Raw genomic sequence first — 72,089 nt, 5'->3', positions numbered from 1 at the left:
GAAAACTGAGGCCAACAAGTTAAGTGATTTGCCCAGGGTCATATGGCCACTAAGTGTCTGAGGCTGGATTTGAACTCATGAAGATGAGTCTTCCTGAGTCCAAGCCCAGTGCCCTGTGCACTGTACCACCTTGTTGGCCAGTATACAGTCTCCCACTGATAAATGAAACCAAAAGATGATGAATAGGTACAGATTATAAAACATTTTTTTCCTTAGTTGTATATGTTTTACTTACGTCTTGCTAAGTGTTTTCATTTTGTTCTATTTTGTGTCTCCTAAAAGGCAAGACATTAAGATGTTTCACTGTAGAAGGGTAACTAGGACCACGTAGTTTTTGGGAAGGGTGGAGAGCAACGCTAACAATGAGAGTGTAGGAGGAGGTAGTTGGCACATATATGAGGGAGGGGAGAAATCCAGGGGAAATACCCACTTTGTTGTAACGCAGCAGGTCTTGAAGCTTGGTAAATAAGGGCTTGGAATGGAAAAAGGCCCCAGGAAATTGAGAAACAGGCTCATCCTTGCTCTTCTTCATGCTTTTTCTGAAGGGCACAACCACCATCTCCACCACAAGGCAGCTACATGGAGCTCCAAAGTAGTGCTACTACCTTCCCAGGGTTGATGATATCAGTCCAGGCCTGGGGTGGAAGGAAAGCACCCCTTAGACCGTCATGTGTTCAGAATGTGCTATTTTGAAATACAGCACCTTTAGGTTATAAGAGCAGATAGAATGAGGCAGAGAAACAGGATTCTTTGTACCCAGAATCTACCTTAACACCTGGGTCCTAGCAAGGTACCTGCGATTCAAGGCACTCTCTGGGTCAGCAACCACACAACACCCAATGTGGTTTTGGTTTTTTTTCTTAAAAAAAAGTTCCGTTTGGTTTTGTGTTGTTGTTTTTAACATTAGTCTTTTCTAGATGCCCAGGGTCAGGAAGACCTGAGTTCATATCCCACCTCAGACACTTACTAGCCATGTGACCTTGGGCAAATCATTTAACCTCCATTTGCCTCAGTTTCCTCACCTGCAAAATGGGGATAAGAATAGCACTTACTTTGCAGGGTTGTGACGATCTAATGAGATGGTATTTGTAAAAAGCACTTAGCACAGTGTCTGGCACATAGTAAACATTATATAAATGTTATATTTATAATTTTAAACAAAGAAATACAATTAAGTAAATCCAACCAACAGTCTGACAATGCATAGAACATTCTGTATACACAGTCCTCCAGGTCTCCAATAAAAGAAGGGAGGTGCATTTCCTCATCTTTTCTCCAAAGGCAAGGCTGGTCATTATAATTACACAACTTTTGGCTTCATTTTACTCATATTTTCATTTACCTTATCATAGTTGTTGAATCTGTTGTCTAAATAGCTGTTTTCTTCCCTGCATCAGTTCATTCCAACCTTACCATGTTTTACTGAATTTCTCATAATTTGTCACTTTTATATTCCATTACATACTTAAACTACAGTTTGTTTAGTCATTCCCTCAGTCAATGGGGACCCACTTTTTTCTAGGTCTTCTCTAACACAAAAAGTGCTACTATACATCAATGTTAAAATACATATTAGAACTACCTATTCTTCATCTCCCTGGGGTAAATATCCAGGCAGGGAATTTCTAGGTTAAAGGGTACAAACAGTGACTTCACTTACATAATTCCAGATGGTTTTCCAGAATAGTCAAACCAATCCACAGCTCTATCACCTATGCATGAGTGTTACTTTCATCTTGAAATCCTGACATTGAATATTTCCGCTTTTTATAATCACTTCTAATTGACTGGTTGTAAGATAAAACCTGAGTTTCTTTAATTTGTTTTGAAGACCTTCTTCATGTGGTCATCGACAATTTGCCATTCATATTTCAAAAATCGTTCATTCAAATCTTTTGATTATATGTACTTTTCTCAGACAACCAGAAGGCACATTAGTTCAAGGCAAACTGAGGGACAAGAAGATTTCCACTATGCACATATAAGGTACCTTTTTCACAGGTTACCACACTGACCCTGAGGGAGAGTACACACGTGACTTAAAAACACTCATGGAGGGAATATAGAGAGAGAATAAATATAGCCAGAGAACACTTATGAAGAGCCCACATGCCATGAACCCATGTGTCCAGAGTGCCTGTATATAGAGGACAGAGAGGGCTGGCCCCAACATACAAGTGATTCAAACAACTCATACCTCCACCAATACAGAACATATCCTCTGTGATATCTGCTGAACATTAGGTCAGGCATCATATCTCCACTCTCCATCATGTCATCTGCTGGACATCCCCAGTGGTCTCAGGGTCACTGAGATGCTCTCAACTACTATTTGTTGGAATTCATTTATTCAGTTTTTTGGAGCCTACTCTTTGCTAGTGCCTTCTGAAGTACAGTGTAAGCCTCTCCCTGGCAAGAGAGCTAAAGCTCTTTTGATGAATAACCTAGGGCTTTGAGCAGCATTACCCAATCAGGCAACCAACAAAAGGTAGCAGAAACATCCAGGCTAAAATAAAGTTTATTCTTTTGACCAGCCTTCTCTTAGTTCTGAGTCACAGTCCCTGTGACTGATTTAGTTACAAAATTCATTTTAACACCTGTTAATCCCTAGCAGTAATAGCCTGTGTTCCCAAAACCTATTTTAGAGGCCCCACCCAACCAAACCCATAGAAGCTATACAAGGACTAGGCTTGAATGCCGTGCAAATAAACCCAGGAGCAAGAACAAAAAGGAGCAATCCAACATAGCCTACAGGCTCTGCCCCCATTTCACATTCCTGATTTCATTATGCATACCTACCAGCAACGATATTGATGATTTTTGTGTCAACCATCCTCTTAGTACTTAGAAATTGACACTTGAGTTAAACCAGACATCGGCAAGGATGATGCTAACCGAGCGGTAACCACAAAGATGATCACAAAAATTTAGCATCAACCACATTCAAGGGAAGAGAACTTCCCTACAATGCCAAGATGCCCTAAGAATAAATAAGCTGAGCAGAATGGATGATTAAGGAGCATGGATCTGGATGAGGCAGATCCTCCTTGGGATATACACTTAGTAGCCCATTGATGCTTAGGGATTCCACTAGCCCTCGTTTAGACATTTCCATAGAAAACAGAACTGTTGACCATTAATTGGGGAATAGCTAAACAAATTGTGGTGTGTGGAGGTAATGGAACATCATTGTGCTGTAAGAAGCAATGAATACAAAGAAACTGGGGATGCATGAGAAGATATATGAACTGATAAGGGGTAAAATAAACAGAACCAGGAAAACTATATCCACAATGACTATCACCATAGAGATAGAAATCGCAATGAGATGAATCCGAACATTGTATAATTGTAATGACCTAGCTTGGCCCCAAAAAAAAGATTAAAAAATGCATCTCATTGACTAACTTTGATAGACTTCTCTCTTCTTAGCAATGCAAGGATCTAAGACAACTCCAAAGGATTCATGATGGAAAATGCTGTCCACATTCAGAAAAAGAACCATGGAGTCTGAATACAGATTGAAACTCTCTCTCTCTCTCTCTCCCTCCCCCCTCTCCTTCTCTCTTTCTTTTGGTTTCCTCTTTCTTGTGGTCTCTCCCATTGGTTCTAATTCTTCATTACAACATGACAAATGTGAAAATATGTCTAATATGTATGTATAAGTAGAGCTTATATCAGATTGCATGCCACCTTGGGGAGGGGGAGAAAATTTAGAACTCCAAATCTTATGGAAGTGAATATTGAAAACTAAAAATTAATTAATTAATATTTTTTAAAATGGGAATAGAAAAAATTCATCTCATTCCCTTTTTTGTGGAGGTGATGGTTTGGGGTCATGAAACTATATATTCTGTCAGATTTGATAGATACATTTGTTTTACTGAACTGCTTTTTTTTCCTTTTTTTTTTAATCTTCTGTTTCAAATGATAGCTCACTGGGTAGGGGAAGGGAGAAAGAGATCGATATCAATATATTCAAGAATGAAGGTGATGTAAAAATAAAATATAGTAGTACAAGTTAATTTTGAAAAAAAGAAAAGAAAACATAATTGTTCTTAAGAAAGAAGGAAATGTCCTTTAAGACCTGAACAATCTAATCCCAATTTGTTTTTGGTTTATGAATAGATCACGTGTAAATGGCTACACCCTAAATCCTCCTGGAGAGATGAGTGGTTGAGCCAGCTCAGCAGGAAGTCATCATATTTGGAATGGGTTCTGTGGGATGTCACTCCATTAAGTTCCCTGAAATTTGAATAAGGCCAAATCAAAATAGCATCAAAGAAATTCAGGAAGAAATGTTCAGTAAGGACAATGTAGTTTGCATACCAAACAACTGAAAACCTGAGTTATACCCATTACTCTCCCATTTCCTTAACACGCAAACTGGTGGTAAACCACAATCTCTCTGTGTCTCATTTCCTTAGGCACTTATATGGGCTTAATGTGGTCAGTCATGTGATGCTATTTGTAAAGTGTTTAGAAATGCTAGACAAAAAGTTTATCTGGGAAGGCTAAAGTTCCTGAGGACATTTCATCCAGTTCAAAGTCATTTTGATGGGACCCCTTTGTGCCCCAAACCCCTGGACTGAATCACCATGTCCCAAGTTCTGTCCCTCTACTCACTCACACATCTTCCAAATAAGTTCCTTGCATTTATGGTAAAGGAGAAGCCGGCTGACCTAATGTTCAGTAGCCTGGTATTACTGCTCCCTCTCCAGGATGGCTAAACCTCCTATCTTCCTGCAGTTTGGGCTATGCTAAAGGCCAGGTCCTTCTGGCAATAATAATGTAAGATCTCGTTCAATGGAAAAGATCCAGAGGTTGCAAGATTGACTTTTGTAGAGCTTGGTAATCAAGCCAGTGGGCTGGAGATCTACGAGGTCATCATTTAATTCATCTGACAAGAGTAATATCACTCTACCAGCCAAGCTGATATATGACCAAACCAATTTTACCTATATTAGTCATGTCCAGCTAAATAATAGAAGCCAATTAAAGATTATGGAAAGCCTTTTGTCCCTTCACTAAAATGTGCCAAGAATTAGAAGAGTTTGACTGACTCTTCTGATTTTGGGGAGGTCTGATTAAGGGACTGGGTCTCCCTATCTCACTCTGATGCCAGTTCCACAAGTGACTCACAGGAGTTTTGACCTACTCCCTTTCTGACTTAGGCTGGTTCACCCCCCCTTAGGCAACCTGGTACACCCTACTCCTCTTCCCAGGGTTCACTATATTGGTGCAACACTTAGTGTGAACATTCATTCATGCCACCCACCTGCAGCTCAGAACTCGTGAGCTTAAGGCATCAGACAGCCTCAGACTCTTCAAAAACAGAGATTACAGGCATAAACCACCTTGTCCATCTAACATATTATGGTAATATGAAATGGTTAGAGGCAGCATTGTCAGGGCTAAGACCAGTTTTCAATCCTGCCTCTTCTCCTTTCTAGCTGGATGACCATGGGACAATTATTTAACTTCTATAAGCCTCAGGAAACTCTCTAAGACTCACCTACTAAGTCAGAGATAGGTTGGGATCTACTTTTATGGAAGGAGCTCCCACACAGATGCTTCTTGTCTTCACATATGTCATTGTTAGGAGATGCCAGAGGCATATTTTTCTATGTGGTTGGTTTCTACCTTGAGGTGTGCTGGTGAGAGTAATGGCTTTGTAGTCAAGAGATCTGGGTTCTAGTCCTGTTTCTCCACATACCCATAGTTCCAGAGGACTGACTGATGATGAAGACTAGGATCCACCTCCTGACAAGAAGGTTAAGTACTAAATATGCACAAGAAGACAGACTTTTTTTGATGTGGACAATATGGAAATTTGTTTTGCTTGACTGTGCATATTTATTATAATGGTTTATTACAATGGTAGGTAGAAAAAACAAATGCTTGCCATTTGAAAACTAAACTTAATTCTTGAAAAGATTTAAAAGATATATAAGATAACCTATATAAAATCTCTAGCAAACTCTGAAATATGATAAAAAGTATTGACAATTATTATATCTCAACAGACTCAAATGTATATTCAGGTCATTCAAATTAAGATGACCACGGGGGCAGCTCGGGGGGCACCATGGAAAGAGAAAGCACCAACCCTGGAGTCAGGAGGACCTGAGTTCAAATCCGGCCTCAGACACTTAACACTTACTAGCTGTGTGACCCTGGGCAAATCACTTAACCCCATTGCCTAGCCAAAAAAAAAAAATCAAGATGACCTCCTCTGAAGGTTTCTTAAATTATCTCTTCTCTGTTGATTATCACCCAGGATTAATCTTGATTCTTAACACCAGGACTAGGCAGCAGAGAAGGGAAAAGCACACAAAGTTCGGAAGATGAATGTGGGTAAAATCAACAATATCTTTTATAATTTGTTAAAAAAAAAACCAGTCTAATACATGAATTACACTTGTCATCTACAAAGGCTCCTGTGAGGCATGGTTAAAGTTCTTTTTAAAAGCATGCCTTTGGGTAAAAAATTGGGGATTTGGAATCAGATGACCAGAGTTTGAATTTGTATTCCCTTACACGCTCCCTGTGAAGCATTAGGTAATCTGATGCCATGTGACAAATATTATCTAAGGCACCCACTACACGTAAGACAATGTGCTAAACTCTGGAGGGAGATATGAAGACAAAAACCCAAAACAGCTTCCCGCCCTCAAGGAGCTTACATTATACTCAGGGATACAATGTATAGATTAGTAAATATGAGGTAATTTCAGGAGGAAAGTACATTATGAAGTAAGACACTTTATTTCACTTCACCTTGGTTTCTCTTCTATAAAATGAGGGGATTGATCAAGATAAAGTACAGGTTCTCAAAGTATGCTCCAGAGAACCCTGGGGGTCCCTGAGACCTTTTCAGGGGGTCTGTGAGGTCAAAACTATTTTTCAAAATAATACTAAGACATTTTCATTTCTAATATGGTAAATATAGGTAGACACAACCCACATAAATGAAATCTATTTGGGGAGTCCTCAATAATTTTTAAGAATGTTAAAGGGTATCCTGAGACCAAAAGGTTTAAGAAGTACTTGACAATTATGATTTTCACACCTCACACTTTTGCCCACATCAGGTTGGCTTGGACAGTCTAAGGAGTTATTAATAAGGAGAATCTCAACCGACATTTATAAGTACTTTCAGGTTCCCAAAGCCTTTTATATGGATTACCTCATGTGACCCTCACAATGACTTTGTGAGGTTGAAGTCAGGTTACAGTATTCTTGTTATCCCTATTTTACAAATGAGAAAACTGAGGCCTGGTTGGGGCCTCATGGCCTCAGAGGAGAACCTTGAAGACCTTTCTATCGTAACTGAGGTCAAAAAGCAAGTGGCTGGGACTCATGGTGGAAAATGCTATCCACATCCAGAAAAAGAACTATGGGGTCTGAGTGCAGATCAAAGCATGCTATTTTCTCTCTCTCTCTTTTTTTTTTGTTCCTTCTTTCTCATGGTTCCTCCCATTGGTTCTAATTCTTCTTTACAACATGACTAAGGTGAAAATAGGTTTAATATGAACATATATGTAGAGCCTATATCAAATTGCAAGCCATCTAGAGGTGGAGGAAGGGAAAGGATGGGGAGAAAATCTGAAACTTAAAATCTTATGGAAGTGAATGTTGAAAACTAAAAATAAATTAATTAATTAATTAGAAACTTTTAAAAAGAGAGTGGCTAATGCTGACTGGCCTTTTTGATGCCTTCACAGCCCATCAAAGAGCTTCCCCTTTCCCCTAAGGGACTAAAGTCCACCAGTCTCTCCATAGCACTTTTCTCATACATCATCATAAATCTCCCTAAAGCAAACTCCTAGGATCTTCCATGGGGAAAGGTTGCATCAGCCAAAGAAATTGAAAAGGTCTGCCCACACACCAGACCCCCATTATACTTTATTTTATGAGTTATCATAGCCTAAAATTCATCCCCAAGCGGCAAACCTACTGGGGAGGAGTACTTAGTCTGGTCCTCAGGAAGCAGTCTGTGCCTCCTAAGTCTCTCAAAACCTTTCTATCATGGTAGAACCTTCCAGAACTTTTACTGTGCTTATGGAACCTTCAAGAACCTAGGGTCACCTCCACCCACGATGACGTTTCACAGCATGACCCAATGTCTTACAACCACTTACTATTTAGTACTGTTGGAAATAAATCTTTAGCATCATTCTCAATCTTACTGAGAAAGATTATGGAGGAAGAGCCTAGATGGCTCCATTGAGCTGGAATTCCATCCCTTATTCTCACATCCTTTCTCCCTGTATCACAAAGTCACAGAATTTTGAGTTGGAGGGGGCCTCAGAAGCCACCATTTCTGTAATGGAATTCCTTGGCCTGGGACCAGGTTTTTGTCTTTCTTTACATGCCCAGTGCTTAGCACAGTATGTGGCACATACTAAGCATTAAATAAATATGGGTTTATTGATTAACTGACTGACAATATCCCTTACAAAAAGTGATCCACTCATTGCATGCAGATCTCTAGATTAGCCACATCTTCCCAAGGTAGCCCAGTTCATTTGGGAATTATCCTTGTCAGGAAGGGAAGCTAGAGTGATGGGCCTACAGTCAAGAAGACTCATCTTCCTGAGTTCAAATCTGTCCTCAGATACTTACTAGTTGTGTGACCCTAGGCAAGTCACTTAATCCTGTTTGCCTCAGTTTCCTCATCTGTAAAATGAGCTGAAGAAGGAAATGGTAAACCACTCTAGTATCCTTGCCAAGAAAATCCAAAATGGGATCACAGAAAGTTAAGACATGGCTGAACACTTGAACATCCTCGTTAGGAAGTTTTTCCTTTCATTAATGACACATTTTCTTCTTACCTATTGCCCTAGTTATAAAACAACAAATAAAACAACAGCATGTTTCTTGTTGATTTTTTTTATTTTGGAAAATACAGTTATTTTCATTATTTAAAACATGCTATTTATGTTAGCATGCAATATGTTTGTTATTGTTCATCTAAATAAATTAATAAATACATATTTCAAAAATTGACCTATTTTAATTTCTGAAATGGTGAATATTAGTAGATATAGCCCGCATAAACAAAAACTCTTTGGGGTCCTCAATAATTTTTAAGATTATAAGGGAGTCTGGAAACTTTTTAGTTTCCAGAGAATGACAATGACTGGTCTAGAGTCTCTAGAGAGTCTTCTGCGGCTCTGAGAGGTTAAGTATCTTTCCCAGGGTCACACAACCAGTATGTGTGACAGGAAGGTTTGAACCTAGGCTTTCTCATTACAGGAAAGATACCTTTCTTCACCTTTAAATAAGATTGGAAAATATAAACCACAGTGGGCTTTTTTTTATAGATCCTCAATACTGAATGATATGATAACAGGTATATCATTACTAGGCCTGGTAATTGTCCCTGGGGTTAATAAAAAATTTCCAAGCTATCTCAAACATTTTTTAGAATATCTATTTTTGGTCTCTACCTTGTTCTCTATTCATGTCAAGCCAAGCAACTACTAAGTGCTGAATCTAAAAGTGGATTTAAGGTTCTCCATTCCTTTTTAATTTAATTATTCAAGGGCAGAAATGGGATAGTAGGAATTACAGTTATCCAAGAGCCCCCAACTGTAAACAAATATGATTCACACTCAGTGAACCTTTATCTGCTCACTTACTCTTCGAGCGGCAAAGCCCTGTGTTAAGCTGTTCCCAAAATGCTTAATTCAAGGTTCACAGGATCTTAGATCCTGTACCTTCTGGTACATTTTGTACCAAAGAGCAGCAGATGCGTCCAATCCCCTAAACTAGTATTTTTACACTCCAGCAAAGGTCAGACTATCTCGGGTGCGAGTTAGTGAGAATATATTCTGTTAACCAGTGGAATTTCTTCTTCCAATATGGGTGGGATACCTAATGTGGAGATTTTTCTTATTATTGCTTAATGGGCACAGGGACTAGACCCGGAGGGGGCCCTCATTACAACTTATTTTTTAGAGGTCTCTAAAACACAGAGTGTTTAAGTGACTTATCTGGGGTCACACAGAAGTGGGACTTGAGCTTGGGTCTTCTTGGTTCTCAGAAGCGTTACCTTGTATTGCCTCTCTTTCTCTTGGAACCGCCATAATCAAACAAGACCACCATCACTTCTGGGAAAGGGTATGTCAGTTAACTTCTCTATGGCCCGCTCTATCCCTGCGAATTTCCCAAAACAAAACCCCCTGACCTGGGTACTGCTCCCCTGCATGTGCTTCCCCAACCGTGCCTCCCACTAGAACGTAAGCTTCTTGAGAGCAGACTGACTCATCTTTATATTTGTATTCCTTGCACTCAGAGCAATGCTAGACACATAGCATGTACTTAATAAATGCTTTTCATGCATTCATCCCCAAACTGTTCTGAGTATCTTTCAAAATGAGTTTCATTGTATATAAGGTTTTCATTATTATAAGAAGGATTTCATGACCGTTTTGTCCATGTTCATATTACCCCTGGTAACAGGGGGAGAACTGAGATAGGAGAATAGCCTTATGGACCATCCCTTATCCCCAACTCCACATGATTTCTCTTTTTCCTTTGACAATCTCCGATTCTTGATTTCTTTCTCCTTACATGAAGTGTGTGTGGAGGGAGAGACTCTTACAAATATGGAGAACTAAAGGACAGTGGGAAGGGGAGGAGGAAAGTCACAATTCCATTTATCACCTGCTGCCACATGGAGTAATTCTCCCCTCCCCTTTCACACAGCCAGAGAGAGGCAACACCTCCAGCAAACATCACATTCCAGGGTGCCCCATCATCACACCATGAGCAGGCCAACATCTCTAACCGCTTACTCAAGCATCAAAGCTTCTGTCTTCACACAGCCTCACCTCCAGGAAGATGTGCACAAAAACTCTGCTCACATCCCCATTTTTCAGGGCTAAGGAAGTATGTTTTAGTTTCTTAAAATAATTATAATAAAAACTCAAGGGTCAAGTTTCATTATTCTGAATTCTCCCCTTTCAAAGTCTCTCTCTTATGAGATCACAGCTAGGGAAGGGAAACCTGACACACCCAGAGTGTGAGAATTGATAATCTGATACGCTAAACCTTTGGCAGTTTCAACCTCTCCAAAAAACTTTCCTTTCATGGAAGGAAAATGGCTCCCAATCTGTTTCTTTGCAGTTGAACGGATGCCACTAGCTATCTCCAGAACCAAAGTTATTAACCTGGGGTCTGTGACATTATTTTTTAAAAACTATTTTGATAACTATTTTAATATACTTGCTTTCCTTTGTAATCCCATGTATTTTATTTTATACATTTAAAAATACAATCCTAAGAAGGGGTTTGTAGATTTCACCAAACTGCCAAAGGGGTCCATGATACAAAAATGGCTAAGAATTTTTGGACTAGAGATGTCACAAAACTCTCAAAATCAAAGTAACTGAAATTCATTTGTATTTTAAACTAAATCAAATAAACAGATCCATAAATAGAAATCCCAACACCTGGAGTAAATTCTTTGAGGACGAAGTAGGGAGTATTAAAGGAGCAACTGCATTGGGGCAATGACAACCTGGTGTCTGCCTAGGTTGGGCAGGCAGAGGGGTCCCATGAGAGGCCTGGTGCCATGCAGGCAGGAAAGAGGAGGAAGGTACTAGCCCCGGGGGTGGGGAGTCTGTGGCCTCAAGGTCACATGTGGCCTTCTAGGTTCTCAAGTGTGGCCTTCTGAGTACAAATTTTATAGACCAAATCCTTTTATTAAGCAGATTTGTTCTATGAAGTCTGGATTCAGTCAAAGTGCTGCACTTGAGGACCTAGAGGGTCACAAGTGGCCACGAGGCCATAGGTTCCTCACCCCAGGACTAGCCTATCAAGACTACAGACCTGTTTACTGCATTGTAGTCCAGGGCTTGCAACCACTCCAGTATCTCTGACAAGAAAACCTCAAATGAGGTCATGAAGAGTTGGACACGAAACAACTCAACAACAATAACCTCCAATTCCGGATATGGTGCCGTTGCCACCACACCTTTATGCCTCTCTGTAAACGACAACTTCTGGCATCATTCAATTGTTCATTCAACAATTATCTAGCTGAGTTCCTACTATATTCAAAGCATTGTTCTAGGAACTGTGAAGAATAAAAACAATGTAACATATGGTATTTGTCCTTGAATTTATAATCCAGTAGGGGGTTTGACTTTCTAAGACAGAGTAATACAATGGAATGAGAAATGGATCTAGAGTGGGGACTGGGTCTGCCATACGATATTGCGTTTAATTCTGTCAAATAAGAGGGTTTAACGAGAAGACTGCTGAGGTCCCTTCCAGTTCTAAATCTATGATCCTATGAACCCAGCCCATGTTGGCACCCCAGAGCTAAGCCCTGCTCACTCTTGCTAGTTACAGCTCCAGAATGGTTCCCTATTGATGCTTGGATCAGCTTTTCTAGTTAGCATTTAAAGCCCTTCCCAACCTGGCCTGAACTTCCCTTTTCAACCTTATTACTACTCCCCTCTCCCACACTCCAGGGTCCAGCCAAACTGGCCTCCTTGTTAAACCTCTCTCACAGTGCGCCACATGCAATCATCACGCCCTTGCGCCGGCTGTCCCCTCAACCCAGAATGCGCTCCTCCTCACCACCCCCTCTAAGAATCCGTCCTTTCTTTCAGAACTCTGCTCAAGCTCTATCTCCTATAGGAAGCTTTTCCTAAATCTGCTCCATCCTCATCCTCCGTGCCCTTTCACTAAAAAAATGTACCATCTTTTTATTTTGGACGCTTTTGGAGTATACTTAATTATACTCGTGCCTTTTTTCCTAAAGGAAGGAAGACTTTCCAAGCCTGTCTTAATTCTAGTGCGTTCCCTCTGTTGATTTTTTTCCAATTTATCCTGTATGTATATACATATATATGTATATATGTGTGTGTATATATGTATATATACATATATATAGCTCGTTTGTACATATTTGTTTGTTTGCAGTCCCTTCCATGATCAGATTTCGAGCTCTTTGAGGGGAGGGGCCATCTTTTGCCTTTTTTTTTTTAATCCCCAGCGCAAACACAGTGCCTGGGGCACGATAGGCTCTTAATACACGTTTACTGATTGATTGACGGGTAGTATAAAACCTTTTGAGGGCAGGGATCTCAGTCTAAAACTTAAAACTTAAGTGAATGTTGAATATGACTTTGTTTTAAAATTAAAACAACAACAGTCATATCCTCATGCCTCTACGTGTTGAGTAAGCGCTTAATAAATATTGATTGATTGACTGATTGATTCATTGTCTTGTCCAAGTCGGAAATTAGGGATTCTATGAAATTGTGCCTCTTACAAATTCCAAAATGCTTAGGAGCCATTAGCCAAGGGCTAACAAGAATTTCTTTCTCAAGGGACTGTTCACCCCGGAGGGAGAATAGAGGGGTGAGGTGGAGATGCCATTCCAAGTCAAGATTAGCAAGCTCCTACTGAATTCAAGGATAGGAAATTGAAAGAATTCAAACCAAGGCCGGCGGGGCCCCAGCTCCTCCCCTTGCTTAATATCCATGACCCTGGCCCCGCCCCTTGCCATCCTCTGATTAAACTGCTCCCCAGCAAAGGCGGCTCGGTGCTCGGTGGAAGCTGCTGCGCTGGTGCTCACAGGTGCTTTCCAGGATGAGGGTGTCCGGCCTGGGATCCTCCTCTTCGCTGGTTGCCTTCGCGTCCTTGCTTCTTATCTGGCCCAGCCAAGTCGCAGCAGCCAAGGAGCTAAAGTTCGCCTTATTAGTGAGTAGACTTGCCTCCCCATTGCTTTATCTCACACCTTTGTTCTCCATGGGAGGGAGGGCAGGTGGGACGCGGCGTTACGTTTCATCTCTCCCTTGCACTGCCCCTGGGACACCCCAACTGCCCACGTTGCACTGCCAATTTACCGCTAAAGTCAATGAGCAAGTTCCGCAAGTTTCTGCATGAAGGCCAAAACAAGTCTCGACACACCCGCAAACAGAAAGGTTTCTTCGATTCCCCTCCCCCAACTTTGCCCCCTCTTTGTTCCCCACCTCCCCTTTGCATCAAACCCAGGGGCCTCCTGGCATGTCACCTTTGACTACAGCGATTGGGTCTGAGAAGCAGCCTTGTGGGGAGGCGGGAAAGCAGCAACCTAACTTCAGGGCAGAGGCTGGGGCCAAGCTACTGCTCAGCTCAAAGCCCCGACTGGCTGAATTGAGGGGCCAGGCCCGCTCCGGTAGCAGGGGGCAGTCCACAAACAAAGACCCATTTGGAATTCACCATCGAACCTTGAAACTGTGGTTCAAGGATGCCACAGGGATGTCTTTGCCTTTGGAATAATTCACTTATTTTCCTTCGTGATGCATGTGAAAATATAAGGAAAATGAGTCATGGAATGAAAGGGTATAGAAAATATATTACTTAAGGTATAAAGGTTTATATAGAGAGGGGAAAGGAAGAGTGGCAGATACAGGGGAAATCTTTCTTTTCATGTGGATCCTAATATAATCTCTCCTCTCCTTTCTTCCTCCCTTCCTTTTCCCTACCTATCCTAATCACTTTTTTCTCCTTATGCTTCCTCTTCTCCTTTTCTCTCCCTCTCCCCTCCCCCTTCTCTCAGAAACACAGAACACTTACAGCTGGAAGGAGCTTCTGTTTGCTAGCTACTTATTTTCTCCTCTCTTTCTCCCTTTTTGATCTTCTTTCTTCTCCTCCTTCTCCCTCTTCACTCCACTCCTTTACTTTCTTCTCTCTTTATATCTCCTTTCTTGTTTTCATTTCCCCTCCTCTCTTCTGCCTCCACTCTTCTCTCTTTTCCTTCTTCTCTCCTCTTTTCCTCTCCTCTCTTCTCTTTCCTACCTCCTCTTCTCTCCTTTTCTCTCTTCTCGTACCTGTCCTCACCTTCTCCCTTCACCTGGCCTCTCTCTGTGTTCCCTGTTTTGATACATGACAATCTTTTAATGACATCTCTCTTTCTGTAAATGCTCCTTTTAAATGAGTTTTCTCATTTAAAGGAGCCAAAAGATTTCATTTTACTTACAGTGAAGCTCCTATTTTCTCACCTCAGTAGATCCATGGTTCACTTCCTTCTGTACTGTGACATAGCCAGCTAGAGGGCACATTTTGGTACAAAGATCATTTCTGTAAATCTTGCTGCCTGTTTCAGTAAGCCTCCACTAGGCCATGAGTTAACAATGTACACAGAGGCCAAAGTTCAAGTGTTCAGACACATGATTTATACTGAAAAGCAACTGCCAGGTTTCCATTCTGTAAAGCTCTCTGATGCTGACTACCTTTTCAGGGGTATGATATATGCAAATTGGACTTTTTATTTAAAGCCTTCAAGTTCTTTAATTATAGTACATCCTCAGGTCGGCATTTGTATGGCACATTTAAAAAATGTTTTGTTCAGAGAAGGGCCATATTTGTTAAGATTTCACAGTACTCACATCACCAAGTGCATGGAATCTGCTGCTTATCTGAGAAGTTACAGTCAACTCTTAGTTAACTGTGTGTGGATTCTCCAGTTTGTGAATTATTTGCAGTAAATTTCTTAGCCCAGACTGTTTCCCCCTTATTTTTAACTTAGGTTAAGGTACTTTTCCCCATTGATCTATGTGGATACATGTTCCAGAAATGGAATATGTAAATGTTACACAGATATTCAAATGGATGGCTGATCTCCTCAATATGCATATTCCTCCAATAATGATGATTGATGCCTATGTATGACTGCACATCCTGGATGGCTTTTAGCTGTTGCCTTACCTAAGTTTGCCATAGGACGCCCATCCAACGTGTTGGAGGGAGTTGGCCTGACCTGGCAAGGGTACTACTGTTGGAACACAAAGACTAGCCATGGGGTTTTTCTTACTCTTGCATATGACCAACCTCTCTTCTTTTTCCAGTCTTTTAAAATGATATCTTCCTTTTATTACTCCACTTCTCCTTAGAAATTCCTTTTCTTTAATGTTTTGCAACCTGCTTATGCCCATGCTATGCCACTCTGTTGCCCTTTGGGTAATTTCAATTTGGATAAATATCTACGCAAAATCATTGGGTGAGGGTAGTAGATTTCTCTTCTTAATTTTTGACTATGCTAACAAAAAGATGCCCCTGTTTGAATGTGACGTGGTGCTGATTATATATCCACCACACCCTGAAACACTGATGTGACTCTTGGATGAGATTCATAATGATTCAATGGAGCTTGATCTAACACAAGAAAAACCAAGTAAATGAAGAACGCTATTGTACAGACTGTGATGTGCAACTAGGAGGATGGACAGCCTATATTACTCATACATGTGGATAGATACATAGATACAGAGAGATGTATAAAAATATCTTAGATGCTGCAAATAGAGAATGAGCTGGGTCTGAAATTGAACAGGAGGAGAATGTCCTGGATTTTTTGCAAAGTTCTCTTAATGATGCCACATTGCTCCCTAAAACAAAGGTCCACCTTTTCAATACCAATTTCTCTCTGTGCTGTTGTTATGACTACAAGTCATGCAACACTGCAGTCTCCAAAGAACAGAAATGGAGGTGAGCCAAGAAAAATAAGTCTGGGCCACTTCTTTGGAGGTGCCTACTCTTGCTAGGAAGAACAGAGAAGCTTTCTCAGACCTGGTTTTAATGTTGTGGCCAGAGTCTTCACATTCTCTGTAAAATATTTCCATATTATCCCAATGTGGTTCTAAGACAGCAAATCAAGCTGATGAACTAAGATGTATGCTTTAGGTTTAAGTTAGACCAGATAACTTCCGAGGTCTGTTGCAACTCTTAAGATTTTATAATTTATTCAGTTCTTCAATCTTGTTAGTGCAGAATTTCCATTTAAGGCACTCTTTGACCACAATACCCTCAGGATCCAACAAATCCACAAAACCTCTTGACCAGGTTTAATATACTTATATAAAGTAGTTGGGCAAACCCTAATGATTCCAAGTCAAGAAGCAGTTTCCAGAGGTAGTGGATACCTGCCATTGTCTCCCTGTTCCGGGGGGAAAAAAAACCCAAAAAACAAAAGCGCCCCCATTGGTGATGGTCCCTAAAAACAGCCCAGTCTTGCTCTGATCCACTTCATTTCTCCATATTTTATTAGCTGACAAGAAAGAACCCAAAATTGCTTCCAAGATGACTTGCCTGGTTAACTGAACAACTATTGGACCATTAGGAATAAAAATGGAAGCTTTCTCTGCTTTCAGATAACATCTAGATTATTAGCAATTATTCTTGGTTGCTTTGATAATAAATTGAATTATAACACAATAGCAATTTAAAGGGAGTTATGGAGAAGAGAGCAAGGGATTATTAATGAGGAATCAACACTACTTTAGGCTAATCAAGCAATTTTTGCATACCACCATAAGACTGATCAGGGCTTTTGTCTCTAATCCAGAGATATATAAAGTGGCCACGTGAAGCACTCAGTATTTGAAATTTTAGGCAAGGTTCATTGCAAGGATCTACAGGACTCAGAGATATTGCATCTGGGTTATATGGGACCAGGAGTCCCTGACTCTTGGGGTATGGGGTGTCATTCTTACAGTAGAGGACAGTAACCCAGAGCTGAGTAACCTACATTCTTTGGGATTGAGATGCTTTGTTCAGGGAGGTATTAACAGAAAAACCCAATATGGACACTACTTAGTCTGGGAACTCACACTTAAAGCACTATATAAATGCTCATTATATGGCAACTAGAAGACACAGTGTATATAATACTGGACTTGAAATCAGAAAGACTGAGTTCAAATACTGCCTCAGTGTAATGAAAAGTGCTTTACAAACCTCTAAAGCACTATATAAATGCTAATTATCATTACACTTGTAAAATATCCAATCAAAATTCAGCTTCATCATTATCCATTTCAGCCACTCTCAGCCCTGTTTGGGGCAGAAGACAAGTCATCCTAACTGATTTCTGCCTTCACAGAATGATCATCAACTACCCAGATTATTTTTGGCAAGCCATGGAGCATCTGGCCTCATCTTTCACATGTGCAGGGTGGAGTAAGAGGTCTCTTCCAGCTACAGGTCTATAATACTCTAATCCTGTGTAATAATAGCTAATAATAACAATAACTAACATTTATATAACACTGACTGTGTGCCAGGCATTGTGCTAAGCGCTTTGGTTTTCATTTTATTGTCTTTGCTGAAATACATTCTGTCTCCTTCATTCTAGTTTATATATAAACTTCTTAAGGCCTCCAATTTTTCTCCAGTTTTGATAAAATTGCCTACCTTATTCTGAATCTGATTTCTTCTGCATCCAGTCTAATTTCTTTAGGCTCTGGGCCTCTGAGGTAGGGGACCACTTGTGTGGCTATTTCATTTCTAGCCAAGCTATAGGGCAAAAGAAGCTATTTTGCTATTCAAATTAATTCAGTAAGCCCCTACTATGTGCCAGTAGGGGCAGCAATATGGTGCAATGGATAAAGCAAAAGGCCTGGAGGCAGGAAGACCTGAGTTCAAATTTGACCTCAAACACTTAGGAGCTGTGTGGACCTGGGCAAGTTATTTAATGCCTCTTTGCTTCAGTTTCCTCATCTGTAAAATGGGATAAAATGTCACTTACCTTGCAGGGTTGCTGTGAGGATCAAATTAAATAATTGTAAAATGCTAAGCACAGTGCCTGGCACATAGTAAGCACTATATAAATGTTAGCTATTACTAGCACTAGGCCCCATACCAGGTGCTAGAGTGTAAAGATGAAAAAGAATCACTCTTTTCTCTGAAAGAACTTGTACTCTGCCCAGACAGACAACATGGAAACAGAATGTCCAATACAGGACAGAATGTCAAATAATTTGGAGGGTGGGGGAGGAAGAAGTAACCACTTAGATGTTAATGCTCTTCCCTCTAAACAAGACTTACTTGTTTGAAGTTCTGTTGGTGAATATTTGTATTAGCATGTTACTTTGGGGTGTAGTTTAATGTCAAGAAGAGTGTTCTTTCTAGGAAGTCCAGGATATCTCAAGTTTTATGGTTCCCTGTGAACGTCAGACTAGGAAGTCAATAATAATAAGGTAGCTTGACTGGAATGGGAGTCCAGAAGCTGACCTACTAGTTCAAAATCAAAAGTAGAGTTGAGGGAAGAGAAAGGTAAAAAATCAGCATATAAATAAGGATAAAAATAGCTGTGTCTATGAAATGAGACAATGAGATAAAAAGGAAAGCTATGGGCCCAGAGAAAGTTGGCCCAATTCAGAATGGTGTTGACTTAAAAGCTACTATCTGGGGATATGCCTAAGTGATGCCTGACATGCCGTTATATGACAGCTAGCTCTGAAACGGGGGGGGGAGGGGGGGGGGGGGGGGGGGGGAGGGCCTTGTGACTCCGGCTCTGCTACAAATGGAATCTTGCAGGCACTTTTTCATTCAGTTGTACGTCTCTGACGAAAAGATGCTGAATTTGAAGTCAGGAGAAAATCCTACCTCTTCTTTCAAATCCTACTTCTTCTACTTATTACCTATGTGATGTTGAGTAAGCCAGCTAACCTCTGGGCCTCAGTTTCCTTATCTGTAAAATGAGGGATTAGACTGTATAGCCTCTGAGTGCCCTTCCAACTCTACAGCTGTGACCCTATAACCTTTACAAAGCCATTGGCACCCAGTCCATGAGGATGGCTTGGTTTGTGTTCGTTAAGTACTTTCTAAAAATGGCACAGTATGTTCAAGAGTTGCCATTAAAAATCCTTCTGGCTCACCAAATTATAGGGTATATCATTATCTATGCCCACTCACTACATCTGTATAAAGCCTTACATTTGTATATTGCTTTATAATTTACATCTGGATAATGCTTCACTGTTCATAAAGAGCTTAGCACAGTGCCCGGCACATAATAGGCACTTATATATTTATTGGGGCAGCTAGGTAGGGAAGCAGATAGAGCATTGGGCCTGGAGTCAGGAAGACTCATCTTCCTGAGTTCAAATCCAGCCTCTGATACTTACTAGCTGTGTGACCCTGGACAAGTCACTTAACTCTGTTTGCCTCGGTTCCTCATCTGTAAAATGAGCCAGAGAAGGAAATGGCAAACCACTCCAATTATTTTTGCCAAGAAAACCCCAAAATGGGGCCTTGGAGAGTTGGACAAAACAGAAGCAACTGAACAAATGTTTACTGACTATGGACAAAGTACTCAGCATACATTATCTTGCTGGATTCTGTGCAACAACCTTGGAAGATAGATGGAGTAATTATTGCTCTTCCCACTTTACAGATAAGGAAGTAGAGACTCCTCAAGGTAAGTCAGCTTACTCAAATGATCCAGCTAAGGCTTTTGATTCCCAAGCTAATACTCTTCTTTTTTAAAAAAAAATGATATCTCATTGCCTTTCTAATGATAGGGAGAGGTGGATTCTCCAGAATTCCATGGCAGGAACTTAGCCCACCTTAGCCGCCCAGCTCTTTAAGCTGAAAATACTTGTATTCTCTCCCAGGGACTTCTGTATATTATAAAACCAGGATTTTTCCTAATGCACACATTTCCATCCATCTTGGGACCATGCTCCTCATCTAAGGTGTTGAGTTTTTTCTAGCACAGAAAAAAAGGCAGGAGTCTTCACTGAATCTTTCCCAACTAGAGCGACAGAACTCTAGATGTGATGGTTTAGCCTATAGGGGCCACAACTCTCTAAATGACTAAGAAACAATATGAGCTATTTTATTTTTATTTATATTTTAAAAATAAATTTTAATGATGCTTTTGGTTTTTAGGTCAGTCGTTTCTGGAAATATCCCTCCTCTTCCAGCCCTCCCCTTTAGAATAGTATCCTGCCTTTTCGACAAAAACAATTAAGCAAAAATAACTGATACAGTGAGAATGACTGATAATCTATACATTTTGCTGTAGTCCCCCACCCTTCTGCCATGAAGGTGGAGATACATTTCGTTATCCTTTTTCTGGAACTGTTACTAGCTTTTTTTTTTAAGTTACTCAGAGTTCATCTTCCTTACAGGGATCTTTTTGTTTACCCTGTTATAGCCATTATAATGTTCTTCTGGTTGTGCCTCCTTCACTCTGCATCTGTTCATACAAATTTTCCCATGTTTCTCTGGATTTCTCATAGTCACAATTTCTTATTGCACAGTAATATTACATTGTGCTCCTATACTACAGTTAATGTAGGCTATTTTATTAAAATTTCTCTCTTCTAACTTTTCTCATATGTGGCAGCCGCCTTTTTATCACTAGAACTGTGCAAAATATCAGTGAGTCAAATAGTTGGATCCAGGAAAATATTGTAGAAAATGCCCTGGGGTTAAAGGAGACGGTCAACCATTTACATCAATGCAAGTATTAGTTACTAACTAACTAGTAACATGGCAAAGTCTGTCCCACGCCTCAGTCATCCATAATAGTCAGTGTTTTGGGAAGGACATATGTTCACTCATCCAGGAGGGGATCATTTAGTGCCCTGTAGCCATCATTTACCAAGTCCCCTTGGTAACCTCAAAAGGTTCATTCCAGCCCAGCGATTTCTATCTAACTACATTATCTAATGAGATGTAAATTTTGCATAATGCTTGGAAAATAAACAGAGATGAGTTTTATTTTACAAAGGAGAAACTAGCACAGATATTTCAGGCCTCCTCCCCTGCCCTTGTCACTTTCTTGTGCAGCCATGGGAACATAGCTTTCAGATGACAAATGGTGAAAATCCTCCTCACTTTATTCAAATAATAGTGACATTTGTGACCCTGATCACGTCACTTCACTTTGCTCTGCCTTATTTTCCTTATCTATAATATAAGGAGGCTGGAGGAGATTTCCTTCCAGGTCCCTCCCCAGGCTAAAACTATGATTCTGTGAGGCCAACGAGAGGCTGCATGGTGCAGTGGTTAGAGGGCTAGCTGTGCAGTCCGTTAGATGTGGGTTCAAGTCCTGTCTCTGACACATACTGGCTGTGTGACCCTGGCTAAGCCACTTAACAACTTAGAGCCCCAGGCCATTCTCTTGCTGATCCATGTGAAGGAAGGGCATTTCCACACTGATGATCACTTAAACTAACACATCACAGACAAAAAAAATCCTATTCACTTTCCAGTAACTTTTTACTAGGAACTTTCCTCACAAGAAGCCTGTGAGATAAATAATGTGAATATCTCCATTTTACTGATGAGGAAACTGTGACCCAGAGAGAGGATGAATCAATATGAACCTGGAGGGTGATTCAGATGGAGCTCCACAGAGAATGTGTCCTTGGTCTTATGCCGTTCAGCATTGTAATCAAGGATGCTGATGCCTACAGAGATGTCATGTTTATCAGATTAGCAGATTGCACAAAGCTGAACACACTGGGTGACAAAATTAGGAAAAATCTGGAAGGATGGGCTAAATCTAATCAGATGAAATTTAACAGGGATAAATTTAAAGCTCTATACTTCAGTTTCAATAATTAACTGTAAAAGTACTGATCTGAAGAAGCTTGTCTAAAACAATGATGATAATAATAATAACTAGCATTAATGTAGCACTTTGAACTTTGCAAAATGGTTTACATATAATACCTTATTTGATCTTCATAACCATCCTGTAAGGTAGATGATATTATTTTTAAAAATAATTTTTATTGGTATCTTTTTTTTATATCATCAGAATTTCTTCTAGTATCCCTTTCCTCTTCCTTCCCAGGAAGCCAATATATTATTATAACAAATAATATTTTAAAAAGACAGAAAAATGGCAAAACATTGAAAAAGTCTGAAAGTATGTGCAATGGCAAGTGCTATTATACCCATTTTATAGATGAAGACACAGGCAGAGAGAGATTAAATGATTTGCCAGGATGACACAACTAGTAAGCATCTGGGGTAGAGCTGGACTCTGGTCTTCCTGGCTCCAACACTCTATCCACGATACTTTGGTGGTGTTGTGGATAGAGTGTTGGCTTCGAGACAGGAAGTGCTGAGTGCAGCTCAGACACCAAAGTGTGTGAGAAAGAAAATGGTTGATGGGAAAAGATCTGGCTGAGTTAGTGGACAGAATGCTCCATATAAGCTAATACAAAGCAGTAACAAAAAAAAAAAACCTAACATGCAATGAGCCTGTATTAATACTAATGTAGTTTACTTAGCACCAACATGATACCATGGAGAGCAGAAGTGTTGGATCGTACTGGGAGAGCAGAATAAGGGATTCCCAGTCTACTTGCCACTATGCAGACCACATTGGGAAGTCTGTGTTCCACCCTGGGTGCCACTTTTAGGCAAGACACTGACAAGATGACCCTTTTTAGAGGATGGCAACAAAACTATATAGATTGACTTGGAAATAATCCCAGATAACAGTCAGCTTCGGGATACTTAGCCCTAGAGAAAAAAAGCTGTAGAGGAGGAACATAAATATCTAAAGAACTGTAATGTCGAAGAAGGCTTAGATCTGTTTTGTTTGACCCCATAAAACGGAAGTAATATCAATGAGTGAAGCGGCAGCAAGATAGTTTTAAGCTCTATAAAAAGACAAACTTCCTTGCAATTTGTTGTTGTGGTAGTGGTTGTCTGGTTGTTTCAGTCATATCCAACTCTTCTTGACCCCATTTGGGGTTTTGTTGGCAAGGGTACTGGAATGATTTGCTATTTCCTTCTCCAGCTTTATAGATGAGGAAACTGAGGTTAAACGGGGTTAAGTGACTCACCCAGGATCACACAGCTATTAAGTGTGTGAGGCTGGATTTGAACTCAGGAAGATGAATCTTCCTGACTTCAGGCCAGGGCACCACACAGCTGCCTGACCCAGCAGTTAGAGATGCCCCAAAATCAAGTCAACAATTATTTATTAAGCACCTACTATGTGCCAGGCTCTGTGCTAAGTGCTGACACTGATCAATGAAAACTTGTCAAGGATGTTGTGCTGGGGATTCCTAGACAGGGATGAGTTGGGCTAGATGGCTCTTTCTGTCCTTTCCAGCTCTTTTGATTCTATGATTCTAGGAAGTGACTTCTAGGAAATGACCTTGTGCTGAACACAGTGGCACATAGCAAACATTCAATAAATGCTTGTTGACTGACTAATAGATGAACTTACCCATAGTAATACAGCTAATGATTGATGAAGCTGGCCTCAGACCCAAATCCCCAATCTTCTGACTCAGAGTCTGTGTTCTTTCTCTTACATCACACTCCCTCAGTCACCGTCCTGTCATTTTGCATGATTTTATAAGTACAGGTGTTTGGCACACTTGTTAAATGGGGCTTATTCACACATCCAGTTAAAACAGCAGCTGGAGAAAGCAGTCCATCTTGATAATGCATTGGGTATCTGGCATTCTGTTATAAGTAAAAAGCTTCCTTTCACCAGCATAGACTTCAGCTAATTGTCCCCTGCTGTCATCTACTGCTTAAGCATATATCCTTCCTCACCCCTGATCATATCAATTCTCTGTGCCTCATTTGTGAGCCTTTGTGGAATACACAATGGAATCATAAAATCAAGGGACTGTACGTAACAATCAAAATATTCCCCACAAACATCAGTCTCTCCCCTGACAATGTTAGCTGGAAGCAACTTTCCACCCTGACTTATAGGGGGTTGTTAAGGTCCTGCAATCACAGCTAAATTTATTTCAATGGTCTCAAAGTGGTGAATATAGTTTCCCAAAGTGCTTGAATTATTTGCAGAATGATAATAATTTTCAATAAGATGATCCTTTAAGGTTTCCAAATGTTTTCCTCAAAACACCCCTGTGGAATAGATATGACAAGGACTTATTCCCATTTTACAAATGAGAAAACTGAGGCTCAGAGATGTTCACTGACTTGCTCCTGGTCACAGTAATTGTCACAGTTGAATTTGAATCCAGTTTCCAAGACCAGCCCTGTTACCATTATATTGCGCTGCCTCTCGATGTAACTAGTACAGGGGAGAATCTGACAAAATATATTCCCATTGTTACAAATGTCTGTTTCTTATTGCACAGCATCAGAGATAGTTGGGGCAGGGTGAGGGAGAGGGGAACAAGGGAAATGAGCTAAATACGGTATTTTATGTTCCTTTTTCCCAGGGTCTACAAAAACCCTAAACAAATTTCCAAGTTAACAAATCTAAAATGCTTCCTCTGACACATACTGGTGATGGGACCCCAAGCAAGTTCCTTAATTTATCTGGGCCTCAGTTTCCCCAAATGCAAACTGAGGGAGTTAGACTAGATGACATCTAAAATCCTTTCCAACTCTCTGTTGCTGATGCTCTGATTGTAACCTGCACAGATCATCAGCGCCCATATCAGCGAGACCACAGACTCATCAAAGTCTTAGAAAATTGAAGGAGCTGAATTCCACCTCTCTAACCCTGACCCAAAACTCCCGGTTCACTTTATGGGGCCAAAAGGCACAAGCCCAATCCCTCTTCTACACAAGGGCCCTTTGAACACTTGGAGGTGTTACCATGTCATAATGACCTCAGTCTTCTCTCATCTAAATGTTCCCGGTTCCTTTGATGCTCCATGATTCTGAGGTCTCTCAGCACCCTTGTTATCCTACTGTGAACAAGGTCCAGCTTTTCAATGTCCTTATAAAAGGCAATACCCAGAATTGGACATAATATCCCAGCTATGATCTGGCCAGGGCTCAAGTACTGAATATTGGATCTTTACTAATGTAAAAGTAAATGTGAGAGTCAGGGGTAAAAGAGGGAATTGCATGCCAGGCTTGGAGTCAGGAAGACCTCAGATCTTGCCTCAGGTGCTTATGACATGTGTGACTCTAGACATGTCACTTAACATGACTGTTCCTCAGTTTCTTCATCTATAAACTGAAGAGATTGAGCTCAGTGTTCTCTACCATCTCTTCTAGACCTAGATCTATTCTCCCATGATAATGCAGCGGTAAACATGAGAGGCACTGTGGCATGGTACACAGACGGATGGCCTTGGAGCCAAGAAGATTTGATTTCAAATCCTGCCTCTGCTACATCCTAGCTGAGTGACCACAGGACAATCACTTATCTTCGAGGTGTTCTTGTCTGAACTCTGAGATTAGTAGAGTTGGTCTACATTGGTGAAGTGAATTTCTACTCTAGGAATTTGTCACACCAAACATCAGATGAAATCCCTCCTACCACCTAACACCCCCATCCCCCCAAAAGTCTACATCTGCCTTTTCAACTGCCATGTCACAATGGTTGACATACCAAGCTTGCAGTCCACGGGTTTTCAGGCCAACTGAGAACAGGTCCATTGTTTTGGATAGAGCACCAGGCCTGGACTCTGAAAGATCCAAGTTCAAATCTGGCCTCAGGCACTTGCTGGCTGTATGGCCGTGGGCAAATCAGTTAACCTCTATCTGCTTTAGTTCCTCGTGTGTAAAATGGGGACACACTGGAGAAGGAAATGGCAAACTTCTCCAGTGTCTCTGCCAAGAAAATCCCACGGACATTGTCTGTGGGGTCATGACCGAATGACTGAACACCAACTAAATCTTTTTCTTTTCTCCCAAGCTATTGTGCACTTAAACATAGGATGTGGCTTCTTCATTGTTTTCTAATTTTAAAGACTTTGGCAAGGAAACTCCATTGAAACCTGGAACATTCCAGTGAAGCCTAGTTTTGGCAGAGAAGAACCAACTTGTTATTGTAACTTCTACCAACCTAAGTACCTGTCTTGGTGGGGATGAAGTGGCCCTTTGCGATTTTATAAAGGTGGGGAAAAACCTTCATTGATTGGCAGCAACTCCTACATTATGCAATGAGAAACATTAAGGGGATTCAGGTTTGAAGCAGGATCCTCTGAGATGTGGATAAAAACTTATTAGCACATCATCCATTCTCACCAGTTTATGCAAAGCACTATACAAATGTAAACTACTCTTTGTATTACCATAAAGAATTTTCTCACATGATAAATATGCCTAAAGCTCCATCTCTGGAAGAAACCAGCCATTCAGCTACTAGACCCAACAGCACAAGGTACATGGCAATGCATCTTAAAAGGCAGTGAGCCTGGAAATATTATTAGTGATAGCAAAGTCCATTACCTATGAACAGATATTGCAAGTTAGCAAATGTGAAAATGTAACATTTCATTCTCAATGGTTCTCTGAGGTAAGTGTCTATGTAAAACAAACCCAGAATGCAAATGATATATAAAATTTAATGTTATTCAAATCAGTATAACATATATAAATATATTCTAGGTAAATCAACAATTTCCTATAATTTTAGGTTTTAACAAAGTGGTAAAAATCTCTTTAATTATTCAGCAATGGTGCGTCTTTCTAGGAAAGCCATAGCCATAGCCCCTGAGAAGTTCTACAAGTCTGAAGAAGACCTACCCCCAAAGGTTCTGTACCTTTAGAGGCCAGGATTATATGACAATTTAATTTCAGTCCTAGTTCATCTCAGGGACCATGGATATTTGTTGAATGACGGAATAAACACAAGAAGAAAGGAATGGATGGACCCCCAACTCTCTTCTCCTCTGAGATAGAAACCATCCACCATCTGTCCCTTTGTTTACACTCAAGGAGAAAAACACCCATTAAGGCAACGTATCTCTGGCCGAGCCTATGGGGTGTTCCACAGAGGCCCACTAAGAGCCATGTTGATTGCTTCACAAGTGGTAATGATCCATTTTCTACAATGGAGAGGCAAAGGGAGGTCCAAACATGTGATTTCAGATCAGAATAATGAACTCTGTATGGAAAAACTCTACCACCATTTCTGAACCAGAGCTGACCTGAAACTTTAAAATTGCCTGAAGAACTAAGAAATTAAGTGACTTGACAACAGTCTTGATCAGAGGCAAGTCTTGTTCCCTGGTCTTCCTGTCTCCCCTACCCCTTCCATCTATTATGCTGTGCTGTGTGTTTTTTGAATTTCTTGTAATAAAACTTTAGGCTACTCAAGGAAACCAAACAATTCATGCTACACATGTAGCAGGTGCAATAACAAGTTGTAGAAGATTTTGGAGAACCGAGGAAATTAAAATTATAGTTATTTGCTTTGAAATCAAGTCAAGTCCTACTGCATCCTGGGCCATCTGCAGTCATCCTGATCTATATCTGGCCACTGGACCCAGATGGCTCTGGAGGAGAAAGTGAACATGGTGACTTTGCGCAGCTTCGCTCACTTAAATCCAGTTCACTTGCAAGTCATGGCATCACCTCCATAATGTCATGGTCTTCTTTGAGAACGAAGGACAAACAACAACTATGCTTACAAGCACGTACTATGACTGCGTATGACTACACCGTCACTGTGCTAAGTCCAGTGAAAGAGAAAGGGGGGGAGCAGTGAGGTGGTGCCCTGGATAGAGCACTGGCCTTGGGTTCAGGAGGACCTGAGTTCAATTCTGGCCTCAGACACATAACACTTACTAGCTGTGTGACCCTGGGTAAGTCACTTAACCCCACTGCCTAGCCAACAAAGGAAAAAAAAATTTTTTAAAAAAAGAAAGATAAAGGGGGGCTGGGACACAAAAGAGTAAGGGCGAGGGGTAGGACCAATGAGCAGTGGTTGCAGAGAGGAAGATAGCTTCTTGATGTGAAGAAAAATTTGCTAAAAGTTAGAGCTGTCCAAAAGTTGAGCGGGCTGCCCCAGAAAGGAACAATTTCTTCCTTGCTAGAGACCTGCAAGCAGAGGGGACTCTTGGATGTTATTAGTTGAGATACTCACCAGATCTGAGAGCCTGTGATTATAAACTTCAGTTCCAGGGATCCATCCATAAATATTAATTGTGCTATCCTAGCCATGTTTCTATTTTACCTAAAGAACTGTCAAGAGGACAAGGGAGTAGCTGAGTTTACAATGAAACTATCAAGAGAAGTAACTGAGAAACACCAAGTGAAATGAACACTGTATCTTTCCCACTTGTTTTTCCAGCTATTTCGGCATGGAGACCGGAGTCCTATTGAAACCTTTCCCAATGATCCCCATCAAGAATCTGCTTGGCCTCAGGGATTTGGACAACTTAGCCGGGTCAGTTAGCTTTTCAGTTAAGTATAATCAATGAAGTGCAAGAAGAAATGTTCATTAATTGTTCTGATTTACTTTTTCCCCAATGGGTATATTAAAACTGGAAGATTGTATATCAGCAAAATAAGTCAGCTATTAGTGATTTTAAAAAAATATATACAAAATAGCACAGTAATGTCCATGACCAGTTATTAGATTCAAAAAAATAAAACACTAGTCTTCTAATTTATGAGATGAGTCAATTGGGCTGGAAATACATGATCTTATACTCAGTGTTAACATCCTATAGTGCAAAGAACACTAGCTGTGGAATCAAAGGATATGGCTTCAAATCCTTATTGTAATGCTTACTGTCTGTGTGATCTCGGGCAAGTCATTTACCTACCCTGAGCCTCAATTTCCTCAACTGTCAAATGAGGGAATTGGGCTCATTGACCTAAGGTCCTTGTCAGCCCCAGATCTATGATCTTGTGATGCTACTTACCTTCTCTAAGCCTCAGTTTCCCTATCTGTAAAATGAGGGGATTGAACTCAGTGCTTTCCAGCTCTCAATTTATGACTCTGTGATGTAGCTAAGATTATCTGAGTCTCAACTTCTTGATCTTTAATATGAGAATAATACCTGTAGTACCTTTCTCATGGGGTTTCTGGAATGAGATAATTTAAGGAAGGAACTTTAAAGTGCTATATAAATAAATTACTTGTTATCACTAGTATTATCTCTTATGTGTTTCATTCTTCTATCCTATAGCATATCTTCCTTTTAATTTGAATCAGGTTAGAAAACATCATCTTCACTTGTTAGTACACGTCTCTCCCCAGAGACTCCATGTTTCTGACCCCCCCCATTAGAATAACCCCCTGGGTAGAATAAGAAGGGAACATGTCCTGTGAGTTACTCTGAAGTGGTCTAAGGTCCTCAAGTTCATTTCCCAGCGCTGGACCGTGCACCCTTATTCCAAATCTTCAAAAGAGAAGGGGTTGCCCAACCAGTTCTACAGCATGAAATAAAAAGCCAGCATGATCAAAAGCAGCAGCCGTGGAGTGGCTTAACAACTAACATTTATCTCGATTACTTCAAGGGTTACTAACTGCATCTGTCAAAGCAAGTCCGTGAGTAGTTGGTAGGCCCAACAGTATGACCTCCATGTTATAGATGAGGAAATAGGCTTAGAGAGTTTAGGTAACTTGACTGTATCCTTGGGTCACACAGTAAGTACCACAGCCTGGATTTGAACCCAGCTCTCCCAATTCCAGATGCACTACTGATTAGAAAGTAGCTTAGAGTTCCTGCTTCCCCCAGCTTTACCAAGTCACCAGGTGATCCTACCATAAATATACATAAAGGAGCACACACTTCCCTTTTCTCTGACTCCCAGTGATGGAGTCATTTAATTTCCAATCTCTCATGTCAGGGAACTGGCAGGTGAGGGTAGGGGTGGAAATGTATAACAATATCCAGGACAATATCCCCTCTGGTTCTGCACCTATGTTGGATAACTACCAGGACCAGCCGGCCCTCAGTGCTGTCCTTCTCAGCTTTAAAATCAATTTGCGATGCTTTATTTACGTATCATTCAACTTCATCTTGCATCATTCTGTACCAAGGAAGGATGCAGATGAAATAAACCAGACCAGCCAGTTCTGAGTGATGGCCTGTCATGTGTAAGGGGCTCTTCTAGGTACCAGCAAAGTCCCCTGAGAGGCTTTACACGTCTGTGTGATCTTGACTCCTCACCTCTACAATCTGTTTCCAAGTCTGTCCTTTCTGTCTTCACAATATCTCCATTCACACCACCACCCCCGGGGCAGGTCCTCATTATCTCAAACCTAGGTTATTGCGTTGGTTGGTCTCCCTGCCTCCAGTGTTTCCTCATTCAACCCGTCCTTCCTTCAGCTGCCAAAGAGATGTTCCTAAGGCACAAGTCTGACTGTGTCACCCATCACCCTACTCTATAAATTGGAGTGGCTCCCTATCACTTTCAGAATCAAATGTAAAATTCTCTTTTGGCATTATAAAGCCCTTCAAATCCTAGTTTCCTCCTACCTTTCCAGGCTTCTTCTACCTTCCTCCCCTCCACTTTAGTCCCTTAGCAACTCTGGCCGATGTGCCATTTCTCTAGCAGAGTGCTCCATCTCATGGCTCCATGCTTTGAAATATCTGGAATGCTTTTCCCCATCACCCCTACCGCCTGGTTTCCCTTGCTGCCTTCAAGACACAGCTTCATTTTCACCTTCGACAGGAAGCTTTGCCAGTGCATCCTCCTGCTAGTACCTTTCCTCTGAGATTCCCTTCCATTTATGCTTCATACAGTATGAATATTCAATTTTTTCCACATTGTCTCCCCCATTAAAATGGGAGTTCCTTGAGGACTTTTCTTGTATCCCCCATGCTTAGCCCAGTATTTGGTCCATAGTTTGTACTTAATAAATGCTTGTTGAATGACTGACTCTGAGTCACAGCTCAAGTTTCCTCCTTGCTCATTGTCCTTGAAGTCTGTGGTACTGGACTGCACCAGAACTGCCGCCATTTATAAAGAGCTGGATGATGCATCCCAACCTTCAGCTTGATCTTTGTTCTTGTGTTCTCACAGCTTGGGATGGAGCAGCACTATGAGCTTGGAACATATCTAAAGAAAAGATATTCCAACTTCTTGAATTCTACTTACCACCGGAATAAGGCAAGTGAAACAACTAGAGGGAGGGGAGAGGGAAGAATTCCACTGTCCGAGGTAAAAATTGAGTTAAACATTACATATGGAAAAGTGCTTGTCTTCTTTTTGTTGCTGTTTTAGTCATTTCACTTGTGTCTAGCTCTCCATGACTCCATTTGGGGTTTTCTTGGCAGAGATCCTGGAGTGGTTTGCCATTTTCTTCTCCAGCTCATTTTACAGATGAGGAAACTGAGGCAAACAAGTTTAAGAGACTTGCCCAGGGTCACACAGTTAGTAAGTATCCATGGTGAGGTTTGAACTCAGGAAGATAAATCTTCCTGATTCCAAGCCCAGTGTTCTATATGCTGTGCCACCTGTCTTCCTTTCCAGGAGATCAAATGCAAATTACAGGACTTCTTATTTATACTGCTAAAAGTACTATTTTTAGAGTCATTTCCCTCTTTCGTCACTGAGCTACTCTATTCAATAGTGACAGTGTGTCAATAATGACTATAAAGTCACTCTTTACTCAATAAGATTATTCAAGAAAAAATGTATCTGTAAACTACATTTTTAAAAAAATGAATCATACTTTAAAGTCTTTAAAAGTAAGGATTGTTGAAGACGATTCTGGGAAGATGGTGGAATAGGTCAGAAAATTCCAAGCTCTCCAGATTTCCCCCTCAAACAAGACAAAATAGTGCCTCAGGGCCAATGTTAGAGCAGGTAAAAATAAACAAGAGTTGGGGGGAACAGTAACCAGAAAAATCCCAGGTTTGGTCCCTGTGAGTGTAAACACCTCCAAGCTAGTTCTGATAAAAAAGCAAGTAGAGATCCCTGGGGCTAGCTGAGTTGGGAAGTAGCCTTGGCCCCAGCCACAGGAATTTTCGCCTACTAGACAGTGTGGGGAGTCAGGTCTGAGCAGGAGAAGATTGAGGGAACCTCTGCTGATAAGGGATGCCAGGCCCAGCTGTGCTACCTGAGACGCAGCCCTGGGTGAGAAGGCACCAGCAGTGCAGAAGCAGTGGGGCAGGGACACACTGGCTGTGGACACTTACAAGACAGCAGAGTTCTTGGTTTCAGTTCCATGCCAGAGGGGAGAACTTAAGGAGGACCTGAGGCCAGAGGCACCATCCCCTATACCTCAGGACTATAGGTGATTACAACAAGTTGCTATAAATAAAAAAAAATAAGCAGGCAAAGGAGAAAAAAACCCAACCATAAAAAGTTACCAGGGGAATAGAGAAGACTGGAGTTCATCTTCAGAGCAGGATAGTGAAGCAAAAAAAGCCTCTCCTACTCCAAAGAGTAATGTCAAATGGCACCTGCCCAAAAAGAATTCCTAAGAAGAACTTTAAAAAGACTTTAAAAGTAAAATTGGAGAGATTGAGGAAAAATTTTTTAAAAAAGAACAATCAAAGGAAAACAGGGTTATAAAAAGAAAGTTAACCAACTAGGAAAGGAGATCCAGAATTCTAAGGAAGAAAACAACTCCTTGAAAATTAGAATTGGGCAAGGGGAAGCCAGTGAAGTTATAAGAGACCAAGAAATAATAAAACAAAATATAAAGAATGAAAAATAGAAGAGAATGTGAAATATCTACTAAGAAAACAACTGATCTGGAGAAATAGATCAAGAAGAAAAAACATAAGAATAACTGAACTACCTGAAAGCTACAATCAAAAAAAGAATCTTGATACAATAATACAAGAAATAATTAAAGAAAATTGTCCTGAGGTGTTAGAACAAGAGGAGAAAGTAGAAATAGAAAAAACACACCAATCACCACCTGAAAGAGATCCTACGAGGAAAACCTACAGGAATATCATCACTAAATTCCAAAAACCCCTGGTCAAGGAGAAAATATTATGAGAAACAAGGAAAAAACAATTCAAATATGGTGGAGCCATACAAGACCTAGCAGCAATGACACTAAAAGACCACAGGTCTTGGAACCCTGTATATTGAAGAGCAAAAGAACTGGGGTTCTGGCTGAACATATCATACCCAGCAAAGCTAAGCATAATCCTGAATGGAAAAAGAAATGGACATTCAATGAACTGCCACTTTCAGAATTTTATTACAAAAAGACCTAAAAATTTGACATGCAGGATTCAAGAAAAATAAAAGGTAAACATCAAAGACTAATTACAAGGGACTCAATAAGGACAGACTATTTATTTTTTTATATGAGGAAATGTAAACTGTATCTCTCAGATTGTAATTAGTAATTGGGTAGTTCAAAAGAAAGATTAGGGTAGAGCTGAGTATGATGTGATTCTAAAAAGTAAAACTGTTTAGGACAAGGTAAAAAGAGTAATTACACAAATGAGGTGCAAGAGGAAGAACTGGCACAGAGGAATTAGATGGGGGAGGAGGGCTGGTAGTTCTGGAACCCTACTCTCATCAGGAATGGCTTAAAGAGAGAAATATATATAGATATAGATATAGATATACACATATATATATTTATAAATTCTTCTAAATTTAGAAAGAAATAAAAGGCTAAGGGGATAAGGAAGGGGGAGGGATTTTTAGAGGGAAGCTTATCACATCAGATATGGGTTAAAGAGAGAACAATATATACATTTAGAAGGGAATAAAAGTCTTCTACATTTATAAAGAAATAAGAGGGTGAGGCAATAGGATAAGAGGGGGTATAGAAGAGTGTCTAGATTAATGGGAATGGGATAAAGAGGGAACAGCCTATATATTTGAAAGGTTATAAAGTTTTCTAAATTCAGTTAGAAACAAGAGGGCAAGGAAAAGGGTGGAGGGGAGAGGATAAGGGAGGGATCCTTTGTGGGGGTTTGGGAGAGTAGGTTAAGTAATAGGAGGGCAAGGTAAAAGGTGGAAGTTAAGTAGAGGGGCAGCTAAGTGGTGCAGTGGATAAAGCTCTGGCCTTGGAGTCAGGAGGACCTAAGTTCAAATATGGCCTCAGACACTTGTCACTTACTAGCTGTGTGACCCTGGGCAAGTCACTTAACCCTAACTGCCTCACCAAAAAAAAAAAAAAAAGCAAAAACAAGAAGGTAAGTAGAGGAGTCAGGAGGGATAGGAAATAAGAGATACACACAAACATAAAAAAAAGATCAGGAGTATAATTTATTAGAGAAAAAAAGCAGGAGTAGTAAACATGATCTCAGACAAAGTTAAAGCTAAAATAGATTTAATCAAAAGAAAAAATACGGAAACTACACTATATGTCAGTCGTATTAATCAATATTGTTTTGGACTATTTAAAATAACTAGACAGTATAAGGTTGGAATATTGCTATGGTGTAGGGAATGATGAGTTGGTAGATTTAGAAAAACATGGAAAGACTCGGATTTATGAAGGAAAATGTTATCCACCTTCACAGAAACAGAACACTAACAAGTATAGTATGGTCTTATATAGATGCATATGAATATATATATATATGTGTGTATATGTGTATGATTATAGATATCGATGTATAAGTATGTGTACATAAGTGTGTCTATATGTATGTCTAAATGTTTGTGTGTATATGTACACATATAAATGTGTGTATGTATATGTATGTGTGCATATATATATGCATATATATATATATATCCGTGCTTAATTAAAAAAAGAACAAAGTAAAAAGTACACAGCAGGGGACAAAATTAAACCTACAAGGAAGTAAAAAAGTCCAGCTCTGAACACAATGTGTACTATTTATTTGAAATGGAAATTTATTGCTTTATATTTTGAATCCTCTCATGTTCTGCTGTGCACATAGCAATTTTTTTCTTTTCTTATTTTGTATTTAAGTTTTAGTATTTCTTTTTTCTTTTCTTATTTCGTATTTAAGTTTAAAATAAAAATTTACCAAAAAAAAAAAAGTAAGGATTTTTACTTTACTGTCTTCGTATCCCCAGTGCCTGGCACATAGCAGGTGCTTCATGAACACTTGTTGACTGATTAGCTTCCTCAGTGGAAAGAGTTCCCTCCACTGCTGAAATCAGAGTCAGGATCAAAAATTCATTCAGTCATCGAACACTGATTATGGGTTTGCTGTGTATCTGTCAGGCCCTGTGCCAAGCTCTGTGAATACAAAGAATGGGGAGTATGCATTCTAATAAAGAGATGACATGTAAATAACACCAGGTACACACAAAACAGAGACAGAACAGATAGGAGGTCATGTCAATGGGACATGATGGGCCCCCGAAAGCCCTTGTGGAGCAGATGAGACTTGAGCTAAGTCTTGAAGGGAGTCAGGGAAGTCAACGAGTAAAGGGAGGGCCAGAACATGCCAATCACTTGTGTCAGCCAGGGCTATGCTCAGAAGACAGGACAAGGGAAGGTCACGTTCAGGAACTTAAAGGAGTCCTTTTGAGCTGCAATGTAGAGAGGATGGAAAAGAATAAAGTGTAAGGAGACTAGAAAGGAAGAGGAAAAAACTAATTAAAACTTGTGGGAAGGGTCTTTTGTAATGTAAGTAATCACCCCTTTATTCACAAATTCACATTTTTATAAATAAGACTCATAAAGTGGGGCACATTTGTACTACTGCCTCTTTTCACAGAAGAGCAAAATGAGTCCAATAACTGAGGATGTCCTACCCTTTCATAAGCTTCCTATGTGGGCATGTAGGGCCTTTCTACTAAGGCCCCGTTAGTTCCTTAGAAAACCACAGTTCCCATAAATTGGTCTTTCATGGGTACTACGTGTCCTAGGGGCACGTGGGAAAAGACCTGGTTCTAATGACAGGGATAGTTTTGGTTTGTTTCTTTTCTCTTTTAGGTTTATGTCCGAAGCACAGATATTGACCGGACTCTGATGAGTGCCATGACAAATCTTGCTGCCCTGTTTCCACCAGAAGGCTCTAGTATTTGGAACCCCAAAATCCTCTGGCAGCCAATTCCAGTTCATACAGTACCAGTTTCTCAAGATCAGGTCAGTATGATGGCAGTATCTCTCAGCTGGAGATTACAGAGAAATCTGAAGGAGCCAGAATATATGACTCGTTAATTTCAAGTCATTTTAAAAGTGCAGAAAAAAAGTGAACCAGTGCTTACTGTTCAAAGCTGTGCTAAGTGCTGAAGAAGAAACGAATTTTATATAAGCCACAATCCCTGCCTTCATGAAGTTTACAGTCTAGGATATACAGAATAATATCTGATAAGGGCTAGATCAGAGAGTATATACAAAATGATATGTGAGCTCAGAAGAGAGAAAGGTTTTGACTTGCAGGGAGAATCAGTGAAGGCTTCGTGAAGGAGGGTAAGAGGATATGCCAAGTAAAGGAATGAAGGTTGGAAAGGGTAGACTATATACAGGGCTCAGCAAGCAGTGTATCAGAGAGCATGAAGTACATGATAGGGAGGTTGTTGTTCGGTTATATTTGACTCTTCGTGACCCCATTTGGGGTTTTCTTGGCAAAGATGCTGAAATGGTTTGCCATTTTACAGATGAGGAAACTGAAGCAAACAGGGTTAAGTGATTTGCCCAGGATCAAACAACTAGTAAGTGTCTGAGGCTGGATTTGAACTCAGGAAGATGGAAATTGGGAAAATGGAAATAGCAGTAAAAAGAAAATGGCCTCATGTGACTTCTGATCTGTGGAAACTTCAAGGTTATTTTTTTTTATCTCAGCCTCTGGTCTCTCCCAGTTCAAACAAGCAGAGGATGTTTCAAGATATACATTTCCAGATAAGGCTAACCCTAGACAATACAAGAAAGCTGACAAATTTTGTTGGGGGCCAACTTATGTACCCTTTCCTTGGCCTTTTCTTCCTCCCTCCTGGACTTCTCTTCCATATTTTCCTTTTACTCAATATTTATTAACCTCCAGCTGCCCAAATCTTCTCTACTTTAGTCTGGCCTCTTCTGATTATCCATGCTTCAGAATTACTTCTCCCTTATTCCCTAATCTCCTATCAGAATTCCTGTAGTTTGAGTTTGAGATTTTCAGTAGATGTTTAAGAAGAAAGTAATTGGGTTCAACTAATTCATACTTTGTTGTGAATGGCTGATATTCTCTTAGCCTTTCTAAGTGTATTTGCAGAAATGTGCGAGGGAAGGGGACAGAAATTCCTAACCCAACGGAAGCTCTACATGTTAGAATTTCAGGAACTATGGGAAGAGATTGTGTGGGCAGAGTCCTCTTGTTTAAATGATATCAGAGCAGCCATTGTGGGGGAGAAGCCTGAAGAAGGACAGCTGAGCTCTCCATCAGAACTCCGTAGAGACTTAAAAATACCCGACCGAGTCCTGATTGGGAAATCTGAGGGAAAAAAATCCCCATAAATCATTTTTCCAGTCTAGGTCATCATAGGGAGACAGGCAGTGAGGTCTGGACACTGGGAACAGGGTCTAGCCAGGAGTACACCATGGAGAGACTTCCAGTGCTGGTTCTGAATGAGGATCTATCCACACTGTGTACCAGACTAAGAAGTCCCAAACCTACAAGGAGGTGCCTGACTTTGTTCAGTAAAGAGAACAGGGGCCAACTGGCAGCTGTTGCTAATTACCTCATTCCAGGTCACAGATTCAGACTGAGAAATTGAGGTGCCCCTAGGAGTGGGGTGGAAAGGAGCAACTGGGAGCCCTTAGCTGTGTACTAAACAATGACCAAGCCCAGAAGCAAGCAGCTCTGACCCCAGGAGTGAAGCAGGGTCTCAGTTCCAGCCTTCATCCCAGTCTGAACAGGCCCTTTCAGGAACAGGCTGACCTAGAGGTCTCTCCCATCTGTGAAATTCTATGATTCTCTGATCCCAGTGCTAATGTTTTAGAATGCCTGCACTTATGGTTATAGAAGTACAAATGGGACTGCGATGAAGACTTCCATATGGTGCAACCTCAATGCAGGAAATCTTCAAAACAGGCGATAACAGAATCAACCAGAGCGCACATGAGCTGTAAGCCTTTAAACACTTTTCTTTTGGTAGCCACCAAGCTGTTATGGCAAATCATGGTAGATGTAGTGAAGAGAAAGCACTTATGTTATTATGAGAATAGAGGTCTTCAAACTTCCTCTGTCCCTATTAAGAAATATCCAATTCCAAAACCCTATGAGAGAAGCATCCCCATGTTACTGCAGAGCTGCCACACTGGAGAAAGGAATGTTTCATTCCTCCAAACTCATTGCAGCGCTGGCTTCAGCACGTGTGCAAGAAGCAGACAGAAGATAACCCAGGCTGACAGACAGGACACAGATAACCACGAGCTGGGAAACATCTAACAAGTACTCTCCACAGAGTGCTTTTCATCTATCATCATGGCTTAGTCATTCCGCCATGATTAGCGGAAGAAGGATGAAGAGAAAAGGACCAACTAGTTGACCTCTTTTAAGGTTCCTGATCATAGGCTCCTAGGTCAAGGGCAGGAAGGAGACCCTCACAGGTCATCTGGACCACCCCCTGCACTTTACAGATGAGGAGAACGAGATCTAATGGATGCTGAGTGACTTACCCAAAGCCACATGGCGGTAAATATCAGAAGCGGGATTTGAACCCAAATGAGTGCTCTCTCCACTCGCTGTATCACTGTCGTTATTGTTCAGTCATTTTCAGTCACATCCAACTCCTGTAACCTCATTTGGGGTTCTCTTGGCACAAATACTGGAGTGGCATGCCATTCCCTTCTCCAGCTCATCTTATACATGAGGAATTGAGGCAAACAGGGTGAAGTGACTTGCCCAGGGTCATATAGCTACTAAATGTCTGAGGTCGGGTTTGAACTCCAGAAGGTGAGTGTTCCTGACTCCAGGTGTGGCACTCTATGTACTATGGTGTCACCCAGCTGCTCTATACCACTACCTGTACCAATACCAAGACTTAAAATGTTACCTATGTGAATCTCTGACCTATGTGAAATATGGGAGTGGGAGAGACTGGCTATACACATAATCTATGTCTGAAATGAGAGGAAAGGGATAGAATGATTTATGTCACGTTTCATTTGAAGAAATAGGAAGTGACAAAGTATAGCATCACAGGCCTTTCATTTCTTCCTGAGAAGAATGAGATATTGGTTGGTCTTATTCTCTCCTCATCTCCCTATTTAAGACTCTCAAATACACTGATCCCTTTTTTAAAAAAATCTAATTTCAAACGTTCAGTTCAATTAAATTTTAGGGTTTTTTCTTCATGTTGGTTTCCCAGCTGAAGTTTGAAATGTGACTATATCTTTTCTAGTATTTCTATGTAATTTTATAGATTAGAAATGGGATTTGTTCCAATATTTCTGCCTAATGGATTTTTTTTATTCCTGTTCTTTCAGTTGCTGTACCTTCCTAATATGAAATGCCCTCGACTTGAAAAGCTTCAGAAAGAAACTTTGATGTCAAAGGAATATCAAAACTTGGTGTCTCCATACAAGGTTAAGGAAAAAAAAAAGAACTTGGCTTTACTATTCTATATGTTATTATATAATGGGCTCAGGTTGGGGATAAGAAAGGACCCTCCCCACCCCCACCCCCCTTGGGTTTGACTATGAGTATTTGGAACTGAAAACAACTGACAAGGTCAGCCACAATTTTCATCACTGTATGACCAGCTAGCTTGATACCACGCCACAACCACAGTCTACATCCCCAAACCTAATCTGCTCCCTTAAAAATGGACCTACTTAGAGCAAACAAGTTGTTGTTCAGTTGTTTCGGTTGTGTCCAACCACAACTATTGGGGGTTTCTTGGCAAAGATACTGGATTGGTTTGCGAAGGAGACAATTCCCTTAAAGTGCTTTGAAAACTTTAAGGTGATCTCTAAATGTCCACATGATGTTACTATTAAGGTATGCACATGATTCCATGTAATATATCTCATCTAGAAAATACATCTAAGACATAAGCCTTACATGCTATAGTACATAAAGCAAAACTCATTATTATCTTATTATCGTATTAATCCCATATCCTGTGTTCAGGTTGTGGGGAGAGTTTGACAAGCTGACTACTTGGATGAAGATTCCATATTCCAGTCACAGGATTATGTGATCACACTTACCCCAGCTTCTCTCCAAGTTATATTTGGAAACCTTACAAGACACAAAATACACACTCATGTTCTCCTCCTGCTGCCATCATGCTACTTTTCCAGATTTAGCTCAACACTCTTTGTCATGAGCTGATGCACCACCCCCCTTCCTGAGCTCTCACTGTTAGTGCCCTTCTGCCTACGTTCACCATCCTCAGAATCCATAGTTGATTCTGCTCTGCTCTGACATGAGAATAGCCACAACTCTGTTCCCCTCCCTCAGTGTCAGAATTATAATTTTCTATAAGAAAAGTTGTACTCTTGGATAGTGAATCCAAACCACTTCCTTGTCCTTTGGGCAGTCCAGAGTCTAGAACGAATTTCTCATTCTGGACTAAGGATAACCTAGGGTAGATCCTCCCATGTTATACAAATCACCTACTACCTCTATCACTGCATCAAACCTGACAGTAATATAGGCCAAGGAGGGAAAGCCAGCTTTCCCCCAGATGCATGTTTGCATTTATACTTAAAGTATTCCAGAAACAGCTGAAGAAACTGTGATGTTATCCACGCAGGTAATTCCCAGTGTGTGAATTCCCTCCTCTATGACAGTAGAGAATTCCTAGTTGATTGCCTGCAGTGCCTCACAGTATAATGGAAAGATCATAGGATTTGGGATCAAGTGAAGCTGATTGAAATCCTGACTTAGCTACTTTGGAGGCAGTGTTACTTAGTAGAGAGACCACTTGAGAGTTAGAAAGATCTGATCTGAATCCAGTCTCTCATTCTTAATAACTGGATGACTCTGGGCAAGTCACTTACCCTCCTTAGGCCTCAGTTTCCTCATCTATAAAGTGGAGATAATAATAGCACCCTCCTTACAGGGTAGTTGTGAGGATCAAATGAGATTGTATACATCTATAAAGACTTTCATAAACCTCAAAGTACTATATAAATGATAGTCATTATTATTTTTGCTAACTAACTATGCAACCCAGGCAAATCACAGCCTCTCTGAATCTCAGTTTTATCTCCAAAATGAGGCAGTTGGACTAGAAGATATCTAAAATCCTTTATCCTTCTAAAGCTCACAGTCCCATGACATCAAGATTAAATGACTTGACCCAAGATCAGATAGCTAATAAATATCTGAGGCAGGATCTGAACCCAGGCCTTCCTAACTCCAAGATCACCATTCTGTCCACTACAGCAGGCTGCCCCTATACTTGCAATATTACAAAAATTAATCTTGTCTACAAAATTCTATAGGTTCATCTTATTAAAGTTATCATAGTCAATATCACCCAATGTACTTTCCTGGCAAATAACTAATTCACCATCATTTTTCTTTGTGTCAATTTGTATGTTTTTCAGGATTTTACAAATACTTTATCAAAGCTTTCAGGACTCCAAATCAAGGACCTTAATGGAATCTGGAATAAAATCTATGATCCTTTATTTTGTGAGGTACAAGAAAAAGAAAAAAGACTAACCTCCTACAATCTGATGCTTTGAAAAATGCCTATTTAGACTTCTATAACATAGCCTCCATTTTTTTCCTTTCTAGATATAGTACTCTTATTTCCTTTAACAGTAGAACATAAATTAAGACTCCTTTATTACTGAAAATCCTCCCGTCTTTCTTTTTCTCTCTTATTATTAATATTCTTACCCTTTAGAAAATTGCAGGCAAAATTGCTTTTTGTCCATCTTTTGCCATTTAGTGATTTTTCACTCACCCGGGAATTCTGGGCTCTTGGTATGTGTTTTAATTAAAAAAGAAATGCCTTTCTACAGGACAAAAAAAATTACTTGAATTTTACAGATATAAGGAAGCAAGAAAATGTAGGCTGCATGTATCAGCACTGACTTATCAGCAAAGAGCCTCACCAAACATTTTCCTATGAAGGTCAAATACTCACTGTAATTCAACAAATTGTTACTGGTTTTTCAAGATGATATTTTCTTCACTTGGTGAGGAATTTCTGTCAGCCCTCTTGTGTATCATTTCTGAGTCACTGTGTTCTACCTACTAGCTAGGAGAGGAGGATACAATGAGTGCCTGTTTTCCATCAGGCTCATTCGATGAATGAGAAAATCAGTGAGCATTAATTTATTAAACTCTTCCTATTTGTCCCGCTACTTGAGATATAAAGATAAAAATAAAAGTCCCTACTCTCAAGGAACTTCTAATATATTGGGGGAAATAACCTACACACATATAAGTGCACACAAAATATATTCAAGGTAATTTTGGTGAAAGGTCACTGGCCTCTAGAGTGATTGGAAAAGGCTTCTATATATGTGTAGAAGATTTGAAGCTATAAAGGAATTTGGAGATTATATAAAACTAAGGTAAGGCCCTAGGGCAGGGGTGGGGAACCTGCAGTCCAGACCACTAGTGGCCTTTTGGGTCCTCAAATTCAGGCCTTTCGGCTGAATCCAAACCACAGGTTCCTCATCCCTGCTCTAGGGAGTACAGTCAGAAAGAAGGTCTGACGGATAGGCCGTGGTTAGAGCACTGCCCACGTGAGAAGTCTTGTGGGTAAATGTTGCCCTCCACTATTCATCACTGCTTCTCACTTTGAAATTATCGCAGTATAGAATACCACTAGTTGGGATGGGGTAGAAGAATGGCCCTTGAGTTTGATGTCAGAGGGTCTGGGTTTAAATTCCAGCTCTTCTGCCTCTCTGGGCCTCAGTCTTCTCATCTGTAAAGTGAGGAGGCTGGACTAGATCATCTAATTCCAGTGCATTGCCTCTGTTAATTATTTCCTGTTTATCCTATAGAGAGCTTGCTTTGTATATATTTGTTTGCATGTTGTCTCCCCCATTGGATTGTAAGCTCCTTGAGGGCCAGTACTGTCTTTTGCCTCTTTTTGTATCCCCAATGCTTAGCATATAGTGCCTGGCACTTAATAAATGTTTCCTGACTGATCGATTGAAATCCCTCCCAGCAGATCCTGTGATCTGGGAGCATAGATTGGTTCCATAGTTATTACCCTAGTGACAAATGACACAGTTGTCTTCCTTGGGTAGAACTGCTTGACCCAGAAGTGTGTTATGTTTCTACTTCTTTTTATCATTATCATCTACTTCACCAAATATATCCAACCACTTCTGTCAAAGATTCTTCCATGGAAAAGTTTAAGACTATCCTTTTATGCTGTTTTCCTTATGCTCCCTTGGCCCGCATTGAGATATAGCTAATTTCCATTTTCCTGGGGCCATTCAGCCATGCCTGGCTCTTTTATGTCGAGGGGCAGGTCTTTGTTCTTCACTGGGCTTTGATCTCCACTAATACCAATTCAACTGTGCTTTTGCTTCTTGGGGAATTGGTGGTCTTTTCTGACTGGAGGGTAATCGTAGCATGGGATGTCTACCTGCTTTACTTTGGAGATTGAAGCTTTTCCCTTGGCAACCAGTTGGACTCATTTTAAGAAACCTTTTGAGGACATATTGCCAAAGGCTTCAGAGCATCATCCCTTTACCTTCTCACCTTTCAGGCCACAAAAGTGTTTTGTGTTGTATTTAAGCCCTTTAATTTATCTTCTTCAAGTGGAATTTTTCTGCCAATGCATTTGCCTTTCCTATTAAATGCAGAGGGAGGTTCCTAAACCTCCTCCATGTTGGGGAGATTTTTATCCTAATATTCCCTACTTCATTGTACATAAAATTCCCTTTAGCCACTGAGAAATTTTAAGTCAGAAGCCCTGGTCACACACAAAGGGGGAGAGAAATCAACCTCAGTGTGTGTCTCCTTGGGTGACTTTTACAGCTGCTTATCAAAATGTGAATTGTTTCTAGAAAGAGCCCATTTCTTATATTTTGTACCCCAATACCAGTGAGGTGTGAACGCAGTGGCATTTCTGAGATGATTAGGGAAGATAGATTGACATCAAACAAGCAGGCCAGCCAGAAGGAAAAAGAAAACTCTATTCATTTTCTGTTTTCTCCTTTTTGCAGAGAATTCACAATTTTACTCTACCCCCCTGGGCCACCACAGACACCATGGCAAAGCTGGAGGAGCTGTCTAAGTTATCTCTCTTGTCGATCTTTGCTGTATATAAGAGGAAAGAAAAAACTCGGCTTCTGGGAGGTATGTGGCTAAAACACAGACAGACACACATGTATACGTATGCATCGGCATATACAAAGGCAGCTAGGTAGTACAATGGAAAGAATGCTGGGCCTAGAGTAAGGAGGACCTGAGTTCAAATCCATCCTTAGACACTTATTAGCTGTGTGACCCTGGGCAAGTCACTTTACTGTTTGCCTCAGTTTCCTCATCTGTAAAATGAGCTGGAGAAGGAAATGGCAAACCACTCCGGTACCTTTGCCAAGAAAACCCCAAATGGGGTCACGAAAAGTCAGACACTGAAAAAAATGACTCAACACCACCAATCTACATCTACATGTGTACAGTATATATGTCAGATTAGATAGGGCTTTATGATTTATGTAGCCTAGTCATGCTCTTGTAAACTGCAGTCATCTCAGAATTCTGAACGATGAATTCTGTGCCTATCCAGGTAAGCAACATTGGACTAAGCCAGAAGGCACTTAAATATTAACTTGGTTGTTTATGGAATGACCTTTACTTTTTGCACATTTCCAGGGGAAAATGACTAAAATGGCCTGTCATCTAGAAGCTCTGGGAAGGAGCCTGGCATTAATGGAAATTTGCCTGGATCAATCCCAATGAGAAGCTCAATAGTTTTAGATTTGGGTAAATGAGAGCAGTTGAAAATCATCCTCATCTGTAAAAATGGGGCTAATAATACTTGTATGGTGCACCTCACAGGGTGATGAGAGTCAAGGGAAATCATGTACAGAGAGCACTTGGCAACCTTCAAGTGCCCCATAAAGGTCAGTTATCATTATTATATCAGATATTTTGCCACATAAATATTCAATAAATTATAACATAATGCAGCATAGCAGACACACTCATTAATCTATAGGAAATGGAAGAGAATATAGGAATCAAGGCTGCTGCCACACTGCGTTCACCGACTCCACCAAAACAGCATCCAGTTACTCCAATCCAGAGCTGTGGCAGTTGACCTTCAGGAGCAGGAAGGCAGCAGCTGCTACCAACAGAGTTAATGAGCTCATCCCCAGTCCCTCGCTCTCATTCTGAGGCTGCCTGTAAACAGCACATGCAAATATGCAGAAGCCAGCTCTCTGGGCTGGCATTCCTCACTGGCTCTCCCACTGTGGCTCTGGAGTTCATTGTCTCAGAGAGAGGGAGAACCAGGGAAGTCGGGTGAGAGCTCTTCGTAGCAAGGCATGTCAGTGTTTCTAGTGCATGAGATGGCTTGAGTAGCTTCCCTTTTGTGTCTGCGCATGTCCCTCCAAAAAGCTAGGTCCTGCAAACAATAGTTACAGTGACAACACACAAGAGTTCTTCACAGGTTCACAGGTGAGAAAAGGACCAAGAGGCATCTAACTTTTCACACAGGAGCCAGACCACCTTGTTCTCTTAATGGATGGCTATTAGGGAGGTGAAGGAGGCAATAAACATTTATTAAGCACCTACTATGTGCCAGGCCCTGGGCTACTAAGCCCTTTACAAATATTTTGTCATCTGATCATCACAACAACCCTGTGAGGTTAGGTGCTATTATTATCTTCATTTTACAACTTAGAAAACTGAGGCAAACAGAGGTTAAGTGACTTGCCCAGGATCACACAGCTAGGAAGTATCATAAACTGGATTTGAACTCGTCTTCCTGAGTCTGAGGCCAAGTTCTCTATCCATGGTACCATCTAGCTTCCCTGGTAGATGGCATATTTGCATGCTGGCAGATGTTTAACAACTGGCTCTCAAAAGAAATGTGCCATGACACACTTCTAAATTTAACCTGCATTATTAACATTTTCTCCTTTACTTAAGTCTAGTCAATCAACAAAATAATAAATCAAGTCCTAATTTATAGTATTTGCTCATTTCCATGGTGTAAATGGTCACAGTGAAAATTTAACAATCAGCTCTCATAAGGGGGGTAGAGGTGGCTCCAGCACACCCCTGGATATTAGAATCACTAAATTGCTGACCTAGAAAGGACCTTATAGGTCACTTAGTCCAAATTCTGCCTTCTTCTGAAGTGAAAACTGTACCATGAGGAGCCAAGATTTACCCAAGGATCTATGATGAGGTAGTCACAGCATCAGAACCCAAATCAAGATCTCTTCCTTCTTCTTTCTACCATGCCATTAAGGACCATGAGAATAAAAAGAGTTATGATAACAAGAGGTAATTAAATCCTGAAAAATCACCTGAAAAGTCTACATTACATCTGAATCCCAAAGCAGCTTATTAGAACATGAACATATGCAAGCATGGAAAGAAGGAATAGCGTACAGAGAGATACAGGCAGATAGGCACCCAGCATCACATTTTGTAAGCCTCTACTTCAGAAAAAATGACATTGAAAACAGTCCCAGGTGATCCTAAAAGCCTTACAATGTCTCTTAAATTCAGTGCTCTCCTAATTTGTGTTTTAAAACAACCCTCTCCCTCTCCCACTGGAGTTGTCGCACGGTAACTTAATTGTGAACTGAGTGTTTAGCTCTAATCAGATGTTTGATTCATCCCCACCATTTTGTAAATCTTCCTTAAGGTGTCCTGGTGAAAAACATTGTTGATCATTTCAAGAATGTGGCCAATGAATCTAATGAGAAAAAACTCATCATCTATTCTGCAGTAAGTATGTTGGTTTTCTCTGAGTTGGAGCAAAAATAAGATACAAAGGAAGACAACTTGATCTCCTAAATAGAAAGTTTTCCATAAGTAAAGTCCAAAGGCATGGACTATACAGATGTCCAACTATAGGGACATCCTTGATGGGACTGAAATAGTTTAATCTCTGTAAATACTTTATGAGCTTTAGTTTATGAGTGAAAGACAGCCTGGAATATTCATTCATTTCGCTCACCATTTCAACAAACATTTATTAATCACCTACCATATGTCGAGCATTTTACTGACTTCCTCCAAGTCCTCTACAAAACGCCTCTCCCAATTCCCCTTAATGCTAGTGCCTTCCCTCTTTTGACTGCCTCCAATTTATCCTATATATGTCTTGTTAATACATAGTTATTTGCATGTTGTCTCCCCTTCTAGACCATGAGCTACTTAAGAGCAGGAACTTTTGCCTTCCTTTGGAACCTGCAGTATCTGCCATATTAGGCACTTAAAAATACTTATCAACTTGACTTGACTAGGCCCTGTGGGCAGAAAGGCAAAAATGGAAAAGTTCCTGCCTTAAGGAGCTTCACATTCCTATTAGAGGGAAACAACATGTAAGCAGAAAAGTAACTACAAAATCATTTCCTAGAGCTGCAAAAAAGGGCAAGGTGGCTAGAAAACTGACCCATCTTGATGTCAGGAAGACCTATGTTTAAATCCCATCTCTTAGACTGTATGACCATGGGAAAGTCACTTCACTTCTCAAATGACCCAGGCAACTCTCTAAGATCATACGTTACAGATGAGTTACCAGATTTGTAACAGTGGAGGGAGACTCCATACCCAGAATTCCCTATACCAATGAAATCAATGGGCCAAAAGGAGGTAAGGGAAGGGGTGATATCAGTCTACCACAGGGCAGTAAACATGGGAATATAAAGCTAGGTCTTTTGGGTTTTAAAATGCTATCTACTTCCAGTTTTCTGTGTGATCTTTAGTACATCACCTACCCTTTTCTCCACTTGTTTATTCAAAAAGTGAATAGGATATTATTCTAAATCCCAGCAGTATATGAAGCCAAGCTAATAATTTCTAAGAACTCTAAAATATACTTCCCTGTATTTCAATCATTATGTAAGTAACACTTTCTAATTCTTATGAAATTTTATCCCCAAATTTCTCAAGAAATTTTATCTCCAAAGTCATGCCTCAGGTGCCACAAGACCATTCAAAAATGTTGTTATTACTCTGTAGTTGTGTCACGTCAATGGGTCCCCAAAAACTTTATGATTATTTGTTAAGCTAATGGAAAAGGATAAACTACAGGTAAGCCTGGAAAATGTCTTTTCTTTCTTTCAGCATGACACTACTATTGGCGCCCTGCAGATAGGACTCGATGTTTTTAATGGAAAATTACCTCCTTATGCTGCCTGCCACATAATGGAATTATACCTTGAGAATGGGTGAGTATTCTGAATCCTTTTCAAAATCAAAATCACTATCTATATCAAATTGCTTGCCTTCTCAATGAGGAGGGCGGGGAGGGAAGTAAGGAGAGAATTTGGAACTCAAAATTTTAAAAACTGAATGTTAAGAATTGTTTTTATACATAATTGGAAAAAATATATAAAAATTTTCCAAAATCAATGGTAACCTAAGAATGTAGAAGAAAAAAATAGTATGTTAACCCTACACAACTTTTTAAAAAATGTTTTTATTCTGAACCTAAATGCAAAACAAAAAACAACCCAACCCCAGAGTATTTCCATACACACAGCATAACACAAAAAGAAGGGTCAATATGAAACCATGACTCTCTACCAGCCATAGAAAGTTCTTAAAGCACTCCTACATAGTGACCTATAAAATCAAAAGTTGATTCCATTAGCCATTTGGGAAGAAGGAGTGTGGGAACAAAGAAGATAATCAGAGATGGATATAATGTTGGGGCTAGAAGAAACCTTAAAAAACTGATGGGCTCACTCTTTCACTCACAGCTTGCTGAAAAAACTAGAAAAAGATGAAAGAGCTCATGACTACAGAAGCAATAGAAAAGGGTCACAGAAGATAAAATTAACAGTTTTTATTAAAGAAAACTTAAAAGTGTTTGCACAAACAAATCTAATGCAGACAAAATTAGAAAGGAAACCTGTAATAGCTGGGGGAGGGGAGGTGTTTTGCAGAAAACTTTTCTGATAGAGATCTCATGTCAAAGATATATAAGGAACTGATTCAAATTCATAACACTAAGAGCCATTCCCAAATAAATAAATGGTCAAAGGAAATGAAGAGGAAGTTTTCAAAAGAAGAAATCCAAGCTGTCAACAACCATGTGAAAAAAATGTTCCAAATCACTAATAATTAGAGAAATGCAAATTACAGCAACTCTGAGGTTCTATCATGCATCCATCAGATTAGCAAAGTTGACAGAACAGGAAAACAATATGACATGGGAGGGCTGAAGAAAAACAGGCATACTGATACATTGTTGATGGAGTTGTGAATTGATCCAATCATTCTGGAAAGCAATTTGGAACTGTGTCCAAAACGTTTCTATACTGTTCATACAAGCTCTTTGACTCAGTTATAACACTACTGGGCTTATACCCCAAAGAGATCAAAGAAAGAAGAAAAGGACCTACATGTACCAAAATATTTTCAGCAACTCTTTTTGTAGGATCCAAAAACAGGAAACTAAGGGAGTGCCCTCCTATTAGGGAATGACTACACAAATTGTGGTATGGAATACTGGAATAGAATGGAATGGATTATTATTGTGCCATAAGAAATGACAAAATGGAGAGTTTCAGAGGAAACCAGGAAGACCTCTTTGAAGAAAGTGTGAAGTGCAAAGTGAAGTGCAGGAGAACTAGGAGATCAATTGATAAGAACTTAGACAACAATGTAGAGAAAGACAACTTTGAAAGACTTCAGAAGTCTGATCAATGAAATGAGAAATCACACGTCCAGAGGATGGAAGATAGAACATACTACCCACCTCATGCCAGAGAGATAATGCACTTACAATGCTGGATGCTACATACATTTGTGAAAATGGCCAATGTGGAAGTTTGTTTTACTGGACTATGCATATATGGGGGTTTTATTTGGGGATTTTTTGATTGTTCAAAAAAAATTAATGAGAACAAACCAATTCTCTTTCCCTCAAACTAGTCTGACCCTCCACTGTCACCCTATACCCTAATAAGACCCCCTTGTGACTAGGTGTCAGTATTGTGTTCAGTTCTAGGCATCTAGGAAGCATATTAACAACCAGATTAAGTACAGATTGTAGAAAAAAAAAATAGGATGCTAATGCATCCATGATGTGAGGATTGAGGATCGTAAAAGGGTCTGGAGACCAAACGCATCAAGTGTTTTAAGGATCACCATGTGGAAGGATTCAATTTGTTCTGGCTGGCTCTGGAGGGCAGAACTAGGAGCAAGGGGTGAAGAGAAGCAGATCTTTTCTTAATACAAGGAAACAGTTCCTATCAGAGCTGTCCAAGAGTGAAATGTACTACCATGGGAGATGGTTGGTTTGTCCTTACTGGAAGCCTTCGAATCATTGGCCAGGTGACCATTTGTCAAACATGTATCAGTCCAGTGGGTGTTAGATGGGGTGGTTTCTGAGATGTTATGATGCCATTCTTAGGCTTTGCCAACTGCACCTTAAACCCACTAGCTACACCAAGATCATTCCAAGAGCTGTCTCTCACTGGAGAAGGCTGCCAGGCTTCCAGCATGGAAGAAAAGGGGCAGTGCTAAATACACATTCAGGCATGTAGTCAGGGGTATTAGATCTCCTAAGATCCAAAGATCACAGATAGGATTGCAGGAAGTCAAGAAAGAGGAGAACTAACCCACTTCATAGAGAAGGAAGTTAGACCATTTGTGCCAGACAACTGCTTTGTCACCCTAAAAGTATCTGGGTGTAAGAAGCACCTTGCTCCAGAGCATTCTCATAATACAACCATAGCTACATGCTTCTGACCACACATTTTCCAGTGGGGTGAAGAAGAACTGGTGGCCAGTGAGGGAGCTCATCTCCTGCTTTGATGTATCCCTGCCCCTTTTCAAGCAGGAAGCCGAGACAGTCACAATCCAGGAAGGACGGTACCCACCAGTGTTCAAGAAATCAATTAACCAATATTAATTACTCATTTACCATGGTTAACTGTTCCAGCTAGGGGTGAGGGGAGATGAGAAATAAATTGGCATAATATCCCATCAACGAAATCAAAGAATGTTAGAACCTGAAGGGTCCTTCAATATCTTCTAGTCCAGTGCCTCATTTGACAGAGAAGTCATGTGATAAGGTCATAAAGTCAATGGCAACCCTAGGCAAATACAATCTGGTACAAAACTGTACATCACTCGGTACACAGAGTTGGCCCTGGAAATCTTTTTAAAAATAAATTTCTATTGAAATATTTTTTAAAAAAATATCACCTACATATCTTCCCAATACCCCTCCTCCTCCCCACCTAGATATATATCTCATATAACAGAATATTTTTAAAGAAAAATTAAAAGAAGAGAAAAAACAGCAAAACCAATCAACACATCAAAAAGTCTGAAAATATACACAGTGTAACACACCGGAGGACCTTCACCTCTGCAAATTTATGAGAGGAGGTATCTTCTCCTACCTCTTCTTTGGGGCCATGCTTTTTCTTTGTAATTCTACAACTTTCATTTTTGGTTCTTTTGTCATTGTTTTCCATTTACATTATTGTAGTCATTGTGTATATCACTTTCTTGACTCTGCCAACTTCACTCTGCATCAGTTCATGAAAGTCTTTCCATGCTTCTTTGTATTCATAATATTCGGGGGTTTTAAATTAGAGTAATATTCCATTATACTAATTTACCACAGTTTGTTCAGCCATTTCCCCATTGATGAGCATCTTCTTTGATCCCCCTAGACATCCTAAAAGAAAAATATATCTGCATGTGAGACAAGAGCCTGATAGAAAGGGAGGCAATGTGCTACAAGGAAAAAGAGAACTGTCTCTCGATTCAAAAGACCTGGATGGTCTTGAGCAAGTCATCTAACCTCTTTAGGCCACAGTTTTTCCATAGGTAAAATGAAAGGGTTGGACTGAAGATATAACATACCACCCACCTCCTGCCACAGAGATAATACACTTAAAGTGCAAGACGCAACATACATTTTTCAAAATGGCCAACATGGGAATTTGTTTTGCTGGATTATGCACATTTGTTATAAGGGTTTTATTTTGTTTTTTTTAATTACTCAAAAAAATTAATGGGCACAAGCCAATTCTCTTTTCCTCATACTAGTCTGATCCTTCAGCTAGGTAGTACAGTAAATAAAGCACTGGTCCTGGAGTCAGAAGACCTGAGTTCAAACCAATCTCAGACACTTGCTAGCTTTATGACCCTGGGCAAGTCTCTTAACCTCTATTTGCCTCAGTTTCCTCATCTGCAAACTAGGGAGAATAATAGCACTTACCTCTCAGGGATGCTGTGAGGATCAAAAGGGATAATATTTGTAAAGTTCTTAGTACAATGTCTGGTACATAGTAAGTGCTATGTAAATGTCAGCTATTATTTTTATCTGTAAAATGGGAATAGTGACAGCATCTACCTCCCAGGGCTGTTGTAAGGATCAAATGAGATCATAATTGTAAAGCACTTAGCACAAAACCTGACACATAGTAGGTACTCTATAAATGTTAGATGTTATTCGTTTTAATCACTGAGGCCCCTTCCATCTTTATGAGCCTATGAAATTCCCAGAGATTCCTGATAATAATAATACTAGAGCACATCTCACACAGCAGGTGATTAATAAATATTGAATCGAATTACGTCAACATGGGGGTTTATAGCTACACAGCACTCTACATACTGATGCAGTGGAAAGAATGTCGGATTTTTTCGTGAGAGGATTTGGTTTCAAACCCTGGCTTTTCCATTTACCACTCCTGGGACCTTGGACAGCTCTCTTCCCCACTCCAGGCCTCTGCTTCCTCCTTTCTAAAATCAGGGGGTTGGACTCCAGGTAGTATGGATAGTCAGAACTGGAGCCAGCCTGAGTGTCAGGTTTAGACCAGAAGTGAGACTGCAAAAAGGCCTTTTGTTCACTCTGGCCAGGTAGGACGCAGTCTCAGCTTCATACCCATTCTGCTCCTTACTATTGTTCTCCCAGAACGTGCTGCCCCTCTACCTCCTTCTAATACCAGGGGGATGGTATTAGAATAGAAATTAGAATTTATTAGAAGAAAACCAGGGATGGGGAACATTTTTCTACTAAGAAGCAATGACTCAAAGGAAAATATTAACCAAGGACCACAAACATGGGAAAAAACTTGTTTTTGGTTATGTTTGTTTCTGATTAAAGAAAAGTCAGCAAAAAAGCTAAATTCTTCTACTTCAGATGTAAGAACAAGGGACAGAAGCAATATACTATGATGGAAAAAGTTCTGAATTAGAGCCAGGGTCATAGGTTCAAATCCTAACTTTGCCACTGTCCCCTGAGTTTGGGCATGACTTAACTCTTTGGGGCCTCAGTTTTCTCATCTGTAAAATGACAAGGATGAACTAGAAGGCCTCTAAGGTCCCTTCCAACTCTCAGCTATGACCCGATGAGCATACAGGATTTATTTATATATTATCTATATGTATTATATATTTACATATATATGTATATTAATCACAGACATCTGTAACAAATACATAACAAATAACTAGGCTGGCAATCTTCCATTAAGCCCATGAGCTTACTGAGCAAGTTCATGCCGCTTGCTTCCCCCATGTTCCTGTAGGCAGAGCTTCCCTAGCAACTCAGTCCCCTTCAGGGGCATGGATTCCACTTTTCAAGCAACTCATTATTTCCCTTCTTTCACAAAATGTGTCTGGCTTTTCAGAGCCTAGAATGACAACTAGTCAGACCAGAAAAATGGAAAAGGAAAGGAATGGGAAAATATCCTCATTTGGCTCCCTAGCAGCTCCTGAGATAGAAGTATATGAATCCTGAATTCATATGTCAGGCTGATACTAGATCACTATTACTCTCCCGCCTGGTCTCACTGTTCTAAATTATCCCCCAAGCCAACCTGTTTTGGTCACTCTGGGATGAGGAATCCACTGTCTCTGTTCCTCTATTTATAAACATACATATACATATATGGGGGTTTGTGTGTGCCAGCAGCTCAACATTTCTCATCATCAAAAGCTTTTATTGGGGCTGCTAGGTGGTGCAGTGGATAGAGCACCAGCCCTGGAGTCAGGAGGACCTGAGTTCAAATCTGGCCTCAGACACATAACACTAGCTGTGTGACCCTGGGCAAGTCACTTAACCCCATTGCCTAGCCCCCCAAAAATAAAAATAAATAAATCAAAAACTTTATCACATTTGCTTAAGAAACAAACTTTTAAAATAAAGGTTAATACCTCCCAGGCCTAGACGGAAGCATCAAGTTCAAAGTAAGTGAATAACCTATCACAGGATACCTGGATCCAGATCCAGAGAGAAAGAAAGGGGAGAGGAAAGGAAGGTCACACTATCTCCAGCTAAAACTAATATAGCTATCCAGAACTCAGAAGCGAAGTTCTACATAACTAACAGATAAAGTAAAAAAAGACATCTAAGGGAGGGAGAAAAAACCAAGTAAAGAGGAAGAAGGAAAAGGGAGAAACACTTGGGGAAAAAAGGGACAGAAACATGATGATTGGGTCACAGGCTCATACATTTAGAGCTTGAAGGGACCATAGTGATCAAGTCCAACCCTCCTCATTTGACAGATGAAGAAACTGAAGCCCACAAAGATTGTCTTGCTCTAGTTCACATATGCTGATGACCACACTCCAATACAGATGCAAGTGGACATGCAAGAGACCGATGTCCACATTCAGTCTTGTGGATTGACAGGAACTTTGAAGAAGCGATGTTGTATAATGGAAAGAGAACTAGATCTGGAGTCAGAGAAACTGGGTAAATCCCAGCTCTGCTAGGTATTTGACCTTGGACAAGTCACGGAAGGAATGAGTAAAATATGACACAAGGGATAGGGAAAGGCCAGCTCCTTGCCCACTCTACCTTGACATTCAGCAATTCCTGGTCTGCTCTAGATTCCCACACCTATTCTGACAACACTACAAAACTCACTCCTTCTTCGTGACCTGCTACCCTGCAAACGAGAGACTCTTTATCCATTGAGATATCCCTAATTCCTCTCCACTCCATTAACGGCCAACATCTTCCACCCATTCCCTACAACACTTTTCTCCCCGGGTCTGCTCTTCCCATCAAGGCCACAACACAGATTTCTCCCATCCCCTGAACCCCAAGGTAGGCAAAGCATCCTTAGATACCCTAATCTTTCACTTCCTGTGTTGCAGTCCATCTGGGGAGGAATTTAGAGGAACTTGAATGATACAGGAACTAAAGTTGCTCTCTTTTATGTCCCACAAACCAGGCAATACAACGTTGAAATGTACTATCGGAATGACACAAAACAGGATCCTTATCCCCTCACCCTACCAGGCTGCACATCCAGCTGTCCATTGAAGCAATTTGTTGAGCTGGTCTCCCCTGTAATGACAGAAGACTGGTCAAAGGAGTGTTTCAGCCTTAGTGAAGATCAAGGTACTAAGAAAGTTAATAAAACATATCAAGGAAGTTAATTCCTACTCAAGAAGCAACAATAAGAAGGCCTAGGAATCATGCACAGCTTTGGGATCATGCCTTAGCCATCACTCTCAGTGGCTAGGGGAAAATGGATTTTGGTGATGTGTTTCAGGGAACTCCCATTCTTATGAAGGCTAGACTTCTCCATCTACTATTACCTTCACTCACAACAAACTTGCCTTAGCTTGTATACAAGGGTGATGTAATGTCTATCAGGCAGCTTCAAAATCTAATTGGGGATAAAACTGGAGAGAAGTTACAAGTTTTCCAAGTTTCATGGGGCTCATCTAAGCCATGCAGGTACTAGATTGGCCTCACCAGTCTTTATACTTCCTGCAGATACCCTGAATTCAGATTAACAGCACTAGGTGTGGACAGCCCTTTAAACACCAGGTAAAAGAATATGTCTTGGGTGCAAACTCACTATCTTCAATTCTCAAGAGTCCTAAGGAATGAGTGATCAGATGCCAGGGAGGGAACAAACTTCCAATAAACAACCTGACAGCAACAGGCAAGAGCACTAGCCCCGACTCCTAGGAGTTCCCACCTTCCTAACAGAAGATGCCAAGATGGTAGCTGTGGGGAGGAAGAGTTGATAAAAGAAATGAGTCAGATAGGGGGCAGGTCAGTGGATAAGAGCAGCATAAGGGCAAGGATGGGGCTGACTAAGATACTGACAAGTAGGACTGGGAGATGAGACTGAATCTTCATTTGGATTGTCCTATCCTAGGAAGCAGGTTGTGTCTTGTTTTGAATTTGATTACGGGTTTTTGTTTTAAATCCTGATTAGCAGAATTGAGAAAATAAAAACTCCCTTGATCCGTCTGGCTCCTAAAAACCAATGAAAAACCAACCTCTCTTTCTTGTTGCTCCTATGAAGTGAAAACAATCTATGAGAGTACATTGTGTGCATGTCATATGTGTAAATAGATGTGTTGGATAGATGAGTAGAGAGGTTAGATGGAAGGATAGAGATAAAATGGATAGGGATAGATAGATCACTATAGAGGAGATGTCAGGTGAGGAAAAGGGGAACCTGTGTGCGAAATATGCACAAAAGAGATGAGAAATATAAGTATTCTTTCTAGAAGCCACCAACTTGAGGGACATAAAAATTGAAAGTGGTGTGGGAGAGGAGGCATTGCCATGTTTGGCGAACTTGAGAAAGTCAGGAAAGATAAGACCTTTCCAAGGATATGCAAAATAAAAGCTTCTTGGAGTACAGACAGTGAATTCTCAAATTGCTGTGAAATTTAGACCATAGGAACCAAACTCCGTGCATGTATCTCTCAATTCAAAAACCAAGTAGGGGCATGATGAAGTTTAGGAGAGCAGCCAAGTGGGAAATGATGAGATGGCTATCCCAAGCTCCCTCCTTAAATGGAGGATCTGGGAGGAGTTTTCTGATGTCCACCCTCCCCCCTTTCCAATCAGAAGGAGGGAGAGCCCCAGGGACACAAGGTACTGTGGAGGTATAAGTTTCAGAGTAGATGGGATCTTACAGGAGGATGAATATCTGGAGACCTTGATGAAGTTTGGTAGATCAGCCAGGTGGGAAAGGATAAGATGGCTGCTGTGGGCAGATTTTTGCACCTAAGAAGTAACTACAGAAACTAATGTTCCAGTGAGTGAGTGTCTACCCACAGGAGTCAGAGAATAAAAGCTGATGTGGATTTGACATGTGAATGACACAAAAAAAATGCCTAGAGGCTATCATTCTACAGACAGAATTGCTGAAGTCAAAAGGGAGAGAATTTTAAGGGATGGTTCCACCTGGATGCTAAAGTCACAAGCAGAGCTTCTTCCAATTAAGATGTCCTAATGTGGGGAGAAGTGGACAGCACCTTCCAAATGACACCTCTTCAGCCCTCTCTTACCAGATGAACAATAAATATAATGATTAATTAGAATGATGTATCAGCCTCAAATCTACTTTTCAATGACATATATAACTTTTCCCAGTCTCTCAATGAGTCATATATGAAATAGGAGGAGGGGAGAAGGGAGAAGCCAGTATTAGGAAATTTTAAAAGTGACTTTGAAATGAGACTTTTCAAAGTAGTGTGTGTACAGGATTAAGTATTTCTTTAAATGGTTTTAAAGTCCTTCAGTACAGATTCTAGAGGGCCCAGATCTCATAATCTTACTGGAAGAAAAATAAATAATGTTGTAAGGGTTTTAAAAGATCCATTTTACTAGGAAAAAGCACTTAATTTGGATTTCACTAATAATTTGTGATCATTCTGACAGAGTCTGAGCTTAAGTTGACTTCACCGTCATCTACTCAAAAAAAAAAAGGAAAGAGATTTGCTAGGCAAATACATAGTATAAGTAATATTAGAAAGGAAATGTAAACTACTCAAGGACAAATTATTTTGGAGCATTTAAAAAACACAATGACATATACTTAATCTAACTGGTATCTAAGCAGAAGTTAATACTATTTTAGGTTAGTATGTTTATTATAAACTGTTCTTATGTTTTCAATAAAGCAGGCCCTCTACTAGTGAACATTTGGCAAGCTTATATATGTGTATATATATATATATATGTATGTATGTATGTATGTATATACAAATAATACTTGATATAATACTTGACAACAATAAAGCCTGATTTCTTTAAAAAATATTCTGTACTTCAAAATTTTCACCAATTCTGATAGGATTCCCCATTATCCTCCTTCTTGTCCCAAAATTATTCTAAATTTGAGGGTCTACTGGTTGTGAAAAGATTTTTTGCTTACCATTTTTTTAAACTATAGACCCACTGGACTTGTTATTCATGCATTCAATGGTGTCCAACTCTTTGTGACCCCACGGACCATAGTATGACAGGCCCTTCTATCTTCCACCATCTCCCAGAGTCTGTCCAAACTCATGTCCCATTGAACATACACATAAGACAATGCTCACATAGTCCTTTAGTGCCTAGCCCTGAAGTTCTCATGCATAAACCTGGCACCTAGCTGGACAATAGTGGGGCAACATAGACTAACGATAATCTACAAAATGGACTATCTATACATAGTATTCCAATTTGTCTGTTGCTATAACTTGAATCTTTAGTTGTAATGTTAATGGTGATAGAAACATCTGTCTCATCTTACTAATACCTATATTACTCCATTTGATAACCATAAAAACATATTTAATGAAACTAAATGCAAAAAAATTATAAATCAGCCACAAAAACAGATTTTAGAAGTTATTACCTTCCCCCCACCTTCAGCCCCAATTCCATACAGCCTTCAAAATTTCACCTTCATCTTCCATTGCCAACTATCCTCCAGTTTTCACCTCTCATAGTTCTGCTGTTTATGATCGCATCTAAGAGGCAGCACAGTAAAACAGACGGAACACCAGATTAGTTGAAAGGGAACCTGCTTCTAGGTCTAGTTCTATAACTAGACCACAGGAGAATCATTTCTTTATTCTTGGCCTTAGTTTCCTTGACTGCACTATGAAAGGACTGAGTTTTCTCTAGGGCTCTAGGATGTAGAACTGAAAAAAAAACCTTAGAGATCATCTTTTAGAATCCAACTTCCTTATTTCACAGTTGAGATAACCAAGGCCTAATAAGACAACAGGGTGGTAGGATGAAGGCTTGTGGATTAGATCTGTAAGAGACCTTAAAGACCATGTAGAGTGACCAGGGTGGGGAACCTTCGGCCTCGAGACCACATGTGGCCCTCTACGTCCTCAAGTGCAGCCCTCTGACTGAATCCAAACTTCATAGAACAAAAGTGGCTGCACTTGAGGGCCTAGAGGGCCACATGTGGCCTCGAGGCCATAGGTTCCCCACCCCTGATTTAGGACAAACCCCTCATTTTGCAGTTAAGACCCACCTTCTCTGTCTAAGGTCTCCAAAGAAGAAATAGGACTCCAGCCCAGGTCTTCTGATTTCAGATCCAGTGTACTCCCCAGACCTGACAGATCTATGAATCTAACACTCTTCATATAACAAACAAGTTTACCCTCTCTCTCCTTAAGAATGTATATTTAGGAAAGGAATAAATGGTTACATATGAATGTGTTTTCCTTTGTTTTCAGAGGTTTATGGGCAAAAAATTTAATTAGCAGTTAAGAAAGACATTCCCTTACTTAATATCTATTTCTTAATTGCCCCACTATCAATGGACTAGGTGGAAATGAGAGGACAGATTAGACATAAAATACAGTTTGGCTGGAATTGCTTACCTTTATATAATAAGGATGATTTAAGAGTTTCTCCAGGAATACAAATTCTCATAAAAATGAAAACCATCTAAAACCCCACCCAACCCAAAGAGATGGAAAGAAGAGACAGGATATACTCCATTTCTTTTATGCCTGCTGCCTGACTACGTCATGATTGGCCCTTCATTTCTTTCATACCTAGGACTCATGGGTCATTGTCCATTTCAAGGCTGACTATTAATTTCAAGGCATCTGAAATTTAAAGGGAGGGCAGAAAACCACCACTGTTGCACAGCTCTAGGATCTCCTTAATAAAAATTGCTTATCTACCTTTTTCTATTTTTCCAAGTTCTAAGGATAGCACTGACTGCCTTTTGCCTATCATCTGGTGTTCTGGTGGTGTTGCTGTTCATCCTCTCCCATTACGGACCCTGCAGAAAGAGGAACCCCTATCAGTCTATTTAAAAGGATGGTTAAAGCAAGAACAGAGGAGCTATACAAGATTCCTGGTATGACATATCTGTTTGTGATGCAACCCTCAAAGAAATGGCATTCATCTCGTGGGGATAATTCTGCCTGAACTAATCTGTTCAATTCTGTTCAGAGCTTGGAATGAAATCACAGCAGTTCAGTAACTGCCACCAGATTGAGAGCTAAAGGCATACACACTTAGGATTCATTGGTCATCTCAGAGTCGTGAATTGAGACTGATAATTTTATCTGGCTGGGTAGGGAGGTAGCTCCCTGACAAAGGACTGTTGTGTCTTATACAGGAAACCTTACTATGCCATCTCACCAAGAGACCAGAGTGGTCAGTGTAGGGCATAAAAGGAAACCAACTTTAGATCACCTGTTTCCAAAAAAGAGTGAAAGAAATTTGTGGTTGGACAGAGTGAGGTTAAAGGAAGCTAGATAAAGAGGAAAAATGGAAGACTAGTGTCATAAAGGACAGTTTTCCAGAAATAAGAAACAATAGTAAATTATAGATGATCTTCTTTATAAAATTAAGATATAGCTAGAATATAGAAATAGAAAATATAGTTTGAGTTGTAGCAACAGACTTCTATCTAGAATGTTTTCAAAACCCTAAGAGGAAGTTACTCAAATTCCTTCACTTAGAACATTAACCTTTTTAGCTCTAGTTCCATCCAATATGATGTTAGAAAAGAACAGGTAGAACTAAGAATTGGGAATGTCTGCAATGAGAAAACAACTAGAAAATTCATGGATCATGATTCTATTTGCAAGACTAATTATTTGTGGTTTTGTTTTTATCTGGTTTTAACATAAGAGGAAATGCCACAATAAGGGTTAAGGACAACCATGACTAAATGGAAATAGATTTCAACTTCTGTGAATTTCGTATCTTGCGTTTCTTACTACGTACCCAGGCACAGTCATTGTTTTGTTAGTGACACATCGCAGGGCTTCAATTTATTCATCTTTAAAATGAGGGGTTTGGACACAATGACCACCAAGGTCCCTCCTAGCTCCAAATTTTATGATCCTCTGATTTCATATTAATAAAAGAGTATTTTGAACTATGAATGGCATCATAATTCATAAATTGGCTAATGAGCTTTCTGTGGTGCATATTAGGACGTTTAGATATAATATCCTTCTTAGCTCAGGGATAGTAGTCGAAATCTTTATGTCTTTATTTTTCATTAGAGACAGTGGGATAGTTAAGAGACCACTGGGCTTAAAGTCCAAAAGACCTGAGTTCAGTTTCTGCCTCTGAAACCTACTGGCTGTGTAATCAACCCCTCAGTTCCCTAGGCAAATCTCTAAGATTATAATAGGAAGCATAGGTGCTGGTCTGCATTATTCAAAGAAGCACCTTCCGGGGAGCTCCCCACACTGATGAAATCACAGGTCCATCTACCAAAAAAAAAAAAAAGTCAGTACCTGGTTAGTACAATTAGAAATGCAAAAGGAAAAAAACTAGCTGGAGCACTGGACCTAAAATCAGGAAAATCTACATTCAAATTGTTAACAAAAAAAAATCACAAGTCCACGAGACATGTGTTGCAGTTACTTAGCTGTGTGACCCTGAGCAAAACACTTAACATCTGTCTGCCTCAACTGTAAAATGAGTATAATAATGGCACTTACCTCACAAGACTGTAGTGAGGATCAAATGAGAAAATATGTGTCAAGTGTTTAACACAGAGCCTATGTAGTAGGCGCTTAAATAAATGCATGTGTCCTTCCTCTCTCTCTCTCTCTCTTCCTCTCTCTCCCTTTCTCTCTCTCTCTTTTATTACTTTTTTTCACTTGTCAAACTTTTTTTTCTCCCTCTCATCTCTTCTCACCACTGGAAGGGAAGAAAAAAGAAAAAGAAAACCCCAAAGACAATGGATTCATAGACTCACATTCAGATCTGAAAGGGACCTCAGAGATTATCTAGTACAACCTCTCCACTTTACAATGGAGGAAATTGAGGCCCTAGTGACTTGCCTAAGGCCACACAGCTAGTTAGTAGCAACTCCGGAACTTGGAGCAGCTGTATGGCCCAGTGGATAGAATCTTAGACCTGGAATCAGGAAGACCTGAGTTCAAAATCCAGCCTCAGATACTTACTAGCTAGGTGAACTTGGGCAAGTCACTTAACCCGTTTCAGTTTCTTCCCCTACAAAATGGACCTAAAAATAGCACCTAACTCCCAGGGTTATTGTGAGGATAAAATAACATAGTGTTGTGGAGTGCTTTGAAAACCTTAGTATAAATGCTAACCATTATCATTCTTAGATACTGGGGGTGTAGGAGGGGTGATCTGCTTTTTCTCAACTCTTTCATTTCAGCAATAAAAAGAATTTCTATTTACCATCTCCCCCTCCCCCAAAATCCAATTTAGCCTCCCAAAGATGAAAATTAGGTCTCCCTTGAGTTGTTTCCTGGGTGCTGCTATGTTGACAAATACTATAATTATTTTTTAAGCTTCATGGCAAAATGACAAATGATCCACAACAAAAAATCAGAGCACAAATGTATCCTGTAATGTTTGTCAGAACACGAATTCATCATATGGTTTCAAGATCTCTGTGATCTCTCTAAGATTATCTAAATTGGCTGCACTCATTGGTCAAGATGATAAGGTTCTTAGGATATTAGTCTTCTGTCTTTGCCATCATAATAAACACTACTTAGAATAAAATCCTCAGAACTTCAGCAAGCATAACTGCCATTTTATGGACAGTCCAGATTAAGATAAGATTAGAAACCAGAGTGTCAAAGGGAGGTAGGGAGCTTTCATAGGAGGCTAGATTGCTTGAAGTAGGAATGTTAAGTTACCCTCTAGGAGAAAAAGAACTAAGTGAGAACATTAGACAGTTAGTCCAAGATGATGCTATTCAAGACCTGAATGATTACTGATGGGAAAGAGAGCCATTTGTCTCCTCAGGGGCATTAGGACATTTCACATGTCCTAGGAAAGAATTTTATTACACCTAATCATGCTCCACAAAACTCAGGCTCTAAAACTGCCCACATTTCTTCCTCTTTTTGCTAGCACCTTCCCTCTTCTCTCCTCTTAGAGGTAGCTAGATGGTGTAGTGGATAGATCACTGGATCTAAAGTCAGGATAGAGCTTCAGATGTTAACTAGTTATGTGACCCTGGACAGAACAGGTCTCTCTGTCTCAGTTTTTTCAACTGTAAAATGAGGATAATAATAACACCTACCTCTCAGGTCTGTCTTGAGGATTAAATGGAATATTTTTAAAGCTCAACACAGTGGCTGGCACATAGGGGCTTAATAAATGCTTGTTTCCTTCCTCCTTTCTAAAAAAAAATTAGTTTTTTTTTCAATTATCATTCAATTCTTAATTCTCCCTCTCATTTCTCCCCTCCACTGGAAAAAAAGAAGTAAAAGTAAACCCTCGTAACAAATAAAAGCTGTCAAACAAAACAATTCTCTCCTCTCTCCAAGCTTTCTGTCCTCTCTTTGCACCTCTTTCCTAGTCTGTGTTTAGGGAAGCTTCCAAGCAATAATATTAGCTAGAATGTATTTTGTACTTTAAGGTTTGCAAAGCAATTTACATCTGTTGTCTCATCTGATCTTCACTACCACCTTGGGAGACAGGTGCTATTATCCCCATTTTACTGGTGATGAAACTGAGACACAGAGAGGTTATGTGATTTTTCTGGGGTCACATACCTCGTAAGTAGCAGGGGAAGGTCTTCCTGACACTTCACCACACCACCTTGCTGCCTCTCAAAATTAATAAACCATTTGTGCCACAGAATCAAAGTGCCTTTGAGACAGAGAGTTTGCTCTGTATAAAGAAACAAACTTTGTTAAATAAAATGTTCTGTTACATGTAAAATGCCACTTTCAGTTTACAGAATTGAAGAAATAAAATGGTATGTTTCTTTTATTATGTATATGTGTCTTTTTTGCTGAGTGATAGATATGTTTCCTGGGAATATTGCATAGTCTTGAACATGGGAACCTTATCTAAAACTCCTTGCTGGCCACCAGTCTCCTCCTTGCTTTACCTTACCAGAGGACTGGTGCCCATCTAACCCCCCTGAAGGAGGCTACGATGTGGGATGAGGAGGGAACAGGCCCCCACACTATGAGTTCATCAGACTGAGGGACAGGGTAAATGAAGAGTTAAAAGGTGAAAGACAAGGACAGAATGATGACCAATTCATTCTCTATTGGGGATGCCAAATTTGTGACCACTGGGCTGCGGCTACTTTGGTATTAGCCTAAAAGCCTTTTCACTTACAGCTGGAGACTTGGATGAATAAGCTATAATTAAGTGGAGTTTCAGATCTGTAGAAGCAAGCAACGGCAGCAATTGAAGATTATGGTAACTAGGATTCAAGGTCAATGCCAGACATAATTTGCCTGCAAATGTTGTGTAATACTGAGTGTGGGGGGTATCCATACCCTCTGTAACACTTCATATCTGCGTGTGTGTGTGTGTGTGTGTATGTGGACACATACTTATTCTCTGGGCTGATTATTTTCACACTAACAAGTCTAGGTACCTAGAGTAAGTTCACCACCACAGTGTTACATTTAAATTATTTTAGGGTCTAGGAGTAACCCTATTAAGAGGAAATATACTCCCCTTAGTCACTGCACTAGCTCTTGAGCTCCCAGCCATGTGTTTTTATGTATACAACCAACAACTCACAACAATGACACTTTTAGATCTTAAAATAACCATTTATTTAATAAAACAAGGAAATTCTGACAATATCACAGACACACACACACACACACACACACACACACCTGTGACCTGGGTTCACAATCCCACCAATACACTTGGTATCTATAGAGGAAAGTGGATATACATTTATAGAAGAAATCTGTCACAGAGGCACCTGGGTAAGAAAAACCCATGTACTCAGAATAACTCACAACTCTGGAAGGATAAACTTTGATCTCCTTCTGTCTTAGGAAATGTCCTTAAAGGTTCCCTGATGAATGTAGCTTCTATATTGAACTTCCCCACTGCTAAGGTAAGGTGACCCACACTATAATTGACTAACCCTGAATTGGGCATTAACTTCTCAGCCAGGCTAGTTGATCTGCTGAGTAACTTCTCAGGTTCTCTGCAATCTATAACTCTCCTCCAATGACCTTACCCATTAATACCAATTTTAATACCTATCACTTCTCACTTGAAACTTAGTTTATGCCACTCTGAAATATGACTCCTTTCTTTTTCTCCTCTTTTCTCTCTCTTTTCTCTCCTTTGCCTGGGTTCAGATTTTGGGTCCTCTCTGCATAGGACCTTAGCTTATGATTAGTAATCAAATTCTCATTTGTTTATAATCCATAATCATACGACAGTTCTTTAAGAGTGACTGCTGCCTGGTCTGAAGTTGGTCATGTAAGGAGTAATTAAAGTTTTATATGATATGCTATATAATGAATCAATGAAGCACACAGTCAGTGACACAATTACTAGGAGGAGCCAGGAAGATGGGGGCTGAGCTAATAATTTAATTAAGTAATCTGACCCAACCTTTACACCAGAGATATCAAACACTTGACACCCCCTGCCCCCCCGCATATGACCTATAATATTTCAGAGTGCCACTGGAACCAGATTAAAATACAGAAAATACTTAACAAAATAAATAAAAATGCAGTAACATAGATAATGTTAACATGTGATTTTCTAAGTTATTAATATTCACTTGCAGGGATCCTTATGGTTGGTTTAGCTGCCCCCCATCCCTTTCTATTTGAGTTTGGCACCACTGCCTTAGGCTAAGGAGATAAACATTAACCAACAAAAAGGGGGCAAAGCTTAGGAAGAAAGACAGCCAGCTCTCTGAGTCTGAGGGTTTGACAGCTAACCTGGAGTTACTACTGATAGGTGGTACTCTAGCAGTTTGATATAACATTGGATATAATGTTTGACATATAGTACCTGATCCATACTATATTGAATAGGATGAGACAATACCCACAGTGTCCCTTGGTGACTACGCTAAGCCTTTCTTCTAAATTAACCTAAAATATATGAGCCAGGTCTCCTTTGTATATAATTCATTTGAAAAATAATTTGATAATAAATAGAAATGCTGTTGGTGCTACACCGGGTCAGGGTGTCTGGGACCAACATGGCACACGTGCACCTGAGCAAGGAGAGGGTTCAAATTGTGCCTCCATAAAGACACCCTATCTGAGCCAGGGCCTTGGCCATTTCCTGCTGCCTTGGACTGCTCCCTCCATTGAGCTTCCTTAACAGCTCTATGCTGGCCCTCTACCCCTGCTTCCAGCTTTGTATTATTGATCTGACTCCCTTTCATGAAGAGCATCCAAGAGCAATATGCTAATTACCCTTTTAGATTATAACTTGGACCACACCCATACCTATTCCAGCTATGTTTGTTCCCTCCATTCCTGCTAATTATGTTTAATCACAGGCGCCATTATTGATTACTATCTCTGTAAGGGCAGAGGTAGGCAGTGCTGTTTCAAAACCAAAACTAACCCTCCTCCCACTGCCAGGAAATGCTAGAGTGGGGAGGCATCAAGAAACACTCAGCATGAATAACACCAGCTATCTCCCCCCCCCCCGCCCCCTCACGCACGCACACACAGGTTCTTGGGATTCCTTGACTGTCGTTGTTGAGTCGTTTCAGTCACGTCCAACCCTCTGTGACCCCATTTGGGGTTTTCTTGGCAAAGATGCTGAAGCGGTTTGCCGTTTCCTTCCCCAGATTGTGTTGTTGTTGTCGTTGCTGTCCATCCTTTGTTTTGAGGAGGACCGATGGGGTCGCTGGTGATGTCTTGACTTGTGCGTGACTTGGATTTAAGTGAGACAGAGTTGTGCAAAGTCTTCAGCCTCACTTTCTCTTCCGGAGTCATCAAAGTCCAGCGGCAGGACCAAAGTCAAGATGACTGGCGATGGCCCAGGATGCAGTGGATGGCCTTCACGTCTTCCATGTATGGTCAGACTCTAAGTGCTCCACAGTGCCTGCCTCAGCCTTGTGGCCACTGGAACAAATTGTTCTCATCCGCCCACTCTGGCGGGGGAAGTCTTCACATGCTTTGGGTAGATGTCCCCCTAAGTCTCTGACAGGTTTGAGACCTATCAGTTACCCTCAACCTGGTGCAGCCCATCTGCCAAAACAGTTTTGCCAGGGTGAGAACACCGTGCATGCTGCAGCTTCTTGGTACGCCATTTGTACCTGTGCCTCAAGCTCATTTTTACAGATGAGGAAACTGAGGCAAACAGGACTGGAATTGCATAATTAGCCATCTCTTGGGACACAGGAAATGCCATAGTCCAGTCTCCACACTGCTAGGGGCATTGACTTGAGTATGGGCTGCATACCACTCTATGGCATGATACCTACGTGTGTGTAGAAGCAATGTGCAGCTTATCCTTCAGAGCTAAGGAGTTCATCATTTTGAATCATGGTGATGTACACAGAACTTTATGGTTGACAAAGCAGTTTACACATATACATGATCACAACTGATACTCACAACAACCCTGTGTTATAGGTACTAAATATATTATTAATAATAACTGGCATTTATATAGCACTTTAAGAGCTTTACAAACATTGTCTTGTTCCATCCTGGTAGGTAGATACTGTTATTATCCCCATTTTATGGATGGGGAAACTGAAGCAGACAGAGGTTAAGTGACTTGCCCAGAGTCATATAGCTAGTAAGTGTCTGAGGCTGGATTTGAACTCGGGGCCTTCTGACTCCAGGTCCTGTGCTCCATCCTTTGTGCCACTGAGCTGTCTATATCTTTATCTCCTTTTACAGGTGAAAAAATTGTAGCTCTATGCAATTTCTCCTCCCCTGCAATTAATTCCATTCATTTACATAACCAAGTACAAATCCTTGTTACTGTAATCTATCGGCCTCCAAAGTACTCTTCATTTCTCCAGGAGTATAATGCCTAGTTCACAGTCTTCCTCTACACTCTTATGCTTAGGGACATTGATAAATGTGTTGGTATGTGACCCTGGGTAAGTCACTTAACCTTGTTTGCCTCGGTTTCCTCATCTGTAAAATGAGCTGGAGAAGGAAATGGCAAACTGCTCCAGTTCTTTGCCAAGAAAACCCCAAAATGGGGTTGTGAAGAGTCAGACACAACTGAAATGACCAAACAATTCCCTCAAACATTTTGCCCTTCCAATTCCTCAACCTCTTTAACTCCCACAGCCTTCACCTTCATGCCACAGCAGCCACTCATATATGGAGTATAGACTGTGGAACTCCTCATGACCTATAATGGAACCACCTTCATAATCTTCAATTCTGAAATTCCCCTCAGGAATTGTGATCTCCTGTCCTAGTATCCTGACATAGGAAGGGGAGGATGTAACCAGCACCTGGTCCCATTCACCAGGCCGGAAGGACTCCCTCACTTGAGTGCCTGGTTCACTCCCTTACTTCCTGGGCTCTTATCTAGTCTAAGAATTTGATTTAATTATTAATCACTTAGGTTCATCCCCTATCTATTTCCTGCTATATGCTATGTGGATCAACCTCTACCAGGGCCTCAGTAATGATTAAGTGGATTAAGAAGATAATACCACAGGCATAGATATCTGGGAACAAGCAACCATCTCAATTCCTCCCACACTCACAATACAGAACCTTACTCTCATTGGCTCTTTCTATGGGATGAAAAAAAACCAAAACACCAGTTCATGTGTTTAATGCAAACCTCTGAATGTCAGCAGGTGCAAGAGGTAGTTGGAGTCACTCACATGGTTCCCACAGCTACAGATCTCACTTGTGACTCTAACAGCTGCAGAAGCCTTGGGCTCACTCATGTTGCCTCTAAATGCTGCCTGCTCATTGGCTCAGCTGTGTAACACTTCACTCACTCCACTACACACATCAAGCTTTGGCTCACCTCCTAAGGACAGGAATAATATCTGTCATGTGGGCCAGGCTAGCTTTATCTTTTTTCCTTTAAAAGGCATAAAATCCCTAAGACTTGAGTGGCCCAAGGGTCTAAGGTTCATTGACACAACTTCCTAAGGCATAAAAGGCCAGCCCATGAGGAATCAGTTCAGTGCCCCCCTCAAATCCAACGGATATCCCTCTACCATGGGAGTCACTACATCCAACCCATCCTGCTGAGAGGACACACTTTTGGATAGAGATAGCTGGAACAATCCTGCATCCTGGCTGAGTATCTTTCCTATGTTATGGCTACATATAAACCCCCTGTTTTAAGTGTTAGACAGTCTACAAATCTGGTTTCATTGCAAACCCAAACCTGGAGCACCAGAAAATCCTCAAAAGGAAGCTTCTTTGCCAGGCACAAAGACAAGCCAAGACATAGAGGAAAACCAACTCTCTCTCTCTCTCTCTTTCTTTCCCTGAAAATCCACAAGTGAATGACATCCGTGCATCCTCTCACAAAACCCCTAGGAAATTGTTTAGATGAGCTTGCAGCATGCAACGCTGTCCTAAATACTTTATAATTATTTTTTCATCTGATCCTCTCAACAAGCCTGTGAGATAAATGTTATTATTATCCCCATTTTACAGATGATGAAACTGAAACACAGGTTAAGTGACTTTCCCATGGTCACACAACTAGCAAGTAAGTCTCAAAGGTAAAATTCAAACCTAGGCCTATCCTAATTCCAAGGCCCATATTCTTTTTGTTGTTGTTGTTCAATCATTTCAGTCATGTACAACTCTGTCTGGAGTGGTTTGCCATTTTCTTCTCCATTCTACACATGAAGAAATTGAGGCAGTCTTCCTAGCTGCGGGCCCAGTGCTCTATCCACTGTACCACCTCACTTCTGTATATTCCTTACACTACATTATGTTGCCAAATATGAAATTAAGGAAACTACTGAAAGATGGTATTTTTCATTAGCATTCTTCCTGCTGTGAAAGGTTATTTTTTCCCATTCCCTAGCATCTTTGTATACTTCATCTTGAAATGATGACTACTGTAAAAATGATAGGAGTTTAATTTGGCCAAGAAACAAAGTCTAGAAAGCTTATTTAAAAAAGTGACTTTGATTGAGTTTCTTTTGGCCACTAAATATTGATTGAGAATATTGAACTGAAATGACTTGATTTGAGAAAAACAATGGAATCTATAAATTAAAAGTTAACTGTAATCACAAATATGATGCTAAAATTAATTATATATCATTTAAAATGCATGAAGAGAGATCTCCCCATATGAAGTCAATGCAAGTTGTCAGAGTTATTAGCAATTAAACATGAGAATGGATCTAATGCCAAAAAGCAAGTCAGTTTGATTTAATGAAAATAGATGTTAACAATAAAAAAGTCTTTCACACATAGACTAATGATGTTGAAGTAAGGTGGTAGCAATTGATAGAAATTCTTTGATGTCATTGGAAGTCTCCATGTCCTTCTTGATACTATAGAGTTCAATTACCCTCACTGTAAGCAAGAGGGCAGGTGGTCGCTCTTTATAAAATAGGTGCCAATTGCCTATGATGCCAAGGAAGAACTGTAACTAGACAGATCTTTGCCCCACGGAAGAAAATGTAGGCAGCCTTAAAAGCATCATTCTGGTGTGTGCTCCCTCCCAGAACATGTGGTTCTTAGAAATGGCGATGTCAGCAGCCTTGCCCCAGAATACACTTCCTCCATGACTGCTCCCTCCCCAATGGAAACAATGGTAATTGCATGAAGGCTCCTCCCAAGACATGAGTCTGCATCCCAGAGTGGGCTTCCTCTCCCAGCGGCTGTCGTTCCAGGTCTACTCGTGTGCCTTCTTTCTACTTGCTCCAGTTGCAAAAATCATTAGTTACAGCTCTATACCAGGCAAGTTTGCAAATTTCTAGGGTTCACAGGCCACCGATGATTCCTCTGCTCCATCTAACACCTCACTCCTCACTGATTTCCAAAAGTGAAGGTGTTCAATTTATTATTATAGTTCAAGTCTGGTCCTAGTAACAACAGTCCCGAGTACTAGTCGAGGTCTTCTTAAATCTTGGTTCTGGCATCCAATGTATCTATCCCTACCACTTGTATGTCATTCTAAAAATTGATTTGTTGTTGGTCAGTCATGTCTGACTCTTCATGACCCTATTTTGGATTTTCTTAGCAAAAATACTGAAGTGGTTTGACTTTTCTTCTCCAGTTCATTTTACAGATATGGAAACTGAGGCAAACAGGGTTAAATGACTTGCCCAGGGTCACACAGTTAGTAAGTATATGAGGGCAGATTTTTTAAGTCTTCCTGACTTGAGGCCTAGCACTCTATCCACTGAGCCATATAGCTGCACTTAGTATTATTCCTCACAGCTTAATTTGATCTGAAAATATGAGAAGCAAACCATATATTTCTCTTCTTTTTTTTTAACCAAAATAAGCATACCTCACTTTAAAAGATATCCAGTATAGGTAAATCTTGCTTTACAGCAAAATTAGTTTTACACTAATTGCATTACAATTAATTATATTAATTAGGTTATGAGAATTTGTTTTGACGATAGAAACTTTTAAACAAGTAAACACCTTTACAAAAAGCAAACGTACACACAACCTTTTAGGACCACTGAGAAAAGTGAAGTCCCCAAAAGCGGTGCTGGATTTCTGCTGATTCATTCCTATTATTGTGCCCCAAGGTCCTGGTGACAATAGTCC

At 40.3% G+C, this 72,089-nt stretch overlaps 1 protein-coding gene across 2 annotated transcripts; it reads left to right on the top strand.

Annotated features, from left to right (window-relative positions):
• Positions 1-13,564: 13,564 nt before the first annotated feature.
• On the top strand, positions 13,565-61,893 carry ACPP (acid phosphatase, prostate). 2 transcript variants are annotated; one of them, XM_027872370.1, is made up of 11 exons: positions 13,565-13,725; positions 28,781-28,876; positions 31,468-31,554; positions 36,284-36,436; positions 39,764-39,862; positions 41,837-41,929; positions 44,429-44,561; positions 47,089-47,171; positions 48,516-48,619; positions 55,604-55,773; positions 60,343-61,893. In XM_027872370.1, exons 1-11 carry the CDS (start codon positions 13,615-13,617, stop codon positions 60,456-60,458), a joined length of 1,245 nt encoding a protein of 414 aa, XP_027728171.1. In that variant the 5' UTR covers positions 13,565-13,614; the 3' UTR covers positions 60,459-61,893. The 2 variants fall into 2 exon arrangements, with proteins under 2 accessions (XP_027728171.1, XP_027728172.1); XM_027872371.1 differs by lacking the exons at positions 55,604-55,773; positions 60,343-61,893 and adding an exon at positions 49,154-49,384.
• The last annotated feature ends 10,196 nt before the right edge of the window (positions 61,894-72,089 follow it).

The sequence above is a fragment of the Vombatus ursinus genome, unplaced genomic scaffold (genome assembly GCF_900497805.2).
Source record: "Vombatus ursinus unplaced genomic scaffold, bare-nosed wombat genome assembly UNPS02014799.1, whole genome shotgun sequence".
NCBI classification, from domain to species: Eukaryota; Metazoa; Chordata; class Mammalia; order Diprotodontia; family Vombatidae; genus Vombatus; species Vombatus ursinus.
Note: the sequence above shows the minus strand (reverse complement) of the source record. Positions and strands in the feature narration are given on the sequence as shown.

What these genes read in the sequence shown, in the direction of transcription:
- ACPP (XM_027872370.1), top strand. Translation starts at nt 13,615, where the DNA reads ATGAGGGTGTCCGGCCTGGGATCCTCCTCTTCGCTGGTTGCCTTCGCG. An exon ending in ATGATCCTTTATTTTGTGAG is followed by an intron (nt 41,930 to 44,428) that starts GTACAAGAAAAA and finishes TCCTTTTTGCAG; the next exon opens with AGAATTCACAATTTTACTCT. An exon ending in GAATTATACCTTGAGAATGG is followed by an intron (nt 48,620 to 55,603) that starts GTGAGTATTCTG and finishes CCCACAAACCAG; the next exon opens with GCAATACAACGTTGAAATGT.